This window comes from Ciconia boyciana, chromosome 1 (genome assembly GCF_034638445.1).
Source record: "Ciconia boyciana chromosome 1, ASM3463844v1, whole genome shotgun sequence".
NCBI classification, from domain to species: domain Eukaryota; kingdom Metazoa; phylum Chordata; class Aves; order Ciconiiformes; family Ciconiidae; genus Ciconia; species Ciconia boyciana.
Window position 1 is genome coordinate 204,735,155 of NC_132934.1, and position 60,948 is coordinate 204,796,102.

General features: G+C 43.5%; 2 protein-coding genes across 3 annotated transcripts; one reads left to right on the forward strand and one right to left on the reverse strand.

Moving 5' to 3' along the window:
* Positions 1 to 22,848: 22,848 nt before the first annotated feature.
* Positions 22,849 to 43,078, forward strand: TMEM123 (transmembrane protein 123). Of its 2 annotated transcripts, none has more exons than XM_072850645.1 (6): positions 22,849 to 23,044; positions 29,836 to 29,895; positions 32,151 to 32,216; positions 36,882 to 37,064; positions 38,532 to 38,679; positions 39,741 to 39,840. In XM_072850645.1, the coding sequence occupies exons 1-6, from the start codon at positions 22,975 to 22,977 to the stop codon at positions 39,823 to 39,825; spliced, it is 612 nt and encodes a 203-aa protein (XP_072706746.1). In that variant the 5' UTR covers positions 22,849 to 22,974; the 3' UTR covers positions 39,826 to 39,840. The 2 variants fall into 2 exon arrangements, with proteins under 2 accessions (XP_072706746.1, XP_072706747.1); XM_072850646.1 differs by lacking the exon at positions 39,741 to 39,840 and adding an exon at positions 40,853 to 43,078 and having other exon boundaries at positions 22,860 to 23,044.
* A 6,847-nt stretch (positions 43,079 to 49,925) lies between these two features.
* BIRC2 (baculoviral IAP repeat containing 2) lies at positions 49,926 to 60,654 on the reverse strand. Its single transcript, XM_072850647.1, has 9 exons — positions 60,471 to 60,654; positions 56,589 to 58,679; positions 56,372 to 56,471; positions 55,160 to 55,238; positions 54,516 to 54,564; positions 53,240 to 53,482; positions 51,798 to 52,052; positions 51,614 to 51,655; positions 49,926 to 50,772 (listed from the first exon to the last, which is right to left on the reverse strand). The coding sequence occupies exons 2-9, from the start codon at positions 57,460 to 57,462 to the stop codon at positions 50,579 to 50,581; spliced, it is 1,836 nt and encodes a 611-aa protein (XP_072706748.1). The 5' UTR covers positions 57,463 to 58,679; positions 60,471 to 60,654; the 3' UTR covers positions 49,926 to 50,578.
* Between the last annotated feature and the right edge of the window lie 294 nt (positions 60,655 to 60,948).

Genomic DNA, 60,948 nt, shown 5'->3' on the forward strand with positions numbered 1-60,948 from the left:
AAGGACGATGACGCTAAGTTAAGGCCTCGAGACTCTGGCAGAGCCCTGGGCAGGCCTTGCCCACGGTGAGCCGGGGTGCCTGCCCCTTTGCTTCTTATCCTGCCTTTTACAGACGCACGAACACGCAGGGACAGGACCACACCATGGCGCGCTCCCGTCCTCGGCCACACACATTCGCTACCTTCTACAAGGACGATGACGCTAAGTTAAGGCCTCGAGACTCTGGCAGAGCCCTGGGCAGGCCTTGCCCACGGTGAGCCGGGGTGCCTGCCCCTTTGCTTCTTATCCTGCCTCTTCCAGACACACGAACACGCAGGGACAGGACCACACCATGGCGCGCTCCCGTCCTCGGCCACACACATTCGCTACCTTCTACAAGGACGATGACACTAAGTTAAGGCCTCAAGACTCTGGCAGAGCCCTGGGCAGGCCTTGCCCACGGTGAGCCGGGGTGCCTGCCCCTTTGCTTCTTATCCTGCCTTTGACAGACACAGGCCCAGACAGCAACAGGACCACACCATGGCGCACTCCCGTCCCCTCCCTCCGCAGACACTCAGCCAGAGATTTCTGCAGCTTTCCACAAAGCCATGGACCTAAGCGCAACCAAGCACTCACAGCCCCAGTCTGCACCGCGCCAGGGTCCCACAGGCAGCCCGAGGCTCCCCACAGCCGCGGACGACGGGAGCCCCGTGCCACCTGCCCTCTCTGTCTGAAACCGACCTTGAAATAAAACTTTCTGAGTCATGAACCATTGGCTGGTTCTTCGGGTTTGTGTGCTCTTTGCGGGGAATCTTCTCACACCTCAATCATTTTCTCTGAGCTCAAGAATTTTCTCAGACCGACAACAACACGCAGCGTTAACACTGCTCTTGCGATGTTTAGAATTTAAACATACTGCCCTGGGATGAGGACATTTGCATACGCCTCAGTATTGCTCCCAGCTCACAAGTAGGTGGACACTGCCGTGATCTTGCTAATGAATATCTTGACAGGATCTGCAGCAGATAAGACTAACACAATCCATTTGAGAGCTCTGCCTTTACCAGGGAGGGCTGGATTAAGGCAGGCAGGACCTTGGACCCCACACTAGCTCTGCTGACTTCTCCACGCCAACAGATGTCTTAGCAGACACGCACGCAGGCAACTTGCCCGTGACCCCTCTGTTTTCCACTTGTGTCTCTTTGAAGCTCTGCCTCCCTACCTCATCTGTCCAAAGAAGGACAACAAAGCTGGTGAAGGCTCTAGACAACAAGTCCTATGAGGAGCGGCGGAGGGAACTGCCGTTGTTTAGTCTGGAGACAAGGAGGCTCAGGGAGGCCTTCTCGCTCTCTACAGCTACCTGAAAGGAGGTTGTACTGAGGTGGGTGTCGGTCTCTTCTCCCAAGGAAGCAAGCGATAGGACAAGACGAAACGCCCTCGAGTTGCGCCACGGGAGGTTTACACTGGATATTAGGAACTACTTCTTCACTGAAAGGGTTATCAAGCGTTGGAACAGGCTGCCCAGGGAAGTGGCCGAGTCACCATCCCCATCCCTGGACGTATTTAAAAGACGGGGACACGTGGTGCCTCGGGACATGTTTCAGTGCTGGCTTTGCCAGTGCTAGCTTTACGGTTGGACTCGACGATCTTAAAGGTCTTTTCCAACCTAAACGATTCTGCGATCCTGTGATTCTATGATTCTGTCATTCTACGTTTCATGGCCATGTCCTATTTTCCGCAGGATCTGAGAAACTAGCATGGGGTTCTTTTGGGGTCCGTGCCTCTTAAAAACCTCTCGTGCTGGGCTTGACCTACATAAAGCACTAAAAACCTCTTGGCTGCCTTCCTCTACAGCGCTGAAGGGAAGTCAGGGTTGCAGGCAGAATATCTGAAATTCTGGGCCTGCCTCTCCTCTTAGGATGTCTGGAAAAGAGCATGCTAGAGATAGACCACATGCCTTTACTCGGCATCGTGAATTGTCGATAGCTTCTGGAAAGGAAGTTGTAGTGAAGCGTTTCAATAGCTATGATCTTTTCAGTTTCTATCCTGCCCGTTAACAGCTACCAAAAAGATCTCCGTCTCATCATGTATGAACTTAGGCATATCTAATATGCACAAACACGGACACAAAGCATAGATAAACACACAGAACTCTGCTCACACACACCTTGTTGTCGGTGCAGAGCATCCCGCAGATATAGATGCAGCTTATCCCGCTCTGTGCCTACGTCCGCAGTTCTCTCTCTCCTGCCCAGATACTCTGCCAATAGGACAGCTATGTTTCAGGAAACCAGCAGTGAGTGACGAGATCACTGGGGAGTATTCAAGTACATCGTTAAAGGACAGCATTTGGGATCAGGTACTACAGTCACTTTCCCTATCAGTTGGCTCTATTCCTTTGCAAAGGCAAAAGGCCACAGAAAACCACTCTTTCCCACTAAGCGTTTTAGTTCTCATCCTCACAGCCTAACCCAATAAAGTCAGGGGACAGCGTCACTTTTCTGGAGCCTATTCCAATTACCACTGAGAACCTTATCCAGCAATGGAACCATCTCAGTTATCTGCCTTAGGAAAAAAAAAATGGTTACTCACGTGCAACGCCGCCACCACCACCACTGAAGAACAGCTTCTCGCCTTAATGGACCGCCAAACATGGCGGTGGCTAAACACCCATACTCTCTCTAGAAGCCTTCATTTCACTGGGCTGCTTGATGATCAAACCTCCTCCCATCATATCCCTGGAGCGACCATCACTTTCAATGTCGCCTTCAGTTCCACTTCAAAGCCATCTCAGGAAAAAAGAAACAAACTCCTTGAGCCTTTTATGGCCAAAGGAACCCATCAAGCTTAGTATACAGAACCCGACAGCCCGGGCTGCTGCTAAGGAGGACAGCTACTCAAAGATACCCTCTGCAGTAACCCGTCACTTTGGCAAAGCTTTGGATGGACGTGGTCCACAATGCGTGCCTGACAAAAGCTAAGCTTTGCTGAAAAAAGCAACTCAAAACAGACCTTTGGCCTCTGAGGAGAAAGCATATTCATCCTTTTACCACGGCTGAATTACACTGCTGACCCTTTTGTTTTGCAAAACTATCATCCACAAACACTTGCGACTTGAAACCTGGAGAACAGATACAGCCTTTCTGTCAAAAATACGACTTTGACCGTGCTTATGATAATCACAGTTTCCATTCATGTTTTATCATTAAAGCCTTAGGCCCAGATGAGCTTAGAGAATTCGTAGAGCTGAGTCTGCACTGCAGGAGAGCAAGGAACCCTGCTCTTCCCTTCTTGCACCATTTGTTCTTCGCGGCCCAAGAAATGGAGAAACCGGATTTAAAGACACAAAGTAGAAGAGCAAGGCCTGTGAAGAGCAGGGAGCCAGCCTGATGTGCACAGGCTCTTATGAAATAAAGGATGTTGGCAATGGACAGAGGCACAATAATATCAGCTGGGCCAGGATACACGAAATTCAGAGAAGACTGCTCCAGGGGAGACTGGAATCAGCTGGCGGCTGCTGGTCAAGGGGAATGCCTGCCAGCTAACAGGTAAATGGAAGCTCACATCAGATGAGGAGTTGGCACAAGGAATACTAAGTTTGGGAGGTGTTTGGGAGTGAAATGAGAAGCCTCAACACTGGAGACAGGCACGGGAGTGAAGATAAGGTGCAACAAGCCAGGCTTGGCAGAGACAACCTCAACTTTGGAATGTTTGAGGGCTCTAAGGGCGGTTTATTAATGTACTTGTTCTTTAAAAGAAGTCTTGTACTGTGCTGGGCCTCCCATCAGCCCTGGCTCCCTCCACTGATGCGGTGGCCGTGTAACAGTGGGCAGAACGCTGCTGCCGGCCGTGTCACAGGGGTTGGTGACACAGCCGCCCAGGACCGGTAGAGAAAGGGCTGTGCGGTCAGACGGCCCAGGCTGCAGGCGGGTGAGCGAGGGCTGAGGCGAGAGGCCAGGCAGGGAGGAGGGCAGGGAGGGGAGGGAGGGCTGCTGGGCCCGGGTTGCCCGTGGCGCGACAGATGCCGGCTGCTCCTCCTTTGTCTTCCAGGGCTGCAGGCTCACACAAGGACGGGAACACACCATGGCGCGCTCCCGTCCTCGGCCAGGCAGCCAGAGACGTTCGCTACCTTCTGCAAGGACGATGACGCTAAGTTAAGGCCTCGAGACTCTGGCAGAGCCCTGGGCAGGCCTTGCCCACGGTGAGCCGGGGTGCCTGCCCCTTTGCTTCTTATCCTGCCTTTTACAGACGCACGAACACGCAGGGACAGGACCACACCATGGCGCGCTCCCGTCCTCGGCCACACACATTCGCTACCTTCTACAAGGACGATGACGCTAAGTTAAGGCCTCGAGACTCTGGCAGAGCCCTGGGCAGGCCTTGCCCACGGTGAGCCGGGGTGCCTGCCCCTTTGCTTCTTATCCTGCCTCTTCCAGACACACGAACACGCAGGGACAGGACCACACCATGGCGCGCTCCCGTCCTCGGCCACACACATTCGCTACCTTCTACAAGGACGATGACACTAAGTTAAGGCCTCAAGACTCTGGCAGAGCCCTGGGCAGGCCTTGCCCACGGTGAGCCGGGGTGCCTGCCCCTTTGCTTCTTATCCTGCCTTTGACAGACACAGGCCCAGACAGCAACAGGACCACACCATGGCGCACTCCCGTCCCCTCCCTCCGCAGACACTCAGCCAGAGATTTCTGCAGCTTTCCACAAAGCCATGGACCTAAGCGCAACCAAGCACTCACAGCCCCAGTCTGCACCGCGCCAGGGTCCCACAGGCAGCCCGAGGCTCCCCACAGCCGCGGACGACGGGAGCCCCGTGCCACCTGCCCTCTCTGTCTGAAACCGACCTTGAAATAAAACTTTCTGAGTCATGAACCATTGGCTGGTTCTTCGGGTTTGTGTGCTCTTTGCGGGGAATCTTCTCACACCTCAATCATTTTCTCTGAGCTCAAGAATTTTCTCAGACCGACAACAACACGCAGCGTTAACACTGCTCTTGCGATGTTTAGAATTTAAACATACTGCCCTGGGATGAGGACATTTGCATACGCCTCAGTATTGCTCCCAGCTCACAAGTAGGTGGACACTGCCGTGATCTTGCTAATGAATATCTTGACAGGATCTGCAGCAGATAAGACTAACACAATCCATTTGAGAGCTCTGCCTTTACCAGGGAGGGCTGGATTAAGGCAGGCAGGACCTTGGACCCCACACTAGCTCTGCTGACTTCTCCACGCCAACAGATGTCTTAGCAGACACGCACGCAGGCAACTTGCCCGTGACCCTCTGTTTTCCACTTGTGTCTCTTTGAAGCTCTGCCTCCCTACCTCATCTGTCCAAAGAAGGACAACAAAGCTGGTGAAGGCTCTAGACAACAAGTCCTATGAGGAGCGGCGGAGGGAACTGCCGTTGTTTAGTCTGGAGACAAGGAGGCTCAGGGAGGCCTTCTCGCTCTCTACAGCTACCTGAAAGGAGGTTGTACTGAGGTGGGTGTCGGTCTCTTCTCCCAAGGAAGCAAGCGATAGGACAAGACGAAACGCCCTCGAGTTGCGCCACGGGAGGTTTACACTGGATATTAGGAACTACTTCTTCACTGAAAGGGTTATCAAGCGTTGGAACAGGCTGCCCAGGGAAGTGGCCGAGTCACCATCCCCATCCCTGGACGTATTTAAAAGACGGGGACACGTGGTGCCTCGGGACATGTTTCAGTGCTGGCTTTGCCAGTGCTAGCTTTACGGTTGGACTCGACGATCTTAAAGGTCTTTTCCAACCTAAACGATTCTGCGATCCTGTGATTCTATGATTCTGTCATTCTACGTTTCATGGCCATGTCCTATTTTCCGCAGGATCTGAGAAACTAGCATGGGGTTCTTTTGGGGTCCGTGCCTCTTAAAAACCTCTCGTGCTGGGCTTGACCTACATAAAGCACTAAAAACCTCTTGGCTGCCTTCCTCTACAGCGCTGAAGGGAAGTCAGGGTTGCAGGCAGAATATCTGAAATTCTGGGCCTGCCTCTCCTCTTAGGATGTCTGGAAAAGAGCATGCTAGAGATAGACCACATGCCTTTACTCGGCATCGTGAATTGTCGATAGCTTCTGGAAAGGAAGTTGTAGTGAAGCGTTTCAATAGCTATGATCTTTTCAGTTTCTATCCTGCCCGTTAACAGCTACCAAAAAGATCTCCGTCTCATCATGTATGAACTTAGGCATATCTAATATGCACAAACACGGACACAAAGCATAGATAAACACACAGAACTCTGCTCACACACACCTTGTTGTCGGTGCAGAGCATCCCGCAGATATAGATGCAGCTTATCCCGCTCTGTGCCTACGTCCGCAGTTCTCTCTCTCCTGCCCAGATACTCTGCCAATAGGACAGCTATGTTTCAGGAAACCAGCAGTGAGTGACGAGATCACTGGGGAGTATTCAAGTACATCGTTAAAGGACAGCATTTGGGATCAGGTACTACAGTCACTTTCCCTATCAGTTGGCTCTATTCCTTTGCAAAGGCAAAAGGCCACAGAAAACCACTCTTTCCCACTAAGCGTTTTAGTTCTCATCCTCACAGCCTAACCCAATAAAGTCAGGGGACAGCGTCACTTTTCTGGAGCCTATTCCAATTACCACTGAGAACCTTATCCAGCAATGGAACCATCTCAGTTATCTGCCTTAGGAAAAAAAAAAAAATGGTTACTCACGTGCAACGCCGCCACCACCACCACTGAAGAACAGCTTCTCGCCTTAATGGACCGCCAAACATGGCGGTGGCTAAACACCCATACTCTCTCTAGAAGCCTTCATTTCACTGGGCTGCTTGATGATCAAACCTCCTCCCATCATATCCCTGGAGCGACCATCACTTTCAATGTCGCCTTCAGTTCCACTTCAAAGCCATCTCAGGAAAAAAGAAACAAACTCCTTGAGCCTTTTATGGCCAAAGGAACCCATCAAGCTTAGTATACAGAACCCGACAGCCCGGGCTGCTGCTAAGGAGGACAGCTACTCAAAGATACCCTCTGCAGTAACCCGTCACTTTGGCAAAGCTTTGGATGGACGTGGTCCACAATGCGTGCCTGACAAAAGCTAAGCTTTGCTGAAAAAGCAACTCAAAACAGACCTTTGGCCTCTGAGGAGAAAGCATATTCATCCTTTTACCACGGCTGAATTACACTGCTGACCCTTTTGTTTTGCAAAACTATCATCCACAAACACTTGCGACTTGAAACCTGGAGAACAGATACAGCCTTTCTGTCAAAAATACGACTTTGACCGTGCTTATGATAATCACAGTTTCCATTCATGTTTTATCATTAAAGCCTTAGGCCCAGATGAGCTTAGAGAATTCGTAGAGCTGAGTCTGCACTGCAGGAGAGCAAGGAACCCTGCTTTTCCCTTCTTGCACCATTTGTTCTTCGCGGCCCAAGAAATGGAGAAACCGGATTTAAAGACACAAAGTAGAAGAGCAAGGCCTGTGAAGAGCAGGGAGCCAGCCTGATGTGCACAGGCTCTTATGAAATAAAGGATGTTGGCAATGGACAGAGGCACAATAATATCAGCTGGGCCAGGATACACGAAATTCAGAGAAGACTGCTCCAGGGGAGACTGGAATCAGCTGGCGGCTGCTGGTCAAGGGGAATGCCTGCCAGCTAACAGGTAAATGGAAGCTCACATCAGATGAGGAGTTGGCACAAGGAATACTAAGTTTGGGAGGTGTTTGGGAGTGAAATGAGAAGCCTCAACACTGGAGACAGGCACGGGAGTGAAGATAAGGTGCAACAAGCCAGGCTTGGCAGAGACAACCTCAACTTTGGAATGTTTGAGGGCTCTAAGGGGGGTTTTAATGTACTTGTTCTTTAAAAGAAGTCTTGTACTGTGCTGGGCCTCCCATCAGCCCTGGCTCCCTCCACTGATGCGGTGGCCGTGTAACAGTGGGCAGAACGCTGCTGCCGGCCGTGTCACAGGGGTTGGTGACACAGCCGCCCAGGACCGGTAGAGAAAGGGCTGTGCGGTCAGACGGCCCAGGCTGCAGGCGGGTGAGCGAGGGCTGAGGCGAGAGGCCAGGCAGGGAGGAGGGCAGGGAGGGGAGGGGAGGGCTGCTGGGCCCGGGTTGCCCGTGGCGCGACAGATGCCGGCTGCTCCTCCTTTGTCTTCCAGGGCTGCAGGCTCACACAAGGACGGGAACACACCATGGCGCGCTCCCGTCCTCGGCCAGGCAGCCAGAGACGTTCGCTACCTTCTGCAAGGACGATGACGCTAAGTTAAGGCCTCGAGACTCTGGCAGAGCCCTGGGCAGGCCTTGCCCACGGTGAGCCGGGGTGCCTGCCCCTTTGCTTCTTATCCTGCCTTTTACAGACGCACGAACACGCAGGGACAGGACCACACCATGGCGCGCTCCCGTCCTCGGCCACACACATTCGCTACCTTCTACAAGGACGATGACGCTAAGTTAAGGCCTCGAGACTCTGGCAGAGCCCTGGGCAGGCCTTGCCCACGGTGAGCCGGGGTGCCTGCCCCTTTGCTTCTTATCCTGCCTCTTCCAGACACACGAACACGCAGGGACAGGACCACACCATGGCGCGCTCCCGTCCTCGGCCACACACATTCGCTACCTTCTACAAGGACGATGACACTAAGTTAAGGCCTCAAGACTCTGGCAGAGCCCTGGGCAGGCCTTGCCCACGGTGAGCCGGGGTGCCTGCCCCTTTGCTTCTTATCCTGCCTTTGACAGACACAGGCCCAGACAGCAACAGGACCACACCATGGCGCACTCCCGTCCCCTCCCTCCGCAGACACTCAGCCAGAGATTTCTGCAGCTTTCCACAAAGCCATGGACCTAAGCGCAACCAAGCACTCACAGCCCCAGTCTGCACCGCGCCAGGGTCCCACAGGCAGCCCGAGGCTCCCCACAGCCGCGGACGACGGGAGCCCCGTGCCACCTGCCCTCTCTGTCTGAAACCGACCTTGAAATAAAACTTTCTGAGTCATGAACCATTGGCTGGTTCTTCGGGTTTGTGTGCTCTTTGCGGGGAATCTTCTCACACCTCAATCATTTTCTCTGAGCTCAAGAATTTTCTCAGACCGACAACAACACGCAGCGTTAACACTGCTCTTGCGATGTTTAGAATTTAAACATACTGCCCTGGGATGAGGACATTTGCATACGCCTCAGTATTGCTCCCAGCTCACAAGTAGGTGGACACTGCCGTGATCTTGCTAATGAATATCTTGACAGGATCTGCAGCAGATAAGACTAACACAATCCATTTGAGAGCTCTGCCTTTACCAGGGAGGGCTGGATTAAGGCAGGCAGGACCTTGGACCCCACACTAGCTCTGCTGACTTCTCCACGCCAACAGATGTCTTAGCAGACACGCACGCAGGCAACTTGCCCGTGACCCCTCTGTTTTCCACTTGTGTCTCTTTGAAGCTCTGCCTCCCTACCTCATCTGTCCAAAGAAGGACAACAAAGCTGGTGAAGGCTCTAGACAACAAGTCCTATGAGGAGCGGCGGAGGGAACTGCCGTTGTTTAGTCTGGAGACAAGGAGGCTCAGGGAGGCCTTCTCGCTCTCTACAGCTACCTGAAAGGAGGTTGTACTGAGGTGGGTGTCGGTCTCTTCTCCCAAGGAAGCAAGCGATAGGACAAGACGAAACGCCCTCGAGTTGCGCCACGGGAGGTTTACACTGGATATTAGGAACTACTTCTTCACTGAAAGGGTTATCAAGCGTTGGAACAGGCTGCCCAGGGAAGTGGCCGAGTCACCATCCCCATCCCTGGACGTATTTAAAAGACGGGGACACGTGGTGCCTCGGGACATGTTTCAGTGCTGGCTTTGCCAGTGCTAGCTTTACGGTTGGACTCGACGATCTTAAAGGTCTTTTCCAACCTAAACGATTCTGCGATCCTGTGATTCTATGATTCTGTCATTCTACGTTTCATGGCCATGTCCTATTTTCCGCAGGATCTGAGAAACTAGCATGGGGTTCTTTTGGGGTCCGTGCCTCTTAAAAACCTCTCGTGCTGGGCTTGACCTACATAAAGCACTAAAAACCTCTTGGCTGCCTTCCTCTACAGCGCTGAAGGGAAGTCAGGGTTGCAGGCAGAATATCTGAAATTCTGGGCCTGCCTCTCCTCTTAGGATGTCTGGAAAAGAGCATGCTAGAGATAGACCACATGCCTTTACTCGGCATCGTGAATTGTCGATAGCTTCTGGAAAGGAAGTTGTAGTGAAGCGTTTCAATAGCTATGATCTTTTCAGTTTCTATCCTGCCCGTTAACAGCTACCAAAAAGATCTCCGTCTCATCATGTATGAACTTAGGCATATCTAATATGCACAAACACGGACACAAAGCATAGATAAACACACAGAACTCTGCTCACACACACCTTGTTGTCGGTGCAGAGCATCCCGCAGATATAGATGCAGCTTATCCCGCTCTGTGCCTACGTCCGCAGTTCTCTCTCTCCTGCCCAGATACTCTGCCAATAGGACAGCTATGTTTCAGGAAACCAGCAGTGAGTGACGAGATCACTGGGGAGTATTCAAGTACATCGTTAAAGGACAGCATTTGGGATCAGGTACTACAGTCACTTTCCCTATCAGTTGGCTCTATTCCTTTGCAAAGGCAAAAGGCCACAGAAAACCACTCTTTCCCACTAAGCGTTTTAGTTCTCATCCTCACAGCCTAACCCAATAAAGTCAGGGGACAGCGTCACTTTTCTGGAGCCTATTCCAATTACCACTGAGAACCTTATCCAGCAATGGAACCATCTCAGTTATCTGCCTTAGGAAAAAAAAAAAAATGGTTACTCACGTGCAACGCCGCCACCACCACCACTGAAGAACAGCTTCTCGCCTTAATGGACCGCCAAACATGGCGGTGGCTAAACACCCATACTCTCTCTAGAAGCCTTCATTTCACTGGGCTGCTTGATGATCAAACCTCCTCCCATCATATCCCTGGAGCGACCATCACTTTCAATGTCGCCTTCAGTTCCACTTCAAAGCCATCTCAGGAAAAAAGAAACAAACTCCTTGAGCCTTTTATGGCCAAAGGAACCCATCAAGCTTAGTATACAGAACCCGACAGCCCGGGCTGCTGCTAAGGAGGACAGCTACTCAAAGATACCCTCTGCAGTAACCCGTCACTTTGGCAAAGCTTTGGATGGACGTGGTCCACAATGCGTGCCTGACAAAAGCTAAGCTTTGCTGAAAAAAGCAACTCAAAACAGACCTTTGGCCTCTGAGGAGAAAGCATATTCATCCTTTTACCACGGCTGAATTACACTGCTGACCCTTTTGTTTTGCAAAACTATCATCCACAAACACTTGCGACTTGAAACCTGGAGAACAGATACAGCCTTTCTGTCAAAAATACGACTTTGACCGTGCTTATGATAATCACAGTTTCCATTCATGTTTTATCATTAAAGCCTTAGGCCCAGATGAGCTTAGAGAATTCGTAGAGCTGAGTCTGCACTGCAGGAGAGCAAGGAACCCTGCTCTTCCCTTCTTGCACCATTTGTTCTTCGCGGCCCAAGAAATGGAGAAACCGGATTTAAAGACACAAAGTAGAAGAGCAAGGCCTGTGAAGAGCAGGGAGCCAGCCTGATGTGCACAGGCTCTTATGAAATAAAGGATGTTGGCAATGGACAGAGGCACAATAATATCAGCTGGGCCAGGATACACGAAATTCAGAGAAGACTGCTCCAGGGGAGACTGGAATCAGCTGGCGGCTGCTGGTCAAGGGGAATGCCTGCCAGCTAACAGGTAAATGGAAGCTCACATCAGATGAGGAGTTGGCACAAGGAATACTAAGTTTGGGAGGTGTTTGGGAGTGAAATGAGAAGCCTCAACACTGGAGACAGGCACGGGAGTGAAGATAAGGTGCAACAAGCCAGGCTTGGCAGAGACAACCTCAACTTTGGAATGTTTGAGGGCTCTAAGGGGGGTTTTTTAATGTACTTGTTCTTTAAAAGAAGTCTTGTACTGTGCTGGGCCTCCCATCAGCCCTGGCTCCCTCCACTGATGCGGTGGCCGTGTAACAGTGGGCAGAACGCTGCTGCCGGCCGTGTCACAGGGGTTGGTGACACAGCCGCCCAGGACCGGTAGAGAAAGGGCTGTGCGGTCAGACGGCCCAGGCTGCAGGCGGGTGAGCGAGGGCTGAGGCGAGAGGCCAGGCAGGGAGGAGGGCAGGGAGGGGAGGCGAGGGCTGCTGGGCCCGGGTTGCCCGTGGCGCGACAGATGCCGGCTGCTCCTCCTTTGTCTTCCAGGGCTGCAGGCTCACACAAGGACGGGAACACACCATGGCGCGCTCCCGTCCTCGGCCAGGCAGCCAGAGACGTTCGCTACCTTCTGCAAGGACGATGACGCTAAGTTAAGGCCTCGAGACTCTGGCAGAGCCCTGGGCAGGCCTTGCCCACGGTGAGCCGGGGTGCCTGCCCCTTTGCTTCTTATCCTGCCTTTTACAGACGCACGAACACGCAGGGACAGGACCACACCATGGCGCGCTCCCGTCCTCGGCCACACACATTCGCTACCTTCTACAAGGACGATGACGCTAAGTTAAGGCCTCGAGACTCTGGCAGAGCCCTGGGCAGGCCTTGCCCACGGTGAGCCGGGGTGCCTGCCCCTTTGCTTCTTATCCTGCCTCTTCCAGACACACGAACACGCAGGGACAGGACCACACCATGGCGCGCTCCCGTCCTCGGCCACACACATTCGCTACCTTCTACAAGGACGATGACACTAAGTTAAGGCCTCAAGACTCTGGCAGAGCCCTGGGCAGGCCTTGCCCACGGTGAGCCGGGGTGCCTGCCCCTTTGCTTCTTATCCTGCCTTTGACAGACACAGGCCCAGACAGCAACAGGACCACACCATGGCGCACTCCCGTCCCCTCCCTCCGCAGACACTCAGCCAGAGATTTCTGCAGCTTTCCACAAAGCCATGGACCTAAGCGCAACCAAGCACTCACAGCCCCAGTCTGCACCGCGCCAGGGTCCCACAGGCAGCTCGAGGCTCCCCATAGCCGTGGACAACGGGAGCCCCGTGCCACCTGCCCTCTCTGTCTGAAACCGACCTTGAAATAAAACTTTCTCATTCATGAACCTTTGACTGGTTCTTGTGGTTTGTGTGGTTGTCTGGGCGAATCCTCCTGGGCTTTTTACTTATTGTCCTTATTACACTGAGTTTCGCCATCTTTGTTTATGTCTGTAGAAAAGATATAGATATCTTTCTAGACATCTAGAAAATGTACCTGTATCTTCCTTATGGGAAGGAATTGGGGAGGCAATGAGATGCTGCTCTGATATCATGTGGGCACGATGCATTCAAAACATGGAAACCAGCCAATCCCAGAGCAGTATGAAAACACGTGGGGTGTGAGCCAAGAGCCATGTCCTTGGGTCAGTGGGATGAGGCAGGAGGCAGAGGTCAGCCTGTGGTACACAGGCTCTATGCAGACCTCACCACGAGGTCACTTGTTGTCGCGTGCACAACTGGGACTTTCTGTGCTCTGTCTCTGGGAATTTTCACCTGAGGCCATCAAAGGAAAACATTTCACTGCCTTACCTGTTTTATCCTAGAAAACATCCATTATCCATGGAATTCCCTATAGATTCACATAAAGATGCATATGGCTGCTGTTCTGAATTTTTTTATTTTAGTATTACCATATAGTGCATCAATTCCAGGGCAGACTTTATTACTAAAGATTTTTTCCTCAACATTTCATTCTGTAGATTTTAAAAACCCTCAAATTCTCAGAAAATCACAAATCTAAGCCAAAGACAATAAGGCAATACTGCTTTCTTAATAATACTTTGTTAACTTCCCCAAGTCATGGCAGAATCTAAGTTTAGCCAAAGAATGTTAGCCAGTTTTTTGCGATTCAGATATCTCTGGGGTAGACTATATCATGAGAGCTTGCGCAGCGCTCTCTGAATTCCTTTGTGTAGTGGAATCTCATTTTCCATCTTTCTAGGATTCTTTTTGTTATTATTTGAATCAATGAGATTGCTAATCAGGTAATATGATGTAAATAATGTACAGGAATAGAATACTGCCTAGAGGAAATTCAGAGCCTTACATTCATTGGCAGTTTAACTTATGTGGTGTTCTTTCCTTTCCCTCTGCTCTGATTTTTCAAGACACCTCTCCCAGAAATGTCAATGCCTAGAAAAGGAAGTGAATAAAAGTCATGTTTTGCAAACCCAAGTGTGACATCCTCATGTTACTCAAAGTGTTGAGTAAAGAGATTGGTTTAACACAGGACGAGTGTTATAAAAAGATCTGTCATGATAAATATTAGTTGTGTTTCCAGATAGTCCTCTGAAATATTTTTTTAGTTTTTTTAATTGGAAGGGCATGCCAACTTGTGATATGACACATACTACAGCTCCGAGTAAGCTTGAGCTAACAAGTGCACCGGACCTGATCAGCCTGGGATCGGGATTTAAGTCATTAGGATCAGTGCAAAAGGAGGCCAGAAGCAGCAGCAGGGAGACTTCACCATATTCAACAAAGAGCATCCCAAAGCAAATAGTTGCCATGGCCACCCTGCCAGCCCAGCGCACCCATTTGCACTATCCAGCTCTTTTGGACTCTGACAACATCAGCCAAAGCTGCTTGCCTCACTTCTTTTTATTAAATTTCATCATCATCATCATTTAGTATTACTTTAGGATTATTTATCATAATGTTTTCTTATTATATTTACTATTTCCTCAACATGTGTATCTGATTGCTTAGAAAAAGAAAAAGTAGAAATCCTCACCATGATCAACACAACACAACCCAGACCAACACATCTGGGAGAAAAAGAACAAGTCTTGTTTTCCAGAATATGCCACACACAGAAATATAAAGCAAGCATCATTCTTATTGAAGTGTGTTCTGTACTTTCTTCCAGTCTCTATTTCAAACTATTTTCTGTTTCATTTTTAAACCTGTCATTTCTACTCAGTAAACATCCTTGATGGCATTCATTTTCTAGTATGCTTGCTATGAGGTCAGATTAGTGTCTCTGGGAGCACCATCTCTTCACATGTTTAGTTTGATAAGGTGATCATACTTAACTTTCTGGAACATTTGTTTCACAAAAATTAACACAACAACAACAACGTGTTCATAACGGGCCTGGATGAATGTGGAACGGAAACAAGGAGAGTACTAGGATCCTCCACCTTCCTATACTCAAGAGAAGCAGCCAAAAATGAGTTGGTGAGCACAAGCAGGACCCCGAGTGCTGGCAGCCCCAGCCACAGTACAAATGCAAAAGAGCAAAATACTCCTTGCTACAGCAGCACTCACACATGATCTGCAAAGGCCAGAATTAGGGCTCAGACACTTTTGATCTGATGATGCTGTAATAATGCAAAGGCAAACCAACAGGTTGGTAAGAAAGTCAGGGCACTTCTAGCAATGGACACCCCTCGTTACCAGAGTCGCTCCACTTGACTATACACTTCCCTGCTACAGTCCCTCCTTTAATAAAAGATTTCACTTGGCATCTGCTTGAATTGCATCAAACCAGTGTGATTTTAAAAGTTGTTTTGTGGCACCTCTCGATTTCCATACATATCTTTTGTACATCCCTTCCAAAGGCAGGATGGACTCCCTTAATATTCAACACAAAAATACTTCTAATCCAGAATTCCACTTCCAGGAATTAGAAGGGAAAGCATTTGGATACATTAGTCCCTTGACAAATATCACACAACAGTAAATCCTGCAAGGGAATAAAGCCAATTTCTCAGAAGATGTGATTGGAAATACAGTTTTTAAAGGTTTCTCTACAAGTGTACCCTGAGCAACCTGATGTAGTGGAAGATGTCCCGGCCCATGGTAGGGGAGTTGGACTAGATGGACTTTAAAGGTCCCTTCCAACCCAAACCATTCTATGGTTCTGTGATTCTATGATATCTGTATCAGAAGACTAGTCTACAACTAGAAAAGAAAATAATTCTATTTCATGGTAGTACCAAGTAGAAACCACCTGAACAAAACAAAGACAGACAAATTAATCTCCCATTCACATCAGTGTAAGTACAGAAAGCCTCCAATGACATCTATAAAAGTCATTCTGGATTTAATCCAGATAACAAACACAGAGTAAAATGTACCCCATCTACTGATAATAAGAAACAACACTTCCTGAGGCTTCTATTCCATATTTTTAAAAGTGTTTACATGGATATTTTTTTGTCCATTCAGACATATCTCAGTACTATCAAACATGTCACATTCCTTATCCTTCCCATTTTTTCAAGATTACTATTCTGTAAATTACTCTAACGCAGGGCGGGGAAAAAAGCACTTCCACATAGATCTTTCTCTCCCATGCAAGCAGGAGACTGTGACTTACTAGAATTTCTCAAATTATGAAACCCATTCCGCAAAGAGCAACTTTGACTGATTTTCAGTTTCTTCATTAAAGCATTGATTTTCAGATGTGGTCAGCATTTAGTCTTCTGCTTCAACTTAGGGACAGTTAGTTAAGGATGCTTAAGGTCTTTTTCCTGACTTTTTGCATAGAAAGCACTCTAACCTAAGGCTCCAAGACTCAGATTGAATTTTAGAATTTCCATTTTAAAATCCTACTCTTATGACAACATAGGGTTTTTTACAAACTGCATTGCTTCTGGATAATTAGGCATAAAGATGTACGTGACTTTCTAGAACTGTGTTTATTTTTTTTCAGTTTTTTCTTCTTTAAAAATGAGATCACTGTTAACAATCTCAGTTTTGATTAACAGAAGATTTCATAAACACAAGCTTTCATAAAGAGAAGACTTTCAGATTTTAATATTAACATTATCTCAAACAACCACTAGTGTGAAGTACCCTCACTGATGTGTTTGAGTAAGTGGGAAATTAATTCCTCTGATGCAATTATATTTGCATGAAAATATGCATTTTCATCTTTAAAAAACGTGTATTTCCAGGTTCATCTCAGAGAATGTTCTGTAATAGGGAGAGTTTTCTCCAGTACTGAGAATTACTTCTGAAAATCAAGTTCTGATTTAAAATAGCATACTGCAGCTGTCTTCATACCTATTGCCATGAGCTCCCTCTCTTTCTGTCTGCGCAGACATACATCTATATCCAAGTCTGAATCAGATCACAGAAGCCAGCTGGGGTTAGCCTTAATCAGCACTAGGACAGACAAGCCCAAGTGGTACCTGCCAAATGCTGAAAGAAGCAACATTGCCCATGCCAAACACATAAATCTCCCTGTCCAGGACAGTGTGGAAACCTATAGACGGCCGCACCAAGGGCTGCACCATTAAGGTCCTGCAATGGATTTTGTCAGAATAGTGGTTTCTTCATCCTATCAAACTGGCCAGGCTCCAAAATCAACTACTCATTTCTGGATCACTGGAATTCACCTGAAGTTCCAAATAGGTTTTTTTGTTGTTTGCTTTGGTTTCTTTTTGTTACTATTTCCTGGTTTACACCATTACGAACATTTGTGGTGTTACCTCTGTAAGGTGGCTGCATTGCAGTCAGCCAACAACCTCCTCTTTCTGTCACTGTACAACAGCCAAGAAGTCAGCTATCTTGCTGAGCAACTTAAAATCCCACTCACTAAAGTATCTGTGCACTTTCACTGGAAACTGAGTAGTCAAAAAGTCCACTACACTTAATTTTCATAAAGCATTTTGATCCGTGTGGAAAAACTGCTGTATAAGAGGAAAGCACTCTATTTTACCATTTAAATTACCAATTCAAATCAAGTCAATTACGACTGGAAGTTTTTTCCTTCTGATAACCACTACACTATATGAGAAGCAGGTAATTGTTGCAGTCAGTTTCTTACTCAGAGTGCAAGACAACGGGAAAAAGCAGCTAAGGACCAAGCAGGTACACTTCCCACATTCCTGACCATACATACTCCAGACTCCTGAGCACCCTCCATAGCAGGTTCCATGCTTTACCAGATCCCAGTTGAAAGGGTGCATGCCTCAGGACCTACATGCAAAACTATGCACCAGGTACAACATCCCCAGAAATACAACACTGTGCAGTTTTAGTACAGAACTCACTATAGGAGCTAGTATCGTAGAGTTTGTAGAACGGAAAAGCCATCAGGAGGTTCACACTTACAGCGAGTACAATACAGTGATAAAAAATCTAGGGTATGGATTGGAAAATTTAAAGCTGTGCAGGAATGGAAAGTTCATAGAGTTAAAGGCTTTTCAAACAACCATGTATACAGATCTTTCTGACTGAAATACTTGAATTATGGTTGATTTTCATTACAGTTGTTCACTTCTGGGCCAACACTGAGCTCAAAGAAATGCCAGTATTCATTCATAGGGTGCTGATGCTTCATGTGGGCACTGCTGCTTAACAAAATATGGCTAATCCTGGTAGTGCCAATATAATTTAGAACTTAATTCCTTACTCTTTAAAAAGTATGCGTGAAGAAACCCAAACAAATGCAGATTTGCTAACACCCCCGGTGAAGTAGATTGCCAGTTTGGTCAACCTTGGTTCTTATCTCTCCTTCTATAGAGATCAAGTGTTAACTTTCCATTGCTAAGAAGCATGAATTAAAGCTACCCTTGCCAGTATTTCAGCAAAACATGTTTCATGTTCCTGTCTTTTCCTGATTAGAAATACTTTGCTGTTAGCTAGCAGTGTTGCTTTAACTCTGATGTCTAAGCATATAAAAATGACATGATTTGTAAAGCGAGGTGTCATCTATTATGTTTGGAATAAGACATTTTGGCGTGGGGAATAAAAACTGTTTTACAAGTTGGATCCATACATAGCAGACACCAAGATAAGTACAAGCTAGGAACAACTGTTCTGGGTGTGACCTAAATTAATATTCCTCAAACACCTTAAGACAAGAAGACAGCTGATCAAATATGTTAACTAGGAAAGCTTATAAGCTAGACAGCTTATAGAAGTGAACTTCTGTGGAACAACAATGAGTTAATAGTTGATGAGATGTATGGAAAACTACAGCAGTCATAAAACTTTTACTGAGTAAATGCTGAGTCCACAATTTTCAATACTGAGTGGAATTGGTACTTCTGGTTCCCAGGTTTGCCTTTGTAGGTCTTTCCTGAGGATCAGGTTTCAGATGTCAATAAAAAGAGTTCTCCTTGTTCCAGCTGGGTGGTTTTGGTTTTTGTTGATCATCTTTGTGAGTTAACCGTGCTCTGGAGCTATTGAATAAAAAGAGTTTTCCTTGTTCCAACTGGGTGTTTCTGCTTTTTATTGATTATCTTTGAGAGTTAACCCAGCTCTGGAGTTGTTGTTTGGTTTCACCTGCACCATCTCCACAAAGCCATTTTAATGTCTCATGGACAAAATGGATCTGAGATGCTTATGTTTAAGATCCATGGATTTTGATGATTCCGTGTGGGACTTTCATTTGTAATACTTGTGTGAATGTCTTATCATTTACCTCACCAACATAAGAACAACTTTCACCAATCAAGGACATTCCTCTAAGAGGTCAGATTGTACTTTTGAATGAACTGCCTGAATGTCAAGGCCATGAGTGCACTAGTAGGCCTTAACTGATAATAATAAGCCCTGACTAACCTCACCTGGGACCTCCATCCACGTGGCCTCTGCTCATTCATCCAGGAGCTCTGTTTAAACTCTGGCCTGAGCCTTCAGTCCCTGTGTGAGCCTCATCATAGCTGTGTCTGTCCCCAGCCCTGTCTCCAGCTGCCCTGACTTAGTGACTGGTTCTCCTGTGTGACGGTGTGCTTCCCCTGACCTTCTCCTGCAACCCTGCTCAGGTGATAACCACCAGTGGTGATTGTAACGAATGCATCTGGTCATGATGGCTGCATCAGCTCAAAGTGGATTCAGAAGACAGATAACAACACAATAGCCTAGGGCTATTGTGCAATGCGCCCACCAAAGAAACTAAAATCTGTGGTTGGCATGCAAATATGACTATGGGTCAATCATCTTATCCCCCATAAATAGTGAGCAGCCCAAGAGCCCTTTGAGCTCTCCTGCACGGCAGTGGGCTGCACACCAGGATCTCCCCTTGAGCAGGGACGCCTCTCAAGGTTACTCCTCAAGGTTGAGAGATTCCTTGCCACAACAGATCCTCGGTAAGTGACTAATAGCATGCTAAACTTTGAAATCTTAGCTAAGTGATATAAAGGATTGGTTGTGCACCTATAATCCTTTAGACATAAACTGTTGACCAAGTCTGGGAGTAGGACTGGATCCAGCCACACCTAGACTTCTCTCTGAGAAGGAGTTTAGAAAGCAAGGGGATCCTTTTCTGAACCTCATGACTCAACAGGAGGATCTCCCTGACAGTTTTGTCTGACCCTGTCCTCTATGCAGTAAATAATCAAGTGTGCCTTGCCATCGGAATCTTGTTAATCATTGTCGCATTGAACTTTGTTAACTCCCTATTCTATATCAATAAACTATATTTTTACTTCTCTCTTACAAGTGAAGTGCACTCTCACTCCATCTGCGACATCCTGGAGGGTCTCCAGACTGGCAAAGGTGGTAGCCTCATATCCTGCCCCCTGGCTTGACAGTGGACCTATGCCATAGCCTTGTTTCTGAGCCATCTCCTGCTGTTCCCTGCTGTCCCCAGCTGGACTCCCTGCATCAGGCTCATCACCTTGACTTGTCCAAGACTGCTGGTGGACGCTGCCACCATCACCACCCTGCCCTGCTCAGGTCCTGTGGGATTGCGCCCTGGTTGCTGAGCTCCTGTGGTCACCCTCAGCACCCAGCTCATCTGCACTGTGGGGTAGCCCCATTCTTGCTGCTCCCTGACACTGAATATTGCATACAAAATTAGGAAAAAAGAAAAAAAACCCTCACCAATCCTATTTTATGTGGGAATCTATATGGGAAATAATTAATTACACCATGTACCAAAAGGACATGATAATTTCCACTAAATTTTCCCAGAATGTTTCCTTCTCAGCATATGAACAACTGCCAGCCACCTTGAAATACATTGTCAAAAATTCGCCTCCCACAGGACAATAAACACCAAATGGAACAAGATCACACCAAAGCAATCAACACAAGACCTTCCAACACCTCTGCCTTTACTATTTTGCAACGTCTCAGTTCCTACTAACTCATCACTTCTACAGGAGTTATGTAGCTAGCTCCTACAAGCCTAAGACTTCTCTTTGTTCCAAGTATCTTAACTACTCTTTTCCTGCAGATACACAAGTTGGGCAATATTAATTAGGCTGTTCCAAAATAAATTGCTTCCAGTCTGTTCTAAGCCTGATGTTCACTAGAGTTGTGTGAGAGCTGAAGGACTTACATAATTAATATCTTTATCTTCTAAATATTTTAGTTTAATAAAAAAATATTCTTTCTTACTATAAGCTTTGCCTCTATAACCAAACAGAGGCCCTTATACTTAGTAACATATGGATTACTAGTATTTCTAAGCTTTACTGGAGTTAGGCTAGCTGCAAATATTACTCCTGCTGCCATCATAAAGAAAAGCTTTGGATGATCATCTCAGAAAATTCACAGGAAAAAGACACATGTTGGTCTTCAGGTACCTTAGTCATGAGAACCACACAGGAAGCAAGGTAGAACAAGGGCAGAAGAAAATGCTGGAAGTATAATAAATGCACCTGTTTTCACCGAATGCAAACTATGGGGCCTAATTAAGCTAGAACAAAAAAAACCCCAAATCTTTATTCAGCATTTTAGTTTACCACTTGCTTGCTGAGACTTACAGAGCTAATGCATGTCAAAGGATAATTCTGTCATTAGGGGAGGGAACTAGGTTTCACACAGCACCTGAATAAGGTTTCACAGCCTGCCCGTGCGCTCTCAGGCCAGTCACTTTCCCTCTCTGGCTCAGATGCATTGCTTGACATGGAAACATCCTTGTACTGCAGAGAACATAAACGTAGTAATATGTGTTAAATATTCTACTGTGGCTTTGATGATGATCCTACAATTATCCACATTAAAAGTATTTTTCTCTAACTTATTAGAAAGCAATTTGTAGCAGTGCGTAGTGTTCCTTCCTTTGATAAATAATTTTAAAGTTGAACATATTAATAAATTCCCTTTGAAAAATAAATTTCTAACATCAACTTTATGTTAGAAGAACACAAGAAAAATTTGAAAGAATTGAACATGGTTGTTACCTTTCACTTTTCCCTGTCACCTTTGTAGTTGCTTTCACAATTTTCTAAGTACATAGGGAAATTTCAGAATACCTCTACGGCATTAGCTCTGGTGATTTAACATAAAACACAACCAGAGACTGTGTGATAATCAGCACCGTTTAAACAGACTGTGAACAGTACGACAGCTACAGCCTCCAGCCACACCTTACAAAGATGTGCACAGTCAGCTGCAAACAGAGATTATTGATAACCAGATATTATTTAGGGCAATGTTATTAGCAAGGAGGATAAATCCTCACTGTCAAGGCTCTGGTGGAGGCATTAACACGGTATTCAGAAAATGGACTGGCTTTAGTAATGGTGAGCGTTGTTTGCAGGCAGCACTGCTGGTGCTCGCCCCCGTTTCCACAGGTGCTCACGGACCCACCAGAGCACTGCTCGCGTGTCACCTCCGCGTGCACGTAGCGAAGTACAAACTTCTCTCCGCTTACTAGTCTCTCCTTACGGATACCACAACGCTTTGCCGCCCAGCCTGCTGTAAAACCGGCGGGAGAGAGGGGACCCCGGCACGACATCCCCCGCGGAGGAGCGGGCTGAGGCCTGACCGCGGGCGGCTGCGCCCACATCAGGCCGCGCCGCCGGCCCCGGCCTGCGCTGAGGAGGCGGCACCGCGCGGGGGCGGGGGCCGCTGCTGCTGCCGCCAGCGGCCTGCGGGCGGGACGAGCGGTGACTGCCTCACGCGCAGGACGCGCCCCCGGCTCGGCCCGGCCCGGCCCCGCCCCGCCGCGTCCCGCCCCGCCGGCCCGGGCAGGCAGCGCCTCGCGTGCTCCGGCGGCTCCGAGCCCGGCGCCCCCCGGCTCCCGCAGCGGCCATGCAGCTCCTCACCGGGGCTTCCTGCGCGCTGCAGGCGGTAGCGCTGCTGCTGCTCGCCCCCGGCTCCCGTGAGTAGCGGCCGCGGGGGGACGGGCGGGCGGGACGGGCACAGCGGGCGGCGGCGCTGCTCCTCTCCGCCGGCACGGAGGCGGCAGCCGGACCGCCCGCTGGCTGCTGCGACAGCTCCGCCGGGCGGACCCAGGCCTCGCCGTGTCGCTGGTGGCTGGGAGCGGGGCCGGGGGTGCTGGCCGCGCCCTCGCTGCCCCGCCGAGTGCCCTTCGCTCGGTTTTCCAGCTGCGAGGAAGTTCGGTGGTTTGCTGATTTTTTTTCTTTCCACCTTCTCAAACAAGAGCTGAGATTGCACCGTGCACGTGGCCAGTTTCTCTAGAGCGGACTTGTAACAGAAACAGGGGGTGTGAAGCTTAATATTCAGGATGTTTTTGAAGTAGAAACAATAATTTAAAAAAAAAAATTACAAGGAGCGTTTTGGTTTTTTGGGGGTGTGCATGAATGTTTGCACACAACAGGGGGATGCCGGCCCTGCTCACCCCGGAGTTCACCCGTGGCTCCTCGCTCCCATCTCCCTGCGTGCCTGCAGGCGTGAGCAGGGGACGGGCAGGCGGCGCGAGGCACGGCAGGAGATGTTCCCCAAACCCTGCAGGTGTCCCGGGGCACACAGCGAGGACCTTCCCGTGGTAGGTGTCCGGACGAGTGGGTCGTGGAGGAGCCGGGGAAGCCACGGTGGCCCAGACAGGGCTAGACTGGCAGGAAGCGCTTTCCTTACCCTTCTTGACGCTGTTCTCTGAGGCGTGCTGTAATTGTGGCGAGTGGCTTTTAATAGCTTCGGGGTCATCGTGGCTTTGCTGTTAGGACAGACGGTGTGTTTTGTCGCATCTCTGTCAGACACTTGCAGCGCATTGCTCTTTTTAATGGCCGACTCTGGGAAATACACAGCCTCCTGTTTTCTTGTGCTTTAACTCAGGTGGTAGAAGACCAGATTCAGGGGATAATTGTCGAGATGCACTCAAATAAAATGAGAGATACAAAAGTTTGAGTTGCCAGAGTTGCCTTTTCAGAAGACTGAAATGCCCCATACAGTGCCCCACAATTTTCCAAAGTAAAGAAGCCAAAAGACAGATACCAAAATTAACCTCCCGTAAATCATGTTGAGGAATATCAGTCAGTCCAGCAGTGTTAATATGCTGTTGTTTAATCTGGTGAAGCTATAATATAAATTAATACAAAAAAAGTAAAATGAGGAGTGTAAACAGATTTATCATCACCCTTCCAAAAAAAGCAAGCTTTTTTTGAAGAAGTTTACCAGTAACCTGTTTACTGCTTTGCTAATGGCCTCCATTTTACAACGATAGACTGTCATTTCATTTGATGTAAGATTGTTTGATCTCTCTTTTATCATGCCGCTTCCTGAGTGCATATGCTGGTTTAACTCAGTGTACAGTCAGTGCTGTCTCCTGGGGCAGGGGTGATCTTATCTAACTTTTGACAGTCAAATATAGTCCTTCCTCTATATGTGAATTTGTCATCTAGATCACATTTATAATATGTTGTGCCCTTTTAAGGCTCAGTCTAACGTATCTATTGAAGTATCGGGGTTTTTTCTGCCCGCTTACTCAGAAACTTCCAGAAAATACTGCTGAGATTTGTGTTGGTTTCAGCAAAAGTTTATGATTCACTAACGAACACTACAGGAGAAAGTGTGAAACCCATCCAATACTATGATTTGCAAAAAGTGGAAGTGGCAGTAGATTTGCCCTTACTCTTGTTAATACTTTGGGGCTGGCTGATATTGAAATATCAATATAATGCTGTTCTTTTACTCTGCTTCTATGTGTCGGTCAAGTCAGTGGAAGAAACATCACCAAAATGTTATGGTTTAGGAAAAATCCTTCCCACTATTTTGTAAAATCCAGCTGGCTTCCTGATACCTGAGCAAGTAAGGAGAATCCACGCTTCCTGGTAGGAAGCTGCCCCCACCCCCTTCCTGCTCTCTTCAGAAAAGATAGCTAGCAACATCTTCCAAGAGCTTACCTGTATACAAAACGACTCACAGTACAAAAAATGAGCAGCAGCAGCAGCCTCCAGACCTGAAAACATGCATGGCATTTTGATTTCAGTGTATCTCCTTAATTCTCTCAGATTCTGGGTGACAGCAAAAGGTGTTGTAGTTTTTCAGTCTCAAATTGAGTCCACTTGGGTCCATATTGTTTCCTTAAGCATCTATGCAGTGGTGTTTACACTTTTCTTTGCAAGACTGTGAGGTAATTTCACAATGTTAAGGCATGAGGACCTGTCCAAAAAGTTGCTGAGATTATCCTGCCTGACTTCTGTCTCAGGGTGACCTGCCTTCTTGACAAGAACACCACTTCAGAAATAGGTACCAAAAGACCTTGTTGAGTCAAAGGGAAAAGAAATATAAAGTTTCCAGATAGCAGGGATTTGAATTTATAGTTTGTCAAAATTGCCTGGCAGATGTTAAAGTAGATTTGGGGTGAGGGGGTTGTTTTTGTTTTAATCTCCAGAATTTGAGTTTCATCCATTTCAACTGAGAATGAATGTCCTGACAGTGGAGACTATCTAGGGGATGGTTATATTCATGTTGCTGCTCTAACATCTCTGCTTTAACCATTCTAGCACCTCAATTGTTATTCATTTCGATTGCTTAGAGGTTACTGTGCAAGTCAGAGATCTTTCTGATGGACTGTGCTTTGTCAGTGCCTCTGTACTTCTTGGTTTTTAAATCAACAAAAGCCGAATGGCTTGGGCATAAAACTCTCCTACTTGCCTGGTGTGCGTCAAACTTGAAAAGAGAAGGTGCCCAGACAGAATTTTATATATGACTTCTGAAATGTCTCCAAAATCAGTGTGTAAAATTGTGCTTAGTAAAAATGTGAGTTTATATACCGACATCTTTCTGCAGCATGAGGTTTAGTTAGACTAGACATAAAGCCTGCAAGTCCTTAGAAATGTGTCTGTCTTAAATGTGAATGCGGGAGTGGGCAAATTGACCTTTGTCACAGGCAGGGAACTGAATGAGTAGTGCCACTCATCAGCGTATGGTTCTTCTACCAGGCTTCATCTACAGAGAATAGTAATTTGGTACATGCCTGAGCTGGAGACTACAGATTCCTAACATCAAAGTTCATGGGTGTTATCCACGGTGTTGATTTTTGCAGGATCTGGCAGAATCAAGTCCATTTAAAATCTTGCCCTGTTCATTTTCAACAAGTATCAGAGCTATCCTTATCGCTTACCCTGCATCTGTCTATGTATTTAGCACAAGCACGGATCTTCAGCTCCTGTGTCTGAATGCCACTTCTGGAAGCTGAATTTCAGCTATAAAGCTGGAAGAACTGGCCTGATTTTGCCCTTTTGAATGTTTGCTTATCCAAATTGTCTACAACTAATGACTTCTTATGCACTAAAGCAACAAAGCCGCAAGAGGCCCTGGAACCGCTCGGTGTACCAAACTGTGCCATAGCGTTTCACAGGAAGCACACTTGCCTTCAGATACACCCCAGCCAGCCACAAGCAGTTATGTTTTTAGCTGCATCTGTGCATGACCTTGAACAGAGGAAAACAGAGTTGTCTGTCAAAAATGTTGTTGATCCCCTTTCCCTGTCCTTTTCCAGTATGTAGTGCTTCGGTGGATTGTTTTAAGTTGGGTATTTCCTTGGTTCGGTTCTTTTCATCATGAAAAATGAACACGAAGATTTTTTTCCTTTCTTTCCTTCCCCTCTCCCCTCTGGATCACGGTGGGAACAAGCATCAGCACAGTTTCTCTACTCGAGATCTGTAGGCCCAATATTGCAACTAATCCTGTGGCTGAAAGAGCTTTACCTCTGCTCACGCGCAGGACCCTCCACGCTGCAGCTGGCTGCCGGCTTTCTCCCTCCCTTCCTGTACTCACGTCTGCACGTGTACACTTCTATCAGTGCAGACTTCTAACCCTTGCACTTCTGCTCCCTGGAGAAGGCCAGAAACCCTCACTGTTTCACTTTGGGCCGGTTGCACTGTGCAGTCTGTGCTCTCAAATGGGAGTCATGGGAGTCTCCAGTTATTGTCAGAGCCATTGCTGCGTAAAAGCATGTGCTGCTTTTCCCTTTGCCTTAACCCAGGAGTCTTTCCTGCATCCCTGGTTGAAGCCTCCTGCTGTCCCTGCAGTGATACACATTGCTTCAAATCCAAAACCACAGTCGGAGGATAGAGAACAGTTTGGGAATAGTGTCATTTAGTGACCCGCCTAGTGGATGAGGGAAAGGCTGTGGATGTTGTCTATCTGGACTTCAGTAAAGCCTTTGACATGGTTTCCCACAGCATTCTCCTGGAGAAACTGGCTGCTCATGGCTTGGACAGGTGTACTCTTCGCTGGGTAAAGAACTGGCTGGATGGCCGGGCCCAAAGAGTGGTGGTGAATGGAGTTTACTCCAGTTGGCGGCCGGTCACGAGTGGTGTTCCCCAGGGCTCTGTGCTGGGGCCAGTTCTGTTTAATATCTTTATCAATGATCTGGACAAAGGGATCGAGTGCACCCTCAGTAAGTTTGCAGATGACACCAAGTTGTGCGGGAGTGTTGATCTGCTTGAGGGGAGGAAGGCTCTGCAGAGGGACCTGGACAGGCTGGATCAATGGGCCGAGGTCACTTGTATGGGGTTTAACAAGGCCAAGTGCAAGGTCCTGCACTTGGGCCACAGCAACCCCATGCAACGCTACAGGCTTGGGGAAGAGTGGCTGGAAAGCTGCCTGGCAGAAAAGGATCTGGGCGTGTTGGCTGACAGCCGCCTGAATATGAGCTAGCAGTGTGCCCAGGTGGCCAAGAAAGCCAATAGCATCCTGGCTTGTATCAGAAATAGTGTGGCCAGCAGGACTAGGGAAGTGATCGTCCCCCTGTACTCGGCACTGGTGAGGCCGCACCTCAAATCCTGTGTTCAGTTTTGGGCCCCTCACTACAAGAGAGACCTTGAGGTGCTGGAGCGTGTCCAGAGAAGGGCAATGAAGCTGGTGAAGAGTCTGGAGCAGAAGTCTGATGAGGAGTGGCTGAGGGAACTGGGGTTGTTTAGCCTGGAGACAAGGAGGCTCAGGGGAGACCTTCTCACTCTCTACAGCTACCTGAAAGGAGGTTGTAGAGAGGTGGGGGTCGGTCTCTTCTCCCAGGTAACAAGTGATAGGACGAGAGGAAATGGCCTCAAGTTGCACCAGGGGAGGTTTAGACTGGATATTAGGAAATTTTACTTCACTGAAAGGGTTATCAAGCATTGGAAGAGGCTGCCCAGGGAAGTGGTTGAGTCGCCATCCCTGGAGGTATTTAAAAGACGTTTGGATGAGGTGCTTAGGGACATGGTGTAGTGGTGGTCTTGGTAGTGTTAGGTTTACAGTTGGACTCGATGATCTTAAAGGTCTTTTCCAACTTATATGATTCTGTGATTCTGTGATTTTAAGATTTTCTTTTTCTCACATGTCCTATTCACTACCACATGTTCTGATGTGGCATATGCTTATGCAGTACCCCATATTAAGATGCATTTGTATTCTGGAGCAACTGCTTGTGATCCAAATTAAGAAACTTATCAATGTTTGGGTTTTTTTGAGGAGAGGGGAGAAAAAAAAGGTTGTATCTTTTAAGCTGGATAAGGTCCTTGACTTTTTCAGGGTGTACAGTCCAGGCTGATTTGAGCTAGGACTAATACAGTCCTGTCTTCCCTTCCACCTCTGGTTCCTGCCCCTCTCTTTCATCTAGTCCTACAGGGAGCCCATTCTGCTGGTTGAGGCAGCAAAAAACATTGCATGCTATTGGGGAGGCAGGTAATGTCAGTTTTCTGTTGGCTTAAGCTTCCTCAGTCAGACCATTGTTAAATGCAGGGGGACTAGCTCTGATGTAGACCACTTTCTGCAGGATTGGGTCCTTCCTGGGGAAGCTTAGTTTAGCTGTGTCCCATCCTCCTTTTTTTGTTTGTTTTCCTTAAGGCCCTAATTAAACAGTCTAACATATCTTGCAGTGCTGCTCTCGATGTTGATATTGCAGGGGTAAGATACTGTGAGTGGTTTGCCATTTGTATAAGTGATCAAAACTAAACTCTGCTTGGCAAAGGCAGAATCCACAACTGATCCTCTTGCATGCATGTGAATGCCAGACTTTTCATTCTGTGTGGTTTATCTTTAAATTTTACCACTTATTTGTAGACCAGGCCTGAGGACAGAGTAATCAGGCCTCAATTAGTCTTTAGGGTATGATGATATTTCACCGGAGGTGTGATCCTTCTGTATCCCACTCCCGACCTGCCAAATGCTCAGTGGATGCATTAACATGCTGTTAGTCTGAAACTAAGCAATGCAACTTCTAGTGGAGCTTATTGTCGTACCATGCTGTCTATGTAGGGGCATAGCAAGTGCCCATCTGCCTGCAAAGGCCTTGCAGGCTTTATAGGAGAAGATTTACGTGAGAAGTTCTTTTCCTTCTGCTGTAGGTGATGCAGGTCTTATGTTATTGTTGAAGGAAGGTGCCTGATTTTCTACCTCTTACTTCTTTCAGTCTCCTTTCATCTCAGGGAAGAAGAGAACTTGGGATGGTGATGATGGGGAAGATAAAACTGAGGATGGGAAGGAGTTCCAGTTTATTTGATGGTTGGGTAGTGCAAATGTTGTAATTTTTAATGTGCTAGGAGCAGGCTGTTGTGGTACCATTCTTTTATATGACCATTATACCTGACTCCTGTCTGTGGTAGTTTAGTCATTTATATGCCCAAAGCAAGTGACAGATGCTGTACTAACTTTTTTTTTTCACTTCTTAGTAATAAAGCACTTAAAACTATCTTAATCTTCTTGTTTTCTATGTGGGAAATGAAGAGATGAACAACTCCAGCAGTACTGCACCCTTTACTACAGTTCCAGACCATAAGTTGCAAGGTAATACTCCTGGCATTTCTGTTGGTGTTCCTCAGTAGCATCGAGAAAAGCAATATGTATTATTGTATGCCTTAAACTGTCCTGTAATAGTTTGCCCTTTATTTTATTTTATTGAATTGTGAACAGCTGTAGGGCAGGAGGGAGGTACTCAGATTGTCACATCTATTCCAGGACAACTAAAGATATTTAAGAGGAACAGTAGAACACAACTCAATCCTCATATCGTTAGGTACCCCAGAGCAACAGAGAGAGGAGAAATAAAATGAGAACATTTTATGTATAGAACTAGAAATACGTGCCAACAGTAATTTACAGTTAAAAAGAGAACCACCAGCTCAAGAAGTCTGCTAGGCTAGAATTCAGTGCTCTTGAGAAAAAGGCAAGGCACTTTTTCATTTGATTTTTAATGTCAGAATGGATTCTAGGTCCACCATGCTTGAGCTCATTGCTAAAGTACACATTTATTTCATAGTGTAATCTCATTTTGACTGCGTTAAGCTGTACACCTTTAAGCATGTGCCATGCAAAAGGCATATTCCTTGAGTCATTTTTGCCCTGTACCACTTCGCTCGTCTCATTTGCTGTTGGCCAACAAGTGGGATGTATAGCCAGTACTCTGCTCATTGCCTCACTCTATCTTGTGTTAATTGCATCACTGACTCACACCCAAATTCCAGGCAGTGTACGCGGCTTCTTTTCACCTGTATGAGCATGAAGTCCACATCCAGACGTGTTCCCAGGGTTGCAGAAGTAAGCACTCAGAACTTGGGGGAAACCCAAAGCTGTGTTCTGGTTACAGTATTGGGCCAGTGTGGGAAAGGTTTAGCCCCAGGCATACCCATGGCTTACGCTGGTGTAGAAGTCAACATATGCAAGAAAGAATGTGTGTTTAATTGTACAATCATGGACTCTTTCTCAAAGGCAATTAAATCTGCAACTTAATATCCCAGGTATGTCAGTGTAAGGGTTGTGTGTGCATTACACAATGGTGGGGCTAGTTGGCTATGATTATACCAAAGAAAAGGCAAAGTAATTCCCCCCTTTTTTCCCCCCTTTTTGGTAGGTGGTATGAAGGTATAAGTTTGTTGCATTTGTTCTTAAGCCTGAGCTTGCTCATAACATGTATGCAATTGCAAAGAGGGTTGACAAAACTGTTCTAGACTAGACTTTTCCAGTGGTAAGAACAGCAGATCCATTCAAAGGAAATAGGCCTGCTTCTTGATTCTGGTAGCTGTGTTGCTATTCTCATCATCTCTGAGGTTATGCACTTTGTTTTCCAGACATGCTGAAAAGCAATAGAGCTGCTGCAAGGCGCATAGCACTAGCAATGTAGGAGTATGCTGTAAAAGATCAGTTACTTTGGAGAAAAGAATAATCACAGAATGGGTGTAGACAACAGTGCAGAGTGAAGGGAGGGAAGTATAGGCAGTGACGCTTCCAGGAACAGGACTTACCAAACAGCCCAGTAGATCTTTGCCAGGAGGAAGAGACTGTTAACCTGTAAGAAACATTGAAGAGGGATGCAGCAATGAGGACAGAAGTGAGAGTGGGAGGGTGCCTGAGAACCTAGAAGTAACATGAGTAGGAAGGGGGGGGGGGAGAGAACTGTGAAAGTAGAAGTGAAAAGAAGGAAGGACAAAACTATTAAGGCTGAAACATGGTTTATATTTTAAGTCTTTGGAAACAGGTACATTCTTAGGACCGTTTTTGTGCAGGAGAGCATAAGCCCACAGAAAGATGTTTCACAAGGTATCAGTCTGTCCCTACTTGACACAACTACAGTATGTTCCTAGCATGAGCCCAGTTTATAACAGAGATGCAGCAAAATGAAAGTAAAGATTGAGGGACAGGAAATGGAACTTAAATAGAGGAATAAAAACTAGAAAAAAAACCCACAGTGCTAAAGTAGGTCAAGAAAGTCAGTGATAGTATGGCTGATAACAGCAACTGGAATAGAGCATGACATAGAAGTGGAAGCGAGCAAAAAGAGGAGATGTAAAGAATTCAGATGCAGACCATTTGGGCACTACTGTGCATACAGTGTAACTATGTTCTTGCTGCACTGAGATTTGGAAGCATTTTGCAGAGGGATAAAACCATCTGCTTTGGGATGGAATACTCTCTGCTCTATTCCCACTTGTAGCCTGCAAACACAGATACCCAGAAGAGAGGATTATGTTGTGGGTACTCTAATTATAGTATGTTACAATGAAAATGAATAATACTTCTTTTCTTGTTTTCTTTTTTCCTTGAAGACAATAGCAGTTCCTCCAATCTCACTGTTATATCATCCACACAATCTACAGCAACATCTACAGTAGGTACGTATCTGTTCATCTGTCCATTACTATGAACCTAGAAGCTAGCTCCAAACCTACCCCAGATCATACCAAATTCTAAAGAAATATCCATCAAAAGTGAGTATTTGAGAGAGGCATTATCATTTTAGGGCTGGGAGGCAACATGTAAAACAACTCTGAAATGAAGCTGTACTGTTTTTCAAGTTTAGGTAGCATGCTTTATCAGTAGAAGCAGTGACATTTGCGGTGCCATTGAAAACCAGGATTCAAAATAAAACTCCAAGGAAGAATTGAAAGAAGTTGGTCTTTTTAATGTTCATTCTTTGTCTCTAAGCAAACTTCTTCCATTTTCATGGAGTAAAGACGAATAGGTTGTTGTGCAAACTGCATATCTGTTTAATGTTATTTCATGGTAAATAGATATAGGGTATAATGAAGTCCTGGGGGCTTGAGTTTCAAGAGTAAGACTCCGTTTCCTTTTAGGTAAGACTTCATGGAACCTTATACCGTAGAAAATAGTCCTTATAGAGCTCATAGCACAAAACAGTGGAGTTCAAGCGAGACACGAGCAGCAGATTTGGGACAGTGTGTCATGCGTACTTTTGCATTGTTCTAGCACTACCATCTTTCCTTCACAACTTGGCAAAAGAACTGTAGGTGAGAATGATTTCCCAAGGCAGTAATGTTGCAGTCGTGATGCTCCAACATAAGTAATGCGTTTACAAAACACACCTTCATAGAAAGAAGAAATAGCTGTGTTATATCAACTAGTAGAGTTTGAAAGCAGATATTTAACCTGGGACACAAACCGACAGTTCATCCACTTGTATTTGCAGTGTTCCAGCTGTTGGCTATGTCAATTAAAAAAGAAAATTAAAAAAATGATCTTCTGGAAGAACTTCACAAGCATATTTCACCACATCAGTAAAGACTGGATATGAATTAATGTCATGCAGTTGTTCAGTCTGTGATACACAGGTGAAAGGTTGTATCTAAGAGAAGAGAAGCTAGTTTCATGGATGTACTGGGTCCCCTTTGTGCTAAGAGCCATGTGAAAGCAGGGCAGAAATATTGTGCCTACCCTAAGATACTTTCTGTATTTGTGAAGTTTTATGCTGATCATAAAGTCCCAGCTATGTCATTCCGTTTCCAGTACAGCTCTCACTTTTTGTCTCTGTAGTCTCCAGATAACCTCTGAGCTACCGCACTCAGAAGTTGCTTGTTATTCATTTAAGAATAAAATACTCACCAGGAAAAAATAATCTCTGCAAAGTCCTTTATTTTGATAGCGGAAGTGGTGCAGTGTCTCATTCCATTGCCTGCAGTGCACCAGTTTAAGCATGTCTAACTTGGAAAGTGGAGAGATTTTTGTAATCCCCTTGTTGCCTTAGGGCTTTGCCCATGTGTAAAGCCATTGTTAACCACAGGTGTTTCATCCACCCTCTGCGCCAACCCTTCTGCCCTCTGCTCCAACCCTGACTATGGATTTCTTGCAGAGGTCTGAGCTTTACTATGTCTGGACAATAATAGTAAAAAGAGGCCTGAGCCCTTTACTGTTAGGCACAGTACAAACCTAACAGCTATGCCTTGCTTCACACGGTTTATGATTCACATCCTTCTCTTATTTTTCTTTTTTTCTTTTTTAATTAGAAACTTCATAGATTTTAAGACAGTGTTCATCCATTTTGATTATCTGTCTTGACCTCTTCAGAATAAAGACTACTGGATATATGTACTTAATTTTGCTTAAAGTCTCTGCCTCTTTTTTGTTTTTGGGGGGGGGGGAAGCTTTTCATGGCAGAAGCATAAGTCTGTTTCATTCAGTCATCTTCCATGCAAAGGAGAGTATTTATTTATTTTAGGAAGAGCATTCAATAATAATTATTTTGTATGTTAGCACAGTGCTTATGCAATTTCAGTTGTATTTCTTCTTGTTGAGTTAAAACACTAAGGGAGTAGTGCATGATGCTAAGAATTCTTATCTTTAGGCTATATATATAGTTTGCTATAGTTTATATATAGATTGATGGATATAGCATAGCTATTTAATGTTTAAACACAGGTAGCATACAAAGTAAAATACTTGTCTCTCTTAAAGCATCATGAACCTGAACTATATTACTTGCATGCATCCATTTTAAATAATAAAAATTAACTCAGGCAGTCTGGGTTTGTTTAGCATGATGTTCGATGAAGCCCAGCTGGTCTTTTGGGGGAAAAGTAATTAGAGAAATAAAAGATAAAAGGACAGATGTTGCTAGAAAATGTTCTTTCATCTTAACTCTGTTGGTAAAATAGTATGGGTAACATTTTTCAAAGACACAGAAGAACAGATTGGTGCCCAGTTCATGTCAGCTTCCCAAATTCTCCAGCTGCCTCAGCCTCCCACTGATGTTTTGAAATGACTGATGCTAAATACATCATGAAAGATAAGTCTGTAGGAGATTAACCAGACTTTACTCTTAATGTTACATCACCAAGTGCTGTAGTCTTGATAAAGTAAGAAAAAAGGATCACTAGTAGGAAAGAGAGGGGGAAAAAGTAATGTGCAAATTTGCTGAAATTCTTCATGGTAGCTGCTTGGATATTTTTTGTGCTGACTCAGGTTTTCTGTAGGGTAATTTAATGCCCATGGAATAAGTACCATCTTTGTGTAACACTGTTTAATAATGTTACACATGGAACAATTAGCCATTATATTGCTCAGAAACACAAGTCAGTTTGATGCTCAGAAATCATGGCTCAAAAAAAAAAACAGCCAACCAAAACCAAAAAAACACAGAAAACTGACTGGTTGAGACACTTGGCATTCAGATTTGTCTTTCTTTTGGTATCTTTTATATTAGGAATGCAGTTACCAGGTATGGTTTCATGTCATATAACTGTAGATGGTTTCCATACAGACATTTCCTTGCTTATTTCCTACAATGAGGAACCATTTGATATTTATAGATCATTGTGCCTTTGGGGAGTTTACCTGTCAGTATTAAAATGTGCCCTGAATTTTATCTGATGTATTTTACACATGCTTCATAGAGGAACTGAATTTCCTAATTGTAACAAGGTAAGCACATGAATATAGTACTCCATGAATATAGTATTCCATTGCAATGAATGCTCATTTCAAAGTGTTTCTTACGGTTATGGCACAATACAATTATAACATTGAAGAACAGGAAAATAAATAACAATTACTATGGGACTGGTTTGGGCTGTTTCAGTAGTTTTAATGTTAAATGTCTCAGGAAAGTGTTGTGGAGGCCACCTCCTTTCTGAATGCTTACATTGTTGTATTTTGGGGGGGGGGGTTAAGTTTTTGATGTTCACATCTGTACTGGAAGCAGTGATACTTAAGTCTTAGCAAAGACACCATTCTGTGTGTAGCTGCTCACGTTTTAAACCACACTTACAGGAAGATTATTCTATAGAAGCATTTTAGATGCTGTATAAAAAAAAGCAGAAATTGAGTATCAAGTTTACTGTGGAATTGAGATGAAACTACCTATTCTTCAGTTGTTCTAGTTTTAGACAATTTCAAGAAAACATGGGTATAATTAGACATTTGAATGTCCATAATGAAAAGCTTTTGTGGTGTTTAAAATGAACCCAGCTGGTGTGAGGTTATAGAAATAATACGAAGTAGACAGCTGCAAAGGGAGCTTTTTCTCCCTAAAATTACTTCATACATAAAAGCTATTTGCCTCATATTGTCTGCTTAGAGAAATGTTAGTTGCATAACAGGCTCATGTTTCTTGTTAGTTCCTTCTTAGAAAAATAAGTAATTATTCTTAAGATCATTCTAGCTGGCTGCCTTCTACTAAGGTTCTGAGGATTTTGCTATAAATATCAATCTCTATTCTTGAATTTTGCTTTATGGTATTGTTACTCTGAGCAGTTCATGACTGCTTTCTGAGGAGGGAAGGGGAAGTGTTAGGTAAAAGCAGAGTAAAAATTAAATATGTTAGGTGTCAGTTAAACTTGTGAAACAGCATTCCAATCTTCGTTTTAACCTTGGCAAGACAGCTTGCTACTAAATAAATGATACAAGCCAGCAGATTTACGTTAGTCAAATGTGTATCACATGTGGAAAACCTTTTGAACCTTAACTTTAACATACATACAGAATTTACTCTGCTAAGTTTAATATACATGTAGCCTTAGTAAAGCCACTGTTTGATTCAAAAGCAAATTAAAGATTAAATAATTACTAAAATTGGGGGGCAGGGGAGGGGCATTTTCACGGATAATCCGTTCTTATCAGAAAAGCTTAGTTATCTGGAAAGTTGGGCACTTCAAATGGAAAATTACTCTTGATCCAGAATTTTATCACATTTTAAAATTAGGCACAATTCTATGGAATTGGATAGTGTTATCCAAAAACAGTTGACCCTTCTAAAAGTTATCAGATATTATCCAGGTTTTCTTTACAGCCTTTCCTTTAAACCATTCCTGACCGTGAGCCCCACAAATCAGAAGTTAGGTCTTTCCAAAGGAAATGCAAAGGGGAAGAGTTTGTATGCAAGAGTTTGTATGCAGTATCCACTGCATGGATATCCATGCAGTGGCATTTTCATTGCTACTCTGTCATTCTATTTGGGCATGATCAATGCTATCTTATTCAATGAGTATACAGTTTATTATTTTTATGTATTTTTCTGTGTGACATCACAAATAAAAATTTCCCAGGTACGTCCACCAGTACTGCTCATCTGAACAGTACCACCAACACCCCTACATCTGTCACCTTGACGACTCAGCCCACCAAAACCAGCCAGACAACAAGATCCACCACAGCTTCATCAGTCACATCATCACAACTCAATATTACAGTGGTGACCACTTCCAAGATTTCTTTCACTTCTGTGACAGGTGAGTTCACATTTCAAGAAGCTTGTAAAGGCTTGTATACATGTTGACATGTGTTGTACAATTGTAGAATTGTTAGTTTTACAGTACTGTAACAAAGAAAGAAGGTATTTGCATACTGAAAAACAAGAATAAGGTGGGGTTTTATTATTAAGTTGGCTACGATAACGTTGCTCTGAGCATTCCAGTTATTTAAATAAGGCTTCACTTAACCTGAAAGACCTGACATATTGAGGAAAAAAAAAATAAAATAAAATGCGAGTGGTCTGAACCAGCAGCCACCAGCAAGGAGATTAGCAATGTTAGGAGAAAGCCTGCTTTTGAATACAACTTCTGTATTTGTTCAGCTCTCCCTTCTACAGCTTACTTGAACTCATCTCTAATACTTCCTTTTTCACAGCTGACCTGTGGCTCAAAATATGTCTACTGGCTTGGTAGAAAGACTGAGTTCTGTTAGCTACCTTTGTAGCAATGTAATGAATTTTATCCCTAATGGAGGATAGAGTATGACTATGAATGAGTCACACTTCATGTAAAATTGTCAAATACAGTTTGACAGTACCCTTTAATACAAAAACAGTAAGTGTAGAATTCAGTATTGTGGTTAGCTGCTTGTTTGCAGCACTTCACGCTTGCACTTCTAAACAGATCAGGGTTGCTCACGTGTCAGTGAAGCGTTATTGGGTAGGTCACGGTGTCATCAGCAGAACTTTTACTTGGCCACGTAACGTTCCCTGTGGTAAGTACAAATAGAGATGGGCACAGACTGAGTCTTTTGGTGTGAGTTTGTAGCAGATAAACCAGTTTTCACATGGAAAATGCTATGGCTTATCTGAGGTCATGTTATCTATGTCAATATTTGTGTTGGGCTGCAGAGCTGATCTCACTCGGAGAGTGCAGGTACAATTCTATGAGACAAGGTAAAGCAATCCAACAGCTCATCGTCCCCAAAAGTATTTTACTCCCCCCATGTAACTATACTGACTGACTTGGTAGTTGTTGGACCCCTCTGCAGGCTGACTCAGTATGCTCATCTGACTAAAAGCAACTTCCTTTTCTTCTTGGGTTAATTTCAGGCCATCTTAGTGAGTTAAATTGCCTCATGGAGGGTATGAAAAACACTAGAACTGGCCTAAGAAGGGCAGAAGTCACAAGTGTGGAAGGAGGAGAGAGCAGGGGGGAAAAAGGCAGGGGAAAGAGGGAAGTAGAGAGGAGAGGAGGAAATCAGTCTTTCAGAGACAGCAAGCAGTTGGATCAGCTCCTCCTGCATTGCCAGAATCTGGTACTTAAAACCAGAGCTCTAGGTTTCATTCAGTGTGCTTGGTTGGTATCTTGCCAGTTGTTCTACGTTAAATTTGTCTGGTTGGGTCTTTAGATGATATGTCAGTGGGGAGGGCAGGATATAGAGGAGTCATTCAAAACACAATTTTGCAAGCTCTGTAAAAAGTGCCTTTTGTTTTCTTCTTTCAGCCACATCAAAATCTGAGGTTGTCATAACCTCTAGATTTGATGTCGGCAGTTTTGTAGGTGGCATTGTGCTGACACTTGGAGCCCTAGTTATTCTCTACATCGGATGCAAAACCTATCACTCTAGAAGAGGCATTCAGTACAGAACCATGTAAGTTCCCAAGGGACTGTCCCTTGTCAATTTATTACTTTCTTGAGAGGAACAAGGACAAACAAAACAAGGAGAATGAACTCTAATATAATGTACATTAAACAAATGTATGTATTAATATCATTAAGAGATTTGATTGTGATATTTTGTCTTTCACCACTTCAGCTATTCCACATTATTATTATGCCTCTCTTCTGAGTGGGTTTTTTCTCTGATCTATTATATAAAATCATTTTGTTTTTCTAAAGGATCCTTGTCCTTTAGCTATTCCATGAATAGCTAACTTTTCCTTGAAAACATTTCCTTAAAATGTTTGCTGCAATTTGCAAGACTTCTGGTTCTTCTGACAGTTTCTCCTAGACTCTATTTGTCTGTTCACTCTTTGGTGTTTTCCTCCCCCTTGCCATTAATTTTTTTGTAGTATCTCTATTTTCTATGACCTGTATGATGTCTTGGTGGAACTCTATTACCATCTCTCTTTTGTATCACCTTTTATGTACCTTCAAGTCTAGTTTGAGCAGCCAGTTTTAAAGCCAGGCATCTAATATTCCACATTCTTAAGCCACCACTATTGAATTGATTATTTATTGTCACAGAAAACATTAAAAGGCAATATGGCCATTATTCACATTTTTAAAAGCACAGTATTTGATTGTTGTCAATACATAAACTCAAACTTTTGCCCCACCTTGCAATATAGGCAGACCAACTGATTGATTGTTAAGATTTAGGTTTCTGTGTTACCTTGTTCTTAACTCCAGAAACCTGTCCATAAAATTGTATGCACTGAACCTGCTTTAAATACTTTTCACAAGTCCATGAAATAAGAAGTAGAATTCATTTAACCAAATACAGGCATCTGCATCTGAACTAGTCATCTCATATCATTCGTATTACCCTAAAGTAGGGTAAATCTGTCAGATGAATCAGCCTATCCATGTATGTTTGTATTCACTTACTGTGAGGGCAGCTAAAAGTCTTAGATAAAGTCTGTGCTGTGGATATTGAAAGGTATAGGCTGGATCCCACCTAAAGTCACTTGTTTACTCTGTGTACTCCAGTGACTTTCAACCTTCTTGGAGCTGCAGGCTGCTGATATTTTCCCTGTGGAGTGTAGGTGCTGTACAGCAAATACAAGCCTATTGAGAGTAAGCTTGCTTTTCTTAGTTACCTTTTCAAGACCCTTTAGAAGTTGTCTGTGGGCTTCAGACAGTCTGTAGTTGAAAAACGCTGATTTAAACACATTCTCTGCCACCAACTTCTTTCAGGCAACTGGTCTCTCTCCTTTATGATATGAGATTGGGGGACAGGAGGTAGTAGGTCCAGTCTTGTCTTGGGTATGGTTCTTCTTTGTGGAGGTACTCTTTTCCTCTGCAGTATTCATTTCTGAGAGCACAGTACCAGTCAGACATCTATGATTTTGACTTCATCTTGTATCTCACCCCTTTTGTAGTGAATAGGTCAATCAAAATTGTACCATCTCATTTGCCATTTATACCCTGCTCTACTCAGTTTTCTTCCAGGCTTCCAGACTTGCCTCCTTGTCCCATGTTTAATTTAAGAACTGGGAATTCTTAAAACTAGGTTGCTTTTCTTTTTCCTATTCAGTATCATCCATCCCAGTTGAGAAGCTTGTTTTAAGTGAGGTGATGTCATTGGACTTGTTGGGATGCTAGTGTTTAGGCCTTGTGTTTTCTCTCCATCTTGACTCCTGCTTGCTGGTCATGGAGTTCAACCAGTCCCTGCTGCACATGTTTACCCACAGTAGTGTTTGAATGGGTATTGTAGAATTCAGATCAACAGTATCTTTAAAACAAAGGAAACCTGACACTGAGCTTGTAAACTGGCTTTGATTAGCTGTTACTACTGGTAAGATAGGATAAAAATGCCTGAGCAACTGCTGATCTAAAAATATTTACTTGAATTAAATGGGAAAGCCAAAATGTTAATAAGGCTAGTGAAGCTAGAGGAGTGTTTAAAAAATGAAATTGTTCTGTTAATTTGAGGCTTGGCTCAGAGAGGACTGTAACTCCCAGATCAATGTGCCCTTAGCCCTTCCCAGCAAGATGGCCTCTGTTCACAAAATAACCTTCTTAGCAGCAGCTGAGTGCCTGTTTCTTATCTTGACTGTTGCCTGTACTGCAGAACATTAATTACTGTGTTTCTATTACAGTGATGAACATGATGCCATCATTTAAACAGACTTCAGGGAAGACAGTGTTGGAAACCCATCCTATCACATCTGTTGTAACTTACTTCTGAAAAGTTCCTTTCATAAAGATGATCACAGTCTCTAAACCTGTCTTGGGTGTGATCCTGCAAAATGTTGAGAAGCTCTTTAAACATCCTCATTTTTTTGCATTGGCTTTCATAAGAAGAGCAGCACTTTGTAGAGACAGTATTTTATTTTTCCAGTATTTGAAACCAAATTTGAAGAAACACACATATTGAGTCATTTTAAGGTACACACACAAGTCTCTGAAATAGCTAATTACTAGCACAGTGAATCGCATCATTGCAATTCTAAGTAAGTTCAATTATTTCTCACATACTGCATAAATCCAGTGTGTTCCATAATGGATATAGTAGGTTAAATAGGATACCTTTGAGACCAAGCATAGGTTTTTGCAAGTAAAATTTTTTTTCCTAATATTTTGTATTAAATTGTATTTATTTTGAAGTTTGATGTGAACTTTAGTTTAGAAATCTTAGATTTTGAACAATTCAGTTAATTTTTATTAGGCTATAAAGGGACATGGTTTGCTAACTGTATAGAAAGTGATAATGAGTACTTTAAACTTCAGTCATTAGCTCACCAGTGACCTGCAGAGACTTTCCTTAACAGGCTATGCAGTGAGACTAGCTGCAGGAAGCATGGACAGACGAGATGATACCCATCCACAACCCTTTTCTCTAAATGGGTCCTTATAGGAAAACAGGCTATGCAATTCAGAGCTTCTTTTTTCTAGCATGAAGATAGAAAAATTTCCTAATGAAGCATAGAATCATAGAATCGTTTAGGTTGGAAAAGACCTTTAAGAAGCATGTGCAATTGAAGATAAAATAAAAATGGAAAAAAGTAATTGTGCCATCATAAATATAATAAAATATGAAAACTGTGTCTAAAAATTGGCTTTTAAGTTGAATGTAGCAATCGCTTCACTCTTGTTTTTTATTATTATGAAGCTGTATGCAATGTTTTAGCAGCATTTGATAAGCATTGAAAGTTACACAGAGAAGTGGAAAATCTATAAGATAGCATTTTAGAAGATTATCTGCATTTTTACAGCTATTTTCAGAACTTGGTACTGCTGCACATGTGTACAGAGGTTTGGTCAAAAGCCCACTGAAGGCAATGGGGCATCTCTCAGAAGGCCTTTAGATTAAGGCCCAAATACACTGGGAGTCCCATGCAAGACAGCTGATGCTGCTTCTGTATCAATTCTGCATTTACGCTGAGGTAAACCTGCTGACTTCAGTAGATGGGCCCCTGATTTACACTGGTGTAAGGAAAACTAGAGCAAGGATCAAGAAACACAGGCCTGCATCTCCTTATGTCCCTGAATAATCATTCATTCAGTCCTTCTCAGGCTCCACTTGTAGACCTCTCCCTGGTGAAGAGGTTTGGTGTGGTGGGACTGGACTATCCTGGTTACTGCTGGCACTAGTCCATCATGCAGGGCACAGACAGGAGGTGGCGACAGCTGAGGAAGGTCACAACGGGAACTGCATATAGGTCTGTCAGAAGGCTGGGATACACCCCATCAGGGGAAATAAGACAACAGCTCTGGCACAGGTTAGTTTTCTTGTTGAGCAATAGTTTATTCTGACATGCAGTGTTAAAGTGCATTTGTATGGATGGTTTTTTCCTTTTTCACATGGAGTAGTAAAACTGTTGTGTCCAAGGCACAGCTAGCTGGCTCTGGCAAACCGTAGCTAATGAGTAGTCTTAATAGCACCAGCCACACACCTGAAATGGGGGTAGCAGGGCTGTTTTGTTTTTTACTGAGGTTGAGGTACAGGGGGAAAAGTGATTTGAAGTAACTTTTGTGATTTTTCTTAATTGCATTATTTGGTGGAAAACTTCTGGTTTTGACTTGCAGTTCTATGGAAGAATTGTTTCCAAACTCTTCAGTTCCTTACTTTGTAGAAATTAAGACAATTAAGTGCAACTCAGTTACTGGGATTGTCTCACCTCTGTTGTACAGGTGAATAAATAAAACTAAATCTTTGGAGTTACTAATCAGTTTCAGTTGGATTTTTATTTTATTAGATGGTTTCATAATTCCTTCAACCCTTTCCACAGTCATAACCATTGAAGAAGAAGTGTTCATTATATATACTTTTAAATGCTAGAATACCAGACCTAGTGCATTTTTGCCCAGCTCAATAATTTGTAATGTATGTTGTAATCTCATTACTACAATAAAGCAAAACTATGTGCTTAAGATTTCAGAGGTGTCAGTGCAAATATAAAACCTGACCTCCTTTCAGGTGTTTGGATACTAGGCAAAGTGAGGTGTAATTGATAAATCCTACCTTTAACTTTACATTTGCTTTCCAACAGTAAGTGAAAACCCAGCTTTAAGTTACTCATGTATAAAGTGGGATGAACAGGACAGCTTTTCAGTGTAGCGTACCACCACTAAGTACATATTTAGGCCTCAGTCCTGGAGGTTGCTCTACAGCATTGGAACAAGCAGTGGACCTGAATTTAGCTATGCTCTACACGTGTAGAGGGGTTGACTGTATTAAATAACTGAAATAGTAATTTAGCATTCAAAAAATCCTGATTATGTTAACTAAAGATTGGCACTTAGTTTCTGTAAAGAAAGAGTATTTGAAAGGGTTTGCCACAGGAGACTACCAAATTTTAGACCAATATGAGGTATAAAGCTGAAGTAGGAACAAAAGACAGGAAAAGGTATTTGTCTCAAACTGAAGTCTAGCACTATCCCAGGCAACTGGGGAATAGAATATAGAATAGAATAGTTGGGAGGGACCTACAATGATCATCTAGTCCAGCTGCCTGACCACTTCAGGGCTGATCAAGTTAAAGCATGTTGTTAAGGGCATTGTCCCAATGCCTCTGAAACACTGACAGGCTTGGGGCATCGACCACCTTGCTAGGAAGCCTGTGCCAGTGTTTGACCACCCTCTTGGTAAAGAAATGTTTCCTAAATATAATCTTTTCCTCATGGAAGTGTCTTCCCACTCACTTCTCTAGTGATTAGTTATTCTAAATTCAATTATAAGTTTATGATCTGTTTATATTCATTTTATGCAACAAATTTTTAGCATAAATAGTCCTTCCCCTTCTCTAGGTATACTTATGCTACAATCAGTCTTTCAGCTGTTCCTTAACTGAGTTCATTAATACCATAAAGATGATTCAACTGTTTATAGTTCATCCTCTCAACAGGACTGCATATCTGTTTTCTTACTAGCACTGGTGGCTGAGCAATGCAGTTCATAGCTCTGTCTTGATAAGGAACCCCTCTGGTGACACATCACAGAACTGCATTTACAGAACCATGTTTTAAGCCTATCACCAGCATTCAACTGATTATTACAGCTCTTTCACACAACCCCTATACTCATTTTTAATCCTTAAAATTCATGGGTTTGTGCTTCATATTAAAATTCATTTCACTTAATACTACAGGCTTGGGAATTCATCCAGTGGCTATAGCTACCTTAGGTCAGATATCATGAATGTCATTTTTGCCCTTCAAACCCATCAAGATCAACCATATGACCACATCTCAGGACTGCAGCATTCTGCCCTCCTCCCACAGGTCTTTCCATTTTATGCAACTCTGCTTTAGCGTATGTTCTAGTACCAAATCATAGCCCTTCCAGCTTAATTGTTTTGATGGGGCCCTGTATCAAAGGCTTCAGAGCAATCCAGAAATGCTGCAGTGCTGTATTTGGTTTTTTATTTTAAAAAAACTATTAAAACAAGATCATGTTACTGTGATAATATTCAGTAACTTGAACATTATCCCTTTGAAAATCTTTCATACCTTTCCTTTTTGTTTAGACTTTTAAAGCTCTTATGTACTTATGCCACTCTATTTTTGCCCTGAAGACATACATAGCATTCTTAACATGCTTTATTGCAAAAGATATAAGCAACAAAATTACAATATTGCCAAAAGCAAAGTGGAACGGCATCAGAGACTGAAAATTGCCTAGATAACTCAAGAGGTTAAGAATTTAGCTGTGATATGGAAGCAGATGGAATGAGAATGGACCTATGCAGAATGTAAACCTGTTCTCTAGACAACACTGAAGGAGTCCTGATTGATTGGTGTATGACCAAATAGCAGTCTTAAAAAACAGGGAAAACTTAAACAAGTTTAGGAATCTACATTTGACAGTTCTCACAAACAGCATAGACACAGGGACTGCCAATTCCTGGTTTTGTTCCTGCAGTGTCTAAGCTTTAGCTTGCATTAGAATTTAGTGTTTCCTTTGCTATAAACACACTACTTTGAAGACTAGATCAGTGATTAATTTTATCCCTCAGTGTCAGATCATCCCTATACTTCAAAACATCCAATTCAGGAACTCTGAAAACTGAAAAAATAAAAGGGACTCCAAGTTCTGGAGGCTCTTAAGTGTCCTTTTAGAATATCAAGAGGAAATACATTCTCACTCTGATACTCAAACTTTTGAGTTTGTCTATTGTTTGTTCTGACCTTCTCCACATCAAGTTTAAAGCAGTTTGGAAACCAAGGTGTTGCACCTGGCCAGCACTGAGGTGATGGGTGCTTCTAAGGTGTTAGAAGAAAAACTATGTAACTCAGTTTCCTTGACAGGGTTCATAAAGAAAGCAATGAGTGTCTGTATAAACAGGGTGCTTTCTTCTTTAGATTGTTGCATATATGACTTAATCTTTTCTAAAGACTTTATTCTTCCATTAGAATTGAAGCTCTCTTCCATTGGGCAAATCACAACCCTAACTAATCCTATACTCCTTAAGTACTGAGTATTTAACTTTTCTGTCTGCCAAAAGACTAGAGCATCAGTAAGTCAAGCTATATGGATCCAAGAGAGGGATCTTTGTTCTGACCAAGTCTACACCCTCTAACACATGAGCTTAGAAATCTTTGGCAAGTTCTCCAGCTTTTCCCTAACAAAAATTCACCAGGCCAAAGCTAAATGTGAAGGCCACTGCTAGGACGTTCCTTATCGTGCAGTTTCCTGCAATGTTCCAGCATATTTTGATCTCTTCAAAGAGAAAACCATAACTCACCTGTTTATTTTTTGAAACTAGCACAGCAGGATCTGCTGTTTGGAGTTCTGCTCTTCCTTGCACAGGATGTATGCAATATCCCAGACTCAGGCTTGAAGGGTCCCGTGGCAGCAGCCATCAGTGAGGAAGCTGGGCTGGAGCATCAGCAACAGTTGTGATCACACACTCAATTAAAAACAGAAACAAAGGACTGGTGACTTAGTATTGTCTCAGGAAGTTTACTCCCTGTGCTAGTAACCTCCAGAGCAAGAGTGACAACAATTGCATGTTAAGTAGTTCAACAGAACAGAGAATACCTTTTTGTGTCCACAATACATCTCCTGCCTGAATTCATATACCTGAGGCGGGTCCCTTCAGGAATAACTAACAGCAAGAAAACTGAATTTGCAAGTTCAGTCCATCTGCAACATTAAACACAATACTGCATACCCCAGCCTCACTACAGTACAATTGCCACAATGCAGAATTAAAGGCAGATGAATACACTGTTTACAATGTCACATGCTTGTCTTCTTCTAATGTCTTGTGAGGAATATAGCAAAGAACCAAGTGCTGAGAGCATGGCACTATAGTTACCAAACAACCACTAACTCTCTCAGTCACAAAAAGCAGTAATATAAAGATTTTCCTTTTATATCATGCTAACAGAGTTCCTAGATATTTCATATACAGCCATTCATTTCAGCATATAAGAGCAGTGCTCTGTTATAACGACTGGTGGCAGTCTCATCACTCACGGATGCTAGGACTGCATGCTGTCTGCAATTTGAAGAGCGCTGGGCTTCCTGGTCAATGCTCAGAAGCAAACAAGAGAAAGATATGCATTCAGTTAAAAAAAGAACATTAAAAAACCCCATGCAGGAAACTGCTAAATAATTAAAGTGAAGCTTCATGGCACTTGCTTCACAAAACATATAGCTGCCTCTCAGAACACCACTGTATCTTGCAGTATCTCGGGCCAGTATCAGAAACTGCAACTGCTCCAGGCTAGATCCTTTGCAGATATGGTAACTTTCATTCAAGTAAAGAAACTGCTCATTTATAGAAGCTGAGAATATTGCCATCTGTCCTCATCTTACAGCCAGTCTGACCACTGAACCCCAATGATACCAAAGTTCCTACCTTCTACACCCCCTAAGCCATGCAAACACACTCTACCGGCTCAAGACAAGCTACGGACCTGGAACCCTGATGTCTGAGAACTTCAGCTGCTTGATCAGCAGAGCTGCACAGGAAGCTGGGGGCCAGGGGGGCTGTTGATGGCTGTTTAACCCAGCCAAAGCTCTGGAAAATGCTTTCAAAGAAGGAAGGGGACACAGAACAAAGTGTGAATGTGGTCAGCTGGTTCACAAGTAACAGAAGTCACTTGATCCTCTCCAAACATAACACTATGCAGTCAGTCTCCTCCACAGTTTAACATTTTGCTAGGGTTCTGTTTGCAATATGCTACAGACAACTAGTTTTATTATAGCTTTCTTGGAATAGTACTGAGGAGAGTGTAACTGCTCACATGTACAGCATTATAGATCAGGGCAGCCACAATCATTATAGTGGGGAGTAGTGGAAAGCCACAACCTAGATTAGCCTTCCTGCCAAAACGAAGTCAAAGAATTTTACCCGGTAGTTTCTAGATCAAGTTCTTCCACTTTTCAGAAAGTGGTTCAGGTGCCTAGATGCAGGCAGCCAGTGCTGTTTGAAGCTGCCCAGAATATTCAAAACACTCACCAAACCAGGGCTGACAGGTATGTTGCAGGTCCCGAGATACACTCAGGCATCACAAATGACATTGAACACCTGAATCCCTCAGTTTTAAAGCCCTCTATATATCCTGTCATCTGATGTATATGTAGTAACAGCAATGTTGGAAAAACTCTGACCCCATATGGTTCTAAAGAAAAATGCATTGCTTAAAAAGTCTGCCTGCTACTATGTTCTTCCCTATCCTCTTTCCTGTTCAGAAATAGGGCTTACATACTAACAATGCACTCTTTAGGTGAGCCTGATCTCTCCAGCTCCCCCTGCAGACTCATCTCGATCTGTAGAAAGTATACTTGGTTCTAATACTACTAATTTCTGGGTCTGAACATCAAATTTCAAGTCATGCGCTTTACTCCGTAACAAGTTTTCATAATCTTTGACAACTTTTTAAGTTGGTACACAAGACAAAAGAGCCTTCAGAAACATTTCAAAACCAGAAAAACAAAAGTATGTTAATCAAACCTGTTTAAAACTACATGCTAGGTTTGAAACATTTACATTTTTAACATCAAAATTAAAGGGAGGATATGTACCCGTCCTCCCTCCATACAAGTTAGACAAAAGCCTGCATTTAAAAGAATTACAGCAAGCCAATCTACAATTAAAAGAATCCTATGTACTGCAAGGAATGTATGCCAAAGCATTAAAATAACTATGGTGCCTGCATTAAACACTGTTGCAGAAATTATGGAAGAATGGATGAAACCAGACATCAGTGTTGCTGAATTCACACTAAAAATGTTTAAAGACAAACCAGGCCAGACTCTTACACCCCTCCCCTAACCCCCCAGAGAGCAAAGCAAGACTTCTTCAAAATTAGTATCTCCAGTATTATTTTGAAAGGGACTCTCACCCAGGAGGTACTGCTTGGAGATACAGGGCAAAGACAAATAGATGATAACTAGAATGTATTTGTATCTTCCTTTGCACAATTGTCCTCAATAAATTTAGTGATCAGTACCACGGATGGAAACATGCTGAATCTGCTAATGAATCAGCCTCAACCACATAATTAACAAATAAAAGTACATGTTTTGGCCCTTTTTAGCTAGCCAAAACTTTGATTCAATGCTGTGGCTGCAATTATGCTAGAAATATAACATACCACTAACTCCACACACAGTCTAAATTCCAAACTCAGTGGACAGATTTCCCAAGATGGCAGGTGATTATAGCAGGAGACCCAGAGGTTTCTTTCACAGACTTAGAAGGGGACTTTTTAAAATTACAACTCAGATGTACAACAGGAAACATGTATACAAATGCCAAACATACAGCATCTGTAAGTATGAATGGAAATTTGTTAGTGACAAACATTTCCCCCACTTAATACAAGCCTTGCTCTAAACACTATGCAACCATTACGCAGGGTAAGTCACTATAATGAGTCACAAGTTACATAGCCCACACAAGTTTTTTTTAATATATACACTTTACTACTTTCATACATATGGGGTGCTCTCTTTTTAGAAGAGATTAACCCATGTATGGCTTTTAGCTATACATCAGGTGATGAAAGCCAGTTACACACACACAACTTGCAAACATTGGCATCCTGAAACTGAGAGGTCCACACTTCGGCATTGATATATGACTGAAGACAACTGACATCACCACTGCAGGATCCAATGCCATTATCCTGGCAGTATTCTCCCACTGTTTGAGAAATACCTATGTGCACTTTCCCTCTGTAGGTATCTGCTATGCAAGTCTAGGGATACAAAGCTGAAAAGGGTAAAGAGTCAACCAGTAAGGAAATAGGAGTCCCTGGACTACCAGCTTACAAAACAAGACCCAAGACTTCAGAGGGGACTGGAAGATCCTACTGTTTAATTGCACAATCACTATAAAGTTCCAATCACAGAAAAGTAGCTTTTACCTTTTAATCCCAAGCGTAAAGGCTATGTTGCTGTACAGCTACCCTCTGCCTCATCTCTAAGGTCATGAGGACCATTCCTGGCCAGGATTTCTATTTTTTTGAAAAATCAAGATGGAAGGAAGATGCTGTTAGGGGTTGGTTTTTTTTTTTTTTTTTTTTTTTTGGGGGGGGGGGGGGGGGGGGTATTTGTTTCTTTCTAAATAAGGATAAAAATCTGAATCCCTCACTTTACCAGAGGGAATCACCAAGCAGCACAGAAGTTCACTTTCCTGTTCAAAAATGAAAGACACATAGAATTAAGTTTTATTGTACTTTTGCAGGCAAACAAACACCACCAAACTTTTGTTAGGAAAAGACAGCATTCTAGTCACTGCAGCCTACAAAGAAAAGCCAACCATGGGAACAGAGTAAGCAAACACTCATTTGAGAAGTAGAAATATTTTAATTCAGTCTTCATATAAACTATTAATACACATTACACAAATATCTAGACATGAACAAAACTCGAAGTCCTACTGTTCCTGCAACAGTTAGCCTCTTTTCTCCTCAAGTCCACAAGAAAGCCAAAACAGAACCAAAAGAGTAGCTGAAGTTAATTAATATTAATTATTAATAAACAGCAATCTTAATATATTTCCTCACATCCACATGGAGGAAACTCATGAGAAGAGTTATGCCAAGCTCCATTTTAGGAACCCAGTCAGAAAATTTTTTATTCAGACTGACATAAGGGCATACTGGTGAAACTGCTTTCCTTACTCAGAAAGGAAAGCTACAAAAACCTCACCTTAGTAGTGAGTTCATTTTGTGAACAGAAATAGTCTTTGGCAAGGAAGACCTAGCATATTCATAATGATGATACAATTTACCATTACATGACGGTGTTAGGTAGTTGATTAATCATCTTCTCTACCACAATTTTCCATTCTTAAAACACTGCTGGCTTAAGCTTCAGCAGTTGGAGGATTACAAGAACAAAGACATTGTGCAAGTTTCCCTCCTTACGAAAGAAATGTACGAACGGTACCCTTTATTGTCCCCCTGCAAATAGGGCATTTTCTAAGGGATGGTGCACATTCTTTGCATACCACTAAGTGACCACACGGAATAAAAACAATAGAAACTTCTTTGTCCATGCAAACTTTACATGTTCTTTCTTCTTGCAATCTTCTTAATTGTTCTTCCATAGGTAAACCTGAAAAAAATTATTTAACTTTTTAAGAAGCCTGAATATATGTGCACTCTAATTAGAATACAGCCATGTTCCATTTCACCCTTTATTTCCCTACCATGATTGCATCTTATTCACTAAATATAGATAGCAGTGAGAAAATAAGTACATTTTCCACAGCTCATAAAGTGACATGCAAGGAACTATGTACTTTCCACTTTTGTCAGAGAAACAGCTCAGGGATTGGAGGCCAACTGTAGTTCTTGAGACCAACCAACATTTACATTTTAACAAATGCTTGGTTATTAGAAGCACAGAGGCACAGCCTGACTGGTGGAAGTGAGCTATATTCAGGCTTGTATACTTTTCTGCAGTCTATTAACATATTAAACTACAGGACTAAGAACCAGAGCAAACTCAGTCCCATGTCTGACAAGGTTTTACCTACCCAGCTGTTAGTCAATCTAGATCTTAGGACACCTATAATCCACTTTGGAAATCAGAGAGGATGATATCTGCTGTGAAATGCTAACCCTACTATTCACTGTCCAGTCTTTGCCAAATGCCTGAACAAGAGCTTGTACCAGGATCAAGTCCAGCACATGCTTGAATTGTTGAGCTCCAGAAAGCTCTACCTCCTTTGGTGCAAAAGCACGTGCAAGGCACAGGATATAGCTCTTAGCAGACAGACTTGCTTGCAAGTCTGCGCATGCACTTAACTTTCAGCTAAATCCATCTTACCAAAGCAAAATTAGGGAGAGGGTAAAGCATAAAACCTAATTCTTAACCAAAGTAATTTTCTTTTTTATGATGTTAGCTATTTGTCCCACAATACCCTTTAAAGCAAGAAAGAGTTTTAAGATACCTGAAACATCTTCTGTGGGAACATACTTCATGTTTTTGTCCACTAAAATAAGAGGAAAAAAAAAATCTTAGTCATTTGACTACTCTATAGTCAAACAGCATCTGATTTTTTTATTGTAGGTTGCTATGACAGCACTAATTAGAATTCTATAAACTTACATCCTTTAAAAAAAAAGGAGACATACCAAATAAATCTTTGTACAGTACAGGGTCACAATCTCGTAGACAGTTTCTGAATATGCTGGCTGCTTCATTTCCTTTCACTAAAACTGTATCTATCAGCTCCCTTGCTTGCAGTGCTGTCTGAGTCTTTTGCTTAATAACATCATGCTCAAGTTCCGTTATCACTTTAGCTGATAGTAAACTCCCAAGGATTGGAAGTACACATGTTAAACGCTGGAATAAAGCCATTCGATTCTTCCGGATTAAGGACAAGTCATCTGGAACGCAAAGGGGATTAGATGTTTGTTAGGAATACACTACTCCAAGTTGCTTTCTGCTTAACAATAATCGATACATTCTTTAAACTCTACTTGAAATGTTCACTTGCTACACATCATTAATAAAGACCTCAGTAAGTTTTAGTGGTATTCACATAAGAACAGACTTAAGAAAACCACATACAAGCCTTTTCACCAATGAAACCTCCTGCTCCCATCTCTACGTTAAATTATCTGAGGGGATCTTGTCTAACTTCACACTAGCAAGACTTACGTTCTCTGCAGAATTGCAAAGAAAAACCAACACCTCCGCATAACACCAACGCTAACTCACCGACAACCGACAGGTCAACTTTAGTCAGTGGCAGTCAAAATCATGTCTGAGATGTACATAGAATCAAGCTTTTCTAAGAGGTGTCCAACAGAATTATGTGCAATAAAACTAGAAGTACAGCACAACCAGACTCGGGAGATTTTTTTTAGTCTATCACAAACAACAACAAAAAAATCATTTCCATTAAGATTTAATGGCTGAATCCATCTATGCTTTTTTGATAGAACATGCAAGGAGGAAAGAAGCAGTCTTAATCCAATTTATAACTGAAAATTTTCACTACTGCTTCACAGACTCAAAAATAGTAGGATTTTTTTAGGCTTCAAAACTGATATGGTATTAAAACAATAGGAAATGTTAAAGACACATCAAATAAACACTGTTAAATAGCTGACCTACATGGTTGAGTCAGACACAGAAAAGCAGACCTTTGGCCATCTTACAGAATCTAAATTTGTAAGAGTTTATGGCCTCTTCTAGGAGGTGAATATGGTGGCTCACTGATTCAAGTAGCTTAAAGGGCAGACAAATTTGGAAAAAAATTAGTAGAGTGTGCCAAGTAAAGTATTTTCATTCCATTTATTTTATTAACAGCAATATAAAGGCACACAAATTTAAAAAAATATGGCTTTGTTCCTGTGGAGACAAATCAGATAATTTTGAACTCTTGGCACCTGTATGAACCATCCTCCTGAAACGAAATGTATCCTAGACTGCTAGTTCCATACACATACTCTGACGATGCTTTTACAGAAGCTTATCCTAAAATCACTTAGTGAATAAAAACAATTATAAAAACTATACATAATACAAACCACTTCTGCTTTCACTTTTATTCATGCCTTATGCGTACCTGATGCCACTTCTTCAAATTGTCTCTCTTTCTCTTCTTCCCTCTTCTCATCTTCAGCAGTGAGCAGATCAGACACAAGATCATTAACAGTCTTGTAGTTTTCTCCAGTGGCCAAGATTTTACTTTGCACTGTTTGCTTTATTAGTCTTCTACTGAATCCCATCTCTAAGGCAGCTTTAACCACAGGTGTGTTCATCATGATTACATCTTCTGAATGGCTCTCTCCAGGTTCAAAATGAATAACTAATCAAAGAAGAAAATCACCATGTATAATATAAATAATAAAATACCTATACAACCCAGAAGTCAGACACATCGATATTACCTACACACATGCATATATACATGAATACCTAGCATTAAAATGTTTCAATGGTTAAACAGACTTTAAGCAGTTAGTTTTAAAAATGGAAGCCAGTTACTTGGATTCAATTGGATTGAATCCATGATAAACTTCAATCCATGTCAGGCCTTCACTAAAATCTAGGATAATCCAGAAAAACCACAGAGAATTCCATTATGTCTTAGCAGCTTTTTTTATACTTAGTGATTTCTAACTTCAGCCTTTAAAAATGTATTGAGGGGCAGGGTGTCAAAATTCAGAGTTTATAGTACAAACAATTACTCTACTCCAGCTCTTGATCAGTATTTTCCGTTCAATTTACTAAGCACCAGACACGTGGGATTCTGACTCACTGTCCTCAACCATCAGGGACTATGATAGCATAACCCACTCACCCTCTGGGAGGAGTTTATTTCCACCATAAACTAGAGTCCAGCTCAGAAAGACTTCACTTTGTCAGCTTGTCTTACCCTCTCCTTGACCACTGCTCCTCAACTCAGAGGATTTACCTAGCTTCATGCCTGAAAATGGAGTTGCATAATTGCATAGTCATGACACCCACTAGCAACTGTTCCACCAAGTTTGATACCATAGGTCAAGTTAACAAGTGCCAAATTTACTTGTTTTGTTTAATCCAACCGTGAAACTAAAAACCACAAATACAGCAGATGCCAAGCATTCAAAACCAAAAATCTTAGTATGACCTGCTAGTATAAAAATAAGGAAAATGAAAGATGAGATCTCTTAAAGGTGCTTCCTTGAAGTTCATCCATATAACATTGAAGCTACCTAACTTTTATCATTAATTAAACCCTTAGATTTTCTTGGAAACAGCAATATTATAAGAATCGTTAAGCAAGTTAGCTTTGAATAGCCAATCATTAAGTTTGCAAAGTGCTGAGGAAGTTCAAAAACGTGCTTTAATATACATACTTGGGGGATCAATGTTTTCATCTACAGGCGTATCAGAGGTTGACAAGAGCTGTGGAACACAACGGAACTACATTAGTATCAAAGTATTGCTTTTCCAATACATTGCTTTGTATTGCTTTTCCAATACATTCTTCCGTCATCAACCATGCTAAGCTTTTTATCTGAATGGTACCCATTAAGTATTTTACATGCAGTTACACAAGTCTGCAAATTTGTGCAACTATATAACCAATATAAAGTTAGTGCTGACAACTTCCATGAAGAGAAGTTTGGCTTACTCTTGCTAGAAGCATTATGGATGGACAGCCTGAATTATTTCTATGACTGATTTCTGAAGTAACAATTACTGATCTGAGTTATTCACTGAAACTTACATAATCAGAATTTCCCTCTCCTGACACAAAGGAGCTCACTGCCTCATAACACTTTCCATAAGTAATTTGTACAGGTTAAACTCTACTAGTCCAAGTCCATTAGCCATGGTTCAGCACTGGTTTCATTTTTGTGCTCATGAAAAGCATTTATCATGTTAGAAACCTAGTAGAAATATATGCAGAAATAAGGCAGAAATGGACCAAACTCCCAAAAAGAATGTAGCACTCTTCAGCAAGGGAAAAACAAAGTTACAGAACAGTAAAGTTTACCTGTTCAAGAAGATGGGGGAACCTGGCCTGAATTTGACTTACAAACTCTCCTCCTTTTACACGAAGCAGATACTCACACCTGAAACATTGACAAAAGTGTACTAAATTATACTTTCCTACAAAGAAAAAAATACAGAAGAATAAAACAGTTTACAATAACACAGCATAACTTAAATACATGTTTCTCTTCCTTCAGCAGGGAAAGAGTTCTCTTAATTGGAAGCTTGATACAGCCTAGAGGCTGGTGACACTTTGATAAAGCTTTTCCATGACGTTCAGCAGTCAGTGGGCTTAGGTATATAAATGCAGTAGAGCTTTATGGTCTGCTACCACTTCTAATCAAAATGGCATGTCATGAGAAATGATACTGTGTCAGCATCAGTACAAAGTGCAGTGATAAACTGTTTCTATCTTGCATCTCACCATTCTTATCTCCTACTCAAATCATTCAAAAGAAGTTAACAAAATTTAACACCACTATCAAAGCCTTATCTGCTTTACTAATGCAGAGTTGTATCTCTTAAGTACATTTAGTGACAGGCATAACACAGAAGGAAACAAAAGGTGTCATTTAACTCTACGTACATCGCGTAGTCCAACAGTAGCTGGTAAACTGCCTGTGAAAGACTAGTTGGAGATCTACGATGTGAAGAATTATTATTAGCTTTCCTGAAATTAAGTGCAGCTATTTCCGTCATTAATATAGGTAGAGATTTCCACAGGCACAGATAGCAATTAAGTATGCAATTGCCATTTAATTATGGGGGACATATTAAAAAGTTATTTCTGTCATTTTCCCAATAGAGACATGTTAAACAACTGCCAAAACCTTCTTCACAAGCCTTTCCACACCTAAGAAATGAAACTGCACCTGCTGAAAAACTGGTTCAAGAACATTCAGCATGGGCACAGAACTAGACCAAAGGAGTCAGATGTTCCTTCTACTTCATTTCTTAGCAGCTGTTGCACTCCTCAGTCTGCTTTCTGACTGCTTCTCTTGGATAAGTATGCTCATTAACAATGCAGCCTCACTTACTAATAGTGATTTGGGGATGCATGCAGCTTTTAATTATGAAGTGGAAAGCATTAAATATCATGCTTAATGAAGAAATGTTTTAATTAACTATTAAGTGCAGTACACATCTGCCAAAATTAAAAGTATTTGAGCAGTAAGGATGTGAATAAATATATGATAAAGTTTTTGCAAGTTACCTTGGAAACCACTTTGCATGCTCAATCCATGGATCATCTCCAGATTCCCAGCACCTTAACCCACCATCACAGCAAAAACACTTGACATCATCGTTGCGGCCTTTAAAAAAAAAAAAAAAATCAAGGTAAAATATCTAGCGAACATTCACACAATTTACTTTAATTTAAATGCTGACATAGCAATATGAATAAAACCAGAGACATCAGTTTTTCTTACCTACATAGTAAAAGCCAGCATCTGCAAGCTGTTCAGGCTGAACTGGAATTCTAGCTGGCCAATTTATGAATGTTTTAACACGTGCTTCATGGGTTTGCATGCTCACATTTGAAACATTGAAACCTGTCTGATCTCGGGTAAGGTTTTCAACGAAAGGGCAGTTAGGAAAGTGTCTCCGATGCTCTGACATAGCATTATCTTTTGGTTCCCAGTTACTCAGCTGACCACCACAGGTGAAACAAGCAACTTTGTCTGCTGTCCCCAAGTAATAAAGTCCAGCCTTTGCCAGATCAGTGGGCGAGAGAAACATCAGTGGCCATGAGTGAAAAGTGCGTAGTCTAGCATCTTCTGTACTCATAGAAGGATTGTGAAGTTTAGGTCTCAAGAATGAAAGGTCTTCAACCGCCCTAGTAGTTACTGGGTCTTGAGGAAAACTGGAAAAAGAGCCACTGAAATATCCAACTTGTTCTAAACTTGGAGAAAGTGTTATGGAATGTAGAGATGGTGAGAGACTGTTTGCGGCCGAAGACAAAAAGGCAGAACGAGAGGACAGTCCAAGGTTGTTAACTGAAAGCATGTTTTGAACAAAACTGCAGCTGGGATGCAGCTGTTTATGTTTTTCCATAGCATTATCTCCTGGTTGCCAGTTGTCCAATGTTAAGCCACAACTGAAGCACTTCACTTTATCTTGCACACCGGTGTAATAAAACCCAGCCCGGGCAAGACTTCGTTCCGACACTGGCACATTAACAGGGAAAGCAGAAAATGTCGACATTCTGTAGAGTTCACAGGATAAGTCATACTTCAGTTCACCACACAAAGCACTCTGCTTCATGATGCTAGCCAAGAAAGGGCTATTTTCCATTATGTTCATAATGGACTATTTTTGGAAGAATGGGACAAGTCTTCCTCTGGGAGGTAGTTGTGTGCATTAAAGGCAATTCAGAATAACCCCTGCCTGTACAAAAGTGAGAACCTGAAAACAAAACACTTTAATGTGCAACCTTGCAAGTGTATGTGAATAGAATTAGCCTCCTGATTGACAGCCTTTAAACATTTGGGAAGTTCTTGTACTTTAGTTTACACAACTACTTTCAGTGCAAAAGCTGCCCCATCCCATTTTGACAATTGAAGAAAGCACATCAAAAAGGACTTTCCCTTGAATTATATAGGCATCACATGCTTTCCTTGTACTGTATATCTGGGAGAGCAGTATCAATTTGTCAGGCTAGTGGAGGTGGGATCCAGAGGGAAAAAACCTCAAATGGGTTTATCAAAATCCTTTGTCAATAAAGAAACTAAAATGGGGGGCAACTAAAACAACATCATTTTTAACCAGAACATATGTTAAGTGATTTAAGAACTATTTCACCCTAGACAGCTGATGAATATGCAGCTTATACACATGTAAAGATTTTAGTTTGTAAACCTCATTAGGAGGCTGAAAATAATGGTTTATCAAGCTCAAAAGGCATATGAAAAAAGGGCCCCTGAACTGACATTACTGAACTGATCTGGCATATTTGCTACTACTAGACTTCCAAAAAAACTGTCAGCTTCTGCATATTGTTGTAATAATTGTTAAGACTAAAGAAGTCAGTTTGTACTCAACTTCACATATATCAAATATTCAGCTATGAGATAAACAAATCCTATACACTGTCTCTGACAAGGATGAACTGTCTTAATTAACAAGCCTGGAATAGCCCCAGCCTTTTCTGTCTATAACATTGTCAGCACAGACTGAACAGAGTATTTCAGTTTTAACCTGGTGCCTTAGTTACAAGTATAGAGTTATCAAATTTAACATAAATGAATTGCCTTGTGTTGGGACATTCTAATGCTTTATACTGTTGAATTAAGTTTTTTCCGTATGCCATGTTTATGTCATACAGAAGCAAACAGAATCCTCAGATTAAAAAAAATTTTGAAGCCTTAGTTTCTTTATTTGTGCACAGAACTACCTCCCAGAGTTCAGACTGAAGTCCCTTCTAAGGTGCCTACGCCTCCATATTGATACTGACTGTTTGCAAGAAGAAACTGTAAGTATCTATAGTTTCAATCATTTAATTCTTTCGGGCGGAACAAAACCTGTAAGGAAGAAAGAGAGGAGTGTTTCAAAATATACAAAATGAGGTGCATGTAATGTCTATATAAACAGAAGCTACACAAATTGAAACACTAAAATCTCAACATAAGCTTTTTTGTAATGTTAGCTAGAAAGTTTCAGGGAGTCAACTTTAAAATCCACTCCATGTGACAGTATGTATACACTCAATTTCCCTGTTACTGACACACATGCAAAACTGTTTAATCCACAAGCACAACTTTTTTGGCCAATGCTTGATCACAATCAGGCTGCTTGATCACAAGCTGTATAACTAAAGGTAAGATCTGGTACTAAAGAAGTTAAATCCATTTAAATTGGCTTAAGCCTGCAGATTCTCAAACAATAAAGAGCCAGTTTTATTACACTGACTTAAATTAAGAGTACTGGAATTTCTTATTTAGGTAAATCCAATGATACTTGACATAGGACATCAGCAAAACTGAACTTCACCAAAAACTTCAGGTAAGAGCAAAGATAAAATTCAAAAGTTTTTAAATATATAATTTTATATTTATTTATATATACATATATAGCACTCTGTTCTACAGTATCAGTTCCTAAAAAGTTTTTCCAGGAAAGACTCAAAACAGATATGCTTGTCACGATGACACAGCCCTAGAGAAATCACCTACTGGAAAACAGCAGAGCACTTCCTACTTAACTCAGCAGCTCTTAGTAGATTTGTTCTTAATATGGTCACACTATTATTACCACTAGCTTCTTAGTCACTGAGGATACGAGTTACAAATGCCTTACACCAATCCACTCTTTTAACACAGATGGTGAGGCTAAGCTGTCAACATACATGAACAATGCTAGTCCAAGAAGTTAAGCCAGTTTCCGTACTGGAGAAAAGTCAGATACCTCAGAGTAAATGCCTGAAATATCAGACAAACTGAGATCCTGATAATCCTAAAACATTTAGGATCACTTAAACTTGAGATCCTGCAGTCACTCTCTACCAAACGCTCTTCTTCTAATATTATCCTCCACTATAGCCCTGAGGATCCTTGATTTCCAGAGTCACCCAGCTGCTCTGAATCTCATGCATTTTTTCTTCCATTATCCTGCAGCGACACTAAGAAGTTATTTAAGCCCAGAGTAATGACATTTAAAGCACAGCAACCTCAAAACTCAATTTAATATTCTTCTGCTCTTGTGTTGTAAGCCAGGCAAAACAAGTTTACCTTCTAAGCACCCTCCGCTAAGTGTACAGGTCTTGAGCACCGAAATCCACCTGGCGCGGCTTGTGCGCGGTCGCACACCCCCAGCGACAGCCCCAGGCCCCCCCTTGCCAGCCCCCGCCGCCCCTCCCCGGCACAGCAGGGCCTCGCTCGCCACTCCTCCACCCTCACGCTGCAGCCGCGACCGCGGGTTGCCGGGAGCCGTCCCGGGCCTCCTGCAGGGCCCAAGCCCCGCTCCCTGAGCGGCCATCCAGCAGGGCTGCCACGCTCCCCCTCCAGCGCCGGAGACCACGGCCTGGGGCAGAGCAGGCCCCTCAGTGCGGCCCGGGTCTCCCCCGCCGCCGGCCGAGCCCAGCGGCCACTGGCGGCGCCGCGAGGCTGGTGACAGACGCTGGTGACAGGCGCAGCCGCCTCCTGACACGACGCACCCTCACCCGCCGCCCCTCATCCGGGCGCGGAGACCCGACGCGGCCCGCACAGCAGCAGCAGCCGCAGCAGCGCACTACCGGCAGGGCCCCGGCAGGGCCCCACCAGGCCGCGGCCCGGCCCCGGCCCCGGCCCCGGCCCCGGCCCCTCCCCCATACTCACGGTTTACCGGTCGAGCCCCCCGCAGCGGGTGGCCTGGGGCGCGCCCCAGCCTATATACGGTGCCTGGCGAGAGGGCGGGGGGGGAGCGGTGCCCCTGCCCGGCACCGCCCCTGCCCAGGAAACTCCGAGTGGAGGCGCCGCGCCGGGAAAGCCCCGGCGGCCGCCGGGCGCATGCGCGGCTGACGAGGAGGGCGGGCGGCGGGCGGGGCCGGCCCTCCTTCGGTCCCTCCTCTCCCTCGGTCTCTCCCGCCGGGCCGGGGGGAGCAGGCGGCCTGTGGGGTTGTCCCTCCCGGCCCCCTCCCTAGCGAGCGCCTTCGTGTGGCGGTCGCCGGCGGGAGGAGCGTCCCCTTGGGCTGCCCGTGTCCCTCAGTCCTGGGGGCTGCGGCCAGCCAGCTCCTCCGTACGGCCTCGCCGCCCTCTCGCTCGTTCAAGTAGCTGCACTGAGGGCAGCGGGAGGCCCCGGCCCCGCCGGCGTCAG

What these genes read in the sequence shown, in the direction of transcription:
- TMEM123 (XM_072850645.1), top strand. Translation starts at nt 22,975, where the DNA reads ATGCAGCTCCTCACCGGGGCTTCCTGCGCGCTGCAGGCGGTAGCGCTG. An exon ending in GCTGCTCGCCCCCGGCTCCC is followed by an intron (nt 23,045 to 29,835) that starts GTGAGTAGCGGC and finishes TGGGAAATGAAG; the next exon opens with AGATGAACAACTCCAGCAGT. An exon ending in TCCAGACCATAAGTTGCAAG is followed by an intron (nt 29,896 to 32,150) that starts GTAATACTCCTG and finishes TTTTCCTTGAAG; the next exon opens with ACAATAGCAGTTCCTCCAAT.
- BIRC2 (XM_072850647.1), bottom strand. Translation starts at nt 57,462, where the DNA reads ATGAACATAATGGAAAATAGCCCTTTCTTGGCTAGCATCATGAAGCAG. An exon ending in TGCTGGCTTTTACTATGTAG is followed by an intron (nt 56,472 to 56,588) that starts GTAAGAAAAACT and finishes TTTTTTTTAAAG; the next exon opens with GCCGCAACGATGATGTCAAG. An exon ending in ATTTGAAGAAGTGGCATCAG is followed by an intron (nt 52,053 to 53,239) that starts GTACGCATAAGG and finishes TTTGCGTTCCAG; the next exon opens with ATGACTTGTCCTTAATCCGG.